We start from the raw sequence: 72089 nt of genomic DNA on the forward strand, positions 1-72089 counted from the left end.
CTTGATCTTCGAACCAAATATGCTGACCAACTAAGGCTTTCGATTAAAAAAGGAATTAACTAAATCCAACCATCACTGTTGCTGAAATTACGTTTTGACGAAAAGTGTCCCGCTTTGCCCCGTCTTCCCCTATGCTAACGAATGTGGTAGCTACTTTTCCATCTCTTTCTTATAACAAACTATGCCAAAACACATTTTACTTCCTCACGACACGCGTTGTGCTTTGCCAGTCGCCATTTTTCCACAGCAAATACATTTTATAGTTGCCTAACTAGTGATTCCGGTTAGAGGGAGCTAAAGAGTACAAAACGTGAGAAATCGCGAAGTCCCGCTTTGCTCCGTCTTCCCCTACCGTAGGCTATGTGTAGATGAATAAAGTCGGCAGTTGCTATTCTTTGGCATTTGCATGTTAAAACCCTAACCCTGACCCTCTAGGACACGCTGGCTACGGCGGAACGTTCTTAATTTACTTTCCATCAGAACTGTTTGCGATCTTTCTCTATTTTTCATCGAACTTCCATTTACGTAATGACGTCACAGACAACGCAGCTTCTGATTGCAAAGCATGAACCAAAAGTTGTTACGGTATGTTAAAGTAGCTACCGTTATCACGTGTGAAATGTATCTGTTTATTATTGTGTCGTTTTGTCCTCCATTTCTTCTATTCCGAAGATGGAAAGTGGCAGAGTGTGGTATTTACGTCTTGCCAACATCGTGATTGGCCTGCTTTATTTAAAGTGTGCGACGCCTCTGGCACTGCAAGCAACCTTTCCTTTCAACTGCTTTGCCAGAGCGTCTCAGTCATGTTTGAAACTAAGTAAGAAGTCTGTACCGGTATTGTGGTGGCCTGGAAAAATAAATTTCTTTGCGCAGCAGTCAGCACCAATCGATTGCGTTGGGTTTGCTTTTTTGACGAGTTTGTGTTTGAAATCGACAAGACGATCAACTAATTCGGCAACGGACAAGACTCGACGCAAACGTTTTATCAAAAACACTGATCAAGTGATTACAAGAAAAGTAGAAATCGTACAGAGGTTGTCAACTGATGAAGTTCATTTCAGTGATATTTTCCGCAGGGATATTCAGAAATATAGCCTATTAATGATGAATTGCGTAGAGAACACGTAACAAAAACTTTTGAGAAACACGCTATCGTTGATTATATTAGGCTATTTCAGAACTAACGGTTTTCAGATTAAAAACATTTTCAGGACTGTAAATAACGAAATACAATGGATAGTAAACAGTGCTTTCACATGGACACCATTCCAATGCAAAGATGAAACATTTGATCAGTGGTGTGGGGGGAATCATAGCCATCATAGCTCACAGGCAGCAAATCGGTCTACAGACGTTAAATCAATGTAAAAACCGACCGATTTCCTCTCTGCAAGTTAGGTGGAAGTTAGTCACCGGTCGTACCAGATACGGTGTTACGAGATGAAATGGAGAACAAATACAGTTTGCGATACATATACAAAATTAATACAAAAGCACCGTCAATTGCTGATTTAATCGAATAGGTAGAGAAAGTAGCAAAATTCACTGTCGCCGTGTCAAAGAAAATTTCACGATTCCTCCGAAGTGATTGACAACAAGAGATTATTAAATAAAGTATAAAAATACGCATTTGGAAAAATAGGCAATTGCGGCTTTGAGAAGTATGAACTGATCTCATTAAAAATGTCTCGCGCCAAGGTAAGTGTCATACATGTGCGCGGGGATAAAACACTGATTTCTTTTTCGTCAAATTCAATTGCTTCTTAAAGTGACCGCATGACTGACCAACGATCGAATAGTTCGTTTTTCCTCTTGGAAAGTCGGCTGCAAAATCGGACACGAGGAAACGCGTTTCGCGGCAAAAGAGATTTACTGAAAAACTTGCAAGTAATGTTTCGCTTTTCCAGAGAAAAATTCTTGCTTGCTTTATCTTATATAAAAATATTTTTGATGTTAAATATTGGTGACTTCAAACGGAACAAACATTGATAAAAGTGAGGGAGGCGTTCTCTGGTGCTCTTTCTATAAGTTATAAGGAACAGATACTTCTATTTTTTCAAAGCCGCCGTCGTTTTGAGGTGAGTGCATCAGCTTATAATAAGCTCGTCTGTGTCTATCAGCCGCTTCGGAACTGCTGCTATCCGCACTGCTGACGTCATCAGCGGCGCTTTTTGGATGAAGAGAGTGGCCAGGAGGAGTGGACAATTTATAAAACTGTTGAGGCGTCATAGTAGAGTGGCGCTTTGGTGCATAGTCGAAAGTAGTGGGCTGCTCAGTAAAGACGCTATGCCGGTAGTTGTTAGTCCGTTTTTGAGGCGACCTCTGATCCAGAGTTCCCCTTCTTACAACAGCAGTTTGAGGAGAGGTCCCTTGTAGAACGTAAACTGCCTGTGGTGGAGGCTCCGGACTCTGTTCCCGGCGATGGTAGTGAACAGCGGGTGAGTTCTCAGGTGAACGAACCATCGATGATATGGGAGGTTTAGCCACAACCTTGCTACTGGAGTCCTTGCGAGAAGTGGGAGGCTTTTGTTGATGATAAAAGTCACGATTGTTGATTTTCGGTCCTCGTTCTGGATTCCCGCCCGGCGTGGCACTCTCGCCATTGCTGCTTTCTCGTGCTGGTTGTCTGCAAAATACGATCGAATATTGAGAGTAAAGAATTGGCGGTCTCTCACCTCCGCCAAATCCTCAAGGAAATGAGGAAAAAGTTCCAATATGTCCAACACACACACACACAATAACTTAAACAAAAAGAATAAAAGCAAAAGCTCAAACACTAAAACAAAAGTCGCTTTACGGATAGTCATTGACATAGATATAAAACTGAGCTATTTGTTTCAACCGTTGCTGGAAATCGTAAAACTTGTGCCACGAGTTTCCCATATCGGGCAGTCAAAATATGAGTGGCAACTGGGATTTCAGCACACATTTCTCTGCTTACGCGTGGCTTAGTGTAAATTTCTGAGGTAACATTCAAACCAAACGTTTAGCGCCCACTAAAGACACATGGAAATTGTCGATCGTTGAACTATTAACAGCTCTTCCAATAATGTAAGGTTAACATTTGATGTCGCTTGCTAGGCATACTTCGTTAGCTTAGCGCATACAGCAGATACGATGAAATGAGCCTTTACAAGCGAACAAATATCGGTAGCAACACGTTAGCTATCAGCCATTGGTATTAGCAGAAGTGAAAGTCAAATCATTCGGATGAATACACACAGATCACGTGGTAAGGAAGTGGTTTCAAGATTCAAACAAGTGATGTAATGGAAGGAAAACCAAACGTGCTTTCAAGGAAGATTTGTTTTTGAAGATGAATAGATAGCTCAACGACAAATCTATGCAAAAATCACAGAGTATGCAAGTTATGGTTTTGTCAAACTAGGGTTCTTCGCGATTTTTTTCGTCCTCATAACGATAAAAAAATCACAATGAACCAGTTGTGCAAGTGGCTTCCTCTTCAACTTGCACTGTTAAAAATATGCAACGCAGTGCAAATGTGGTTGCCAGTGGCAGCGTGTACCACGTGACGTGACGCAGTTACCTGAACGGGCTTACGAGACCAGTGCATCCTAGAAAATAATCGCATCTGAAATAAGGTTTGCAACAAAGCTGATACAAATCGATGGAAAGGACTAAAAAGAAACTACAGCTCATTGCCCATAAGCTTGCCGATCAATTTTAACAGCAACACTCGATGGTCGGCTTGTAACTGGGCAATGCACAATTGCACATGCATCATAGATTAATTCTGGTATTGAACAGCTGCATGGATTCTGACAGGGATATCTATAACTACGGGATTGGAAACTCTATTCAGTGCTATACATCAGTAGGGTCATCACATTACTACGACTATAAAAAGATTAACAAAATACAATACCCACTAAAAAATATACACAATTCGATTTTACAATAATAATACAAAATGTACACTCACATTAAAACTTAATTAATGTATAAAAGATTAAAAGTACATTTACGCTGCTAGAAAAAAAAAACGATGAATCCAAAAAATGAATGAATGCAATGAGTCCAAAAACCGCCTACTGTTGTTCTTTGGCATTTTGCGTACTGCAAATCGGATCAGAAGTAAATGAGGACTGTTCATCAATCAGTGAAATGTGCTGTTGCATCATCAACTTGTTCACAGAGACCAATCCAGTACGAAACCAATACGTTTACAATGTTATCAGAACTAAAACCAATAGTCATTTTGGAAATTTCTTAAGCAGCAAACAAAATACTACATGACTGCACTAATGGAATACAAACAAATAAACAAACCAGGCAAGCGCAGTCCTTACAATTTACAGGTGAATTGATTGTTACACTTTTGGTTGTTCGTTTAGCCTACCACTTGCCGCCCTTTGAGGTCAATTTATGTGAATATTTATCACAGCAACGCACAAAGAAAAGTGACCCTACTGGTGTATAAAATGGTTTTCAGTTCCACAGAGTTTCCAATCCCGTAGTTATAGATATCCCTGGATTCTGATTAGTCCGTGACCGATTGAGAAATTTCAAAACTAAACAAGTTTCAAAGTTGACTTTTGCGGCTGTTGTCCGTCAACTATAGGGTGGGTATGTTACCACAAGTCAAGATTGAAAAACATAAACTTACTAATCAACCTACAGTCAATTATTTCCTTTTTTCTCCAGTCAGTGATTGAATGATTGCTAGAGAATCATTACTATGGCATATATAACGCAAGCAGATATCAGAAAAAAGCCACAAAAAAACAATAATCACAGAGAAATAAACTAGGCTATGGCAAGTTTCTTAAACAGATCTATAAAATGTACGGTAACAGAGCACATAGATGATACGTAGATACAACCTACCTAATAGATTTAAGCTTACGTCATATATCAAAAACAACTACGAAACATTTGGGGCAATGAAGCGTTTCCTGAAATGTGAACTTTCATATCTATACAACTGATTGATTCATATAATCTGTATTATCGGAGCATAGTGGAAAAATTAGCCCTTAGGCTTATTGTTATTTGAACAAATGCTGGCAAAATGCCACAGGTATAAACGCCCTAAAGAAAACCCTATCCCATAAGTACGGAATTTTATATCAATAGTTTTGCTTGTTAAAAACTGTTGACCTTTTTCTTATTGCCTTGGTTTCGTATTATCTGAATTTTTCTTATAAGTAAACACAAAATAAATGCGACTTTTCTCCATCTACAACTGTGATTTCTTTCACAGTGGCGTTTTTCTAGCTTCAGGTTTTATTTTCAGCTCATTGGTTTAGCTCCTAAAGGTAAATGTAAAATTGAACTGATTTCCTTAGCAGAAAAATGAATGAAATGAAATATCATCACTGGGATGCTATCCATTACCAGGCAGTAAGAAATTGTTTTTCATTTTACTGTATATCGTTGCAACGCTAAAGTTCTGACGACCTTGGCGTCTGAAGCAAATTGGGAAATAACGAAAATAGGCAACCTGTGATATCTGGGGGAGTATAAGAAGCGAAAGGTGGCTGCTGTCATGGCTCGACCTTTCTGATCGTTGATGTCGTGCAACAGCAAGGAGATGGCTGGTAGCAAAACCATTGTGTCAGTTAGTTATTTTTACATGCTGTTGAAATCTCTTCTACTCTTACATCGATTTGACGAAGAAAAACGTCAATCAGACGAAAAAATAGAAAGATTTCCAAAGACTCATGCTGAAAATGTGTGAGACTGTTAGGTTAGGGCTTAGATGGGAGATTTCTATTCGTGCATCTTCAAACATACCTTGGACGGATTTCCCCGAAGACGTGGCATAAAATTTCTGGAAGTAATAGTTATTCATCCGCGTCTCATACCGGCTCTACTTACAAATGACACCAATCATGCGTTGCCACCGTTTCCAAGTGATAGCATGTGATTTACATCACAAATGATGTACGTCAGATGCACACACGGCAGAGATACTTGACATTTGTCAAGTTTGTTGAAAAAATAAGATTAGACAGAGAATATGTTGCATTACTTTTGCAAACATTCAACGTCTGTCAGAGTTCTTAACAAATAACAAAGCAGCAGAAAATGCATTCAAATCTTGTGATTTAAAAGATCAAGAAAAATTCTAATTTGGTAGCAAAAACGTTAATAGACGTTGAATTACAGCAAAATATGCAAGATATCGACTCGAAGCGGTGCAGGAATAACAAACACCCAACTTTACACCTCAGTCAACGTGTGGTGTGGTCCGCACGTATCTTCAAACCTGGGTTATCTGGTTAGTCGTCCTTCTACTTACAAAGTTGTTTCAGGCGCACTGCTCTCCAGTGCGTCTATGTCCAACAAACTATCAACAAAATGATGTGGAAAGGGTTTACATTCTAGATTATAAACGATGACGACTAATGAAAAGTTTAAAATGATTGTTTCAATGAATACGAGCAATAATGTAAAGTAATGATGACGTCTATCAGTGCAATTATGTGTGTTCTAGAAACCAAATTCATGAATGGTCAAGTGTGAAAAATCAATCTGAAAAAATGTCGAAAAATCAACTATCGAAACGCCAGTCGAACATAAACATTATCAGCCATACCTTGGAAGCGAACTGTATGCGTTGACAGATTCTTTGTGTTTTGAAAGTTCCGCTTTCGTTCGTCTCCGGCTCCTAGAAGGGACAGGTGGTGGGGGGCTGCGTCTGTTTCTGTCCGGAAAAGCGGCAGACGAGTTTTCACCTCGAGGTGAACTGACGTACTTGCCTTCCCCGCCTGGAGAAGTGACATTGTTTCTCCCTAGTGACGCTGCTGACCGATCAGTGACGTCAGGTGACTGTTCACGTTCCGAGCGATGAATGTATGGGTCTATAGAGCGCTTCCCAGTGGCCGTTTGTGAAGATCGTGTCTGAAAACAAACGCTTTGTCATTTAAAACAAACTGTTGGCTGTCATTTCGACAAAACACCACTAACATCCATCCAGCCAATCAAAAATAAACCATGATTGAATCTGTTGATTTCCAGTTAAAAAACCTGAGATAATCTAATCGCTACTGCTTAGCAAAACCTTCAGATTCCTAGATAACATAGCTCCATGACATGATGTGTGTTCTTGATGATGCAGTCTGTCTACTGATGATGTAATGTTCGCTTTAGCGTCAAGTCGGTAAAAAAAAACCTGCCATGCCGCAACTGTTAACGCAAATGTACAAGTTTTATAAACACAAAAAGTCAGTAAATGTTAAATTTTTCTTGTTTTCCAAACAACATCAAGTAAACTTTATGCAAAAACGTCTTAATGCAATTAGAATGTGATACAACTGATGAGAGAATGTTTTGAAATATGAACCTTGTTGTTGGAATTGCTTTCCATCCATTGCAACGACGTCGCAGGTACGCTGGGGGGTCTTGTGCGTTCAGAAGTGAAGGACCTGGAAAACATCAAATTTTTCTGCTCATTGAAAGAAAAATCTATGATTGAATCATCAATATAGAATTTGAGTGAGTGACAAACACTTGAAATTCGTTGAAACCTTTCATTCAAATGCGGTAAAGTGTGAAGATCACCATTCACCATTACGTAATGAAGTAGGCTAAGAATCGAATCAATGGCTTCTCACCAGGTCTGGTTCTTCCCGAGCTTATCTTTATTGTGCTCCACGGCTTGCTTGATGCGTAGCTCGCGCGCCTTCGCCTCGATCCTATAATATTAAACTAGTATTAATAAAAATTAACTCCCGACTCGACGCGGATGGGTGATTTGCAACTGCGCCGGGACATGGTCAGAGATCAATGCGACTATTGCAAAGCGCAAGCATTTCGCTTAAAGGAGGAATAATAACAAAAACATCCCAAAGTCAGTCCATCAACGGTTCAGAATTAAACTTTGGTGTTAGCAATCAATCAGATCTAATGTGAGTACGTTCAGCTGTTGGATTGTTGCTCGATTTTTACTTTGAGCATCGTATATAGACAAAGTAAATAAACAAGCTAACAAAAGACCAATTTTGTGAGCGGGGTCTTGTTTGCTTTGAATTCAATACTGGGTGATGCAAACCGATACAATGAATTTTCTTAAGTTTTAAATATATTTTTTGAACACACAATATGTTAATACGTTAATACTTTAGATTTCAAATAATTTTGTACTAGGAAAAGTGGAAAACTGTTTTAATTTATCGAAATAGGAATTGTATTAAAACTTTTATCCATGCGTCTCACTATAATGTCATTAGTTGTGTTATTAAAAGTAACTTTATTACTAAAAGTGCTACACAACAAAACAAATAATGAAATTCCAAAAACTAGTTTTTATTCTGCATAAAATGACTTGCTTTGCAAACAACCAAATCTACCTCCAACAAAACTAATGAAAACAACTAAGAAAAACCTACTCCACCACCACACAACGTCAAAGCATAACACACCGGGACACAGACGGACAAAACATATAGTTCAATGAAAATCAACCCAACAACTAACATGTATCTATGCATGCTCGGGAAATGATTTGATAAATACAAACACTAATAAACAACTCGATTTTAGTTTGTAAATGAAAATTAATTGAGAAACTCCACAACATCACAGTACTTTAGCCTCCAAGCGTGTGCTTCATCCTTCCTAAACATGAACAATGTTTCGATTGGTTAAAGCTATCACGTGACAACAATCGTGAGATGATGCGTTAGGGTTGGAGACTTGGAGAGGGTAGATTTCATTCACGTGCGCGTTTCTTTACACACAAGGCGTTATCATGAACTGAGAGAGCGTAACGGGTGTTACATAAAAATGCAAGCAGAAATTATACAACAAACAATGAAGAAACGAGATAAAAATCATGCATCACTTTGAAGTTCATTCAACATAATTCGTTGTGGAGAAGCCAGACGATTAACTGCGTTCAAGAAGGTGGGCAAAACACAGTTAAAAAAAACTCAAGAGCTTAACAATAATTCTACAGCAACTCGGCCCAACCTTTCTTTCTCTTCCTGCATCTTTTGGAAGTCTTTCTCTCTTCTCGCTTCTAAATCTCGTTTGTGCAATTCATTTTCGCCTTCAGGTCGCTTGGGTTTTGGTTTCCTGTAAAAAAATGTTTTAATTTTGAAAAAAAGTAATTGTAAAGCACCAACTCTTGCCCAGACAGCAAATTAGTTGTTTTTTACATTGATTCAACGTTTGCAGACGTTGATACACGTTTTATTGATACACGAGAGGGGAGAATTATGAAGTTTGGATGACGTATTTTCAGCACAGAAACACAGGAGTTTAACCATGGACAAAAAGTTTTCACCGACGCTACAACTTCATACATTGCGCGACAAATCGACAACAAAATTATTTTCAGGAAATGGAAAAGATTACGTGTGATCAAAATAAAAACAAACATGCATAATTGCATATCGCATACAGCCGCACGTACTTGAATAAGCCAAAAAGTTTATTTCGTTTCTTTAGAGATCGTAAACTTCCGTCACTAGATGGCGCGGTCGAGCTATGGGTTGAGCCGCGGTTATCCTCTTCTCGTACTGTCAATAACACAATGACGTATTAAAGAATATTCAAACCGAAATATTGGTGTAATTCAACCAATAAAATATGTTGCATTCCAGACTACTTCTTGTGAGTATTCACAAAAACACTGGCATAATTTTTTATGCAAAACGAACTGCAGTGACAGTTGTTTGTTTTTTGTGGCTTAATTCAATAAATACATTATTCATATGCAATGACCGTGCGTTATTAGTGAGCAGAAGTGTAGTTTTTGCATCAAATTACCGTGTAGCAACGTTAAAGCGGTTTGCATAGTGACTGACAGTGATTGAGACTGAGCAAATGGAAAAACTACCGAGATTTTAAAAGTTAGAGACATGGGCGACTATTAGCGGCTCTAGCAAAGCAGCTCATATTTCAAAAATTCTACTCGGTAGCATGAAAATGATCAGCAAATGAACAAAAAAAGTATCATCTTTAATGTTGATACTAATGCATGCAAAATAAAAAACTTCATTAAATGGTAAACTTATAACCACACAAGAAACATTGGTCAAAAGCATCACTTGAGTACGAGCAGCAACCTCGTTAGCAAAAGTTGTCACTTCGGCATTGCTTCAACATCTGGTGACGTAATAGAAGCGATGTAAAAACAACTACTTCTGCCAGCTGGGTTTGGAGGCCGGTATAAAAAGTAAACATTTGTATGCTTAAACAAAAAAACATGCTTTTTTAGGTTTTAACTTTGATGAGCCATGACAAATGCAACATGCTTAAAAAGCAAACGTCACGTACCGACAGCAGTGTCGTCATCACCTTGGGCTGCCAACATCCAATGTATGAAGTGAAACAGAGAAAATGATGTTAGTGAAACGTGAAAATACATGAAAATAAAGCTTAGAATCCGCCCCAGTAAGACTTTGAATTAATCAACAGTCGTTTTCATCTCGGCCGTCTACAGTTACAACAGATTTGAGTTGTGGTGCTGTACACGCAAACGCGTCACCAAGCCGTGGATCAGATTCTATTCTTTAATTAACCGGTTGTGTGTATCAGTGATTTTCAAACTCCGCAATACAACGCGATGGTGCAAAACTTGCTTCATAGCAATCAACCCATGTGCAACGTGAGCGCAGGTCTGCATTAACTGCAACATTTGCTAATTCAGAAGAAAAAAAAACATAACTTCTTTGTGTCAAACGTGCAACCACAGTGTATAATTCATCGTAAGTTTCCCAATTTTCTCAACGCCGCCACACTTGTACAAGAGAGTTTGAAAACCACCAGCACAGGAACAGACACAATTTGAAGCGATAAAGTCAACGAGGTTCTGTGAACATCATTGCTTTGATGCGTTAAGAAAGCTTTCCTCACAGCGCTGTATGACTTGCAACCGAGTGAGGTGCGAAGATGATGCAATGACCAACTCAACTGCAGAGTTTGCAGTATACTGAACTTCGTGGTTGCAAAGTTATACTAATTTTGGTATCAAAGTAAAATACTTGGACAACTAGAATAACTTAGCATGAACATGCATGGCATGAAGATGAAAATTCTAATGCACCAAAGTCTTTTTTTTTTTAAGAAAAAATAGAGACAAAACTAAATCTAGACACCATGATCAGAAAGATTAACAAGAAAGCTTTAAATTTGGTTTAAGAAATGAAATCAAATTTAACTCAGCTGTTTAGAAGCTTGTCATGGTGGTAAAGTATCGGTTCAACTTACGTGTAGACATATGATTGAACGTGGCCAAGTCACGTGACAGGGGATAAGATTGGTCCAGGGCAGCCCTGAAACTGTCGTTCAGCACACGACCACGAACCCCTTGCTGCAGAAAAAACAACAACCGAACTGTAACATATGCTCCATGAACCAAAGGTAGGGGGTTCGATAGGGTGCATCATCTGCCCCTCATTTTTTTGTTTGGTTTTCTGCAGTGGATTAAAATGTTCCTTTTTATGATTGTTGAAGATGTGCAACTTTTCAGAAGAATCCATTAACATCTAGGGGTACCACAATTGGATTAAATTATGTAATTTTTTGTTATTTTGGGGTAATTCCATGGCTACTGGTACAGTTGTTGAACCATATGCCGGAGATTTTTCATGAAATTTCATATGTAGAATCTCCGTAAAATTCTAAGAAAAGTAATACCAATTTTATCAAAATCGGCCCACTACTTTTTGAGATATCGGCGATTGAAAATTGGCCCTCTTCGTGATCGCTCATGCGTAAAATTTAACTGCAAATTTTGTTTGACCTATTATGAAGGTGTTTCAAATGGTAACTTGAAAATTCCAATGCATATGAGTTATCCAAAGTAAGAAGATTCCGAAAAGATATATTGTTTGTTTGTTTTTATATCACTATAGGCCACCAAGTGGCTAGTTTCACACATGCCTATTTGTGATCAGTCATGCATGACGAAACTTTGATCGCCTACAGCAAATAACACTCTGCTTGGATTTTTCTGCAACTTGGCTTAAATGAAAGGTAATTCTCTTGGCTTTCTAGCTTCCAAAGATGAAGTGGGATATTTAAGTAAAAATGAGGTAGTTTGCTGTAGTAAGTGTACCATGTATTTTTTAAAGTGAAGGAAGGATAGGTAGCATAGTTTAAACAACTGACTGAGGGGAGACGGTAAAACCAATTCCATGACCGGTTACAACGTCTTATACAACGGTTACAATGTTAATTGGAATTCTCATGAATTAGACAAACACAAACTGAATGGGTTCAGGAAGCTTCTCCCAAAACGCACCATTTTGGCTTTAATGTGCAAGATTTTGACAAACCAATCTTCATATCTGGTTGTCTTTTTTTAAACTCCTGATGCAACTCATTTAGTGTCACCAAAATCTCAACCACGTCAACAAAGAGCTTTCCCTCAAGAGATTATTGATTCTGTGTTGAAGTTCCATGAAGATGATGAATTTAGTAGGTTACTGCTAGGTCAAAAGGATAAAGTGTCTGTGGGCAAAAATGCTATCATGACATGACATGGATGATAGTTGATAGAGCAGAAATTGTTACGATGATCACGAGGGTTTCAGATTGCATAGAAAGCTTGATTGAGAAGCTGGTCTAACTTCTTCCACATAGTTATATGTCCAAAGCACAATCAAAATATTACAATCCAGAAAAGAAAATTTGCAAGAAGGTGAAGTTTTGATTGCAATAAACTTTTCATAGAATTATTCCTTTCATGTGCAAAATGAAATTCAGGGCTTTCACTGGACACACGCCCAAGCAACTAAGCATCTAGTGCTTTGCTATTACAAAAACACCGACTCCGACATGGTTGAACACTTATCCCTTTGCTTTCTATCAGACATAATGGTTCATGACGTACAAATGGTGTACTACCTTCAAATTGCAAAGTTTAAACGTCTTGTCAAATTTATCTTGTCGTGCTATGGCTGATACTGGTTTTTAGCACCGTGCCAAACTGCCAAGTCAATGCACCAACAAACGACTTGCGCTTTATTGAAGTCCTACACCAATACAAAGAAGAAGACAAGCTAGTAGCAGAAGTAGCGCTCAAGCATTTCATGCTACACACATGGTACTTGTCTGGGGAACTTGCTTCCTTTGCCCTTTTCAGCATCAAGACACTGCCAGCTGAGAAAGCAGCAATACTAGCAAGAGCAATACTAAAGAAAATGAAAAGTTTCAGACAGCCATTAAAAAGATTTGGAGAAGGTTTTGGAAAGCCAGGGTTGATTCCAGTGTTGCCAGCAACCAAGTTGGCTGATCTAATCAATGAAGATTCCTGGTTCCTTTTTGCAGCACTAAAGCTTGGCCATTGTACAAGTTTCATGGACGAAGATGTTCTTCAGTGAGACAGATGTCCTTCAGATGGAGCTTGCTGCACAGTTGTAAGGCAGCTAAGAGTAATGAATGATGCAGCTGAACGGGGTGTCAAGCTTGGATGCGACTATCTTTCATCGGCAAAGTCTGAACAGAGATTTCAAACTGTTCTGCAGACTGTTGAAGGCAACTATCAGCAGTGCCGAATTTACGGAAGAAGGAAATAAACAACAATGTTCAATGGATACTGCATATTTAGTTGAACAGGAAACTGTGCCTTTTCAAACTGTGTTAATTTAATTCGGAAAATACAGAATTTTGCAAATTCGGCAAAACAATGTGCATTTATTGGTGTTTTGTGACCAAAACAGTGAATGTTAAAGTTTAGATAAAGTTCAGCGAATATTTTTTTTGCAATAAAATGATCAAAAGGTGTGCAGTTTAGAGAGAAAAACCCTAAGAGTGATTTAACGCTTTTGGACTAACGGTACATATATGTGTACCACAGACATGCCATCTGAAACTAGGGTTTTCGCATTTTTCGCTCGACGTCTATATATCAAAAATTCATTCGCGATGTGGTACCCCTAGATCCAAATCATTTCGCATAAAACTTCACAGGTTTGTTTACTTTGACAAAAGGAACACTTCTGACAACTGCAGAACAAAATTTGAACGAAAAAGGGCAGATGATGCACCCTACCGGTTCGAGTCTAGCTATGATGATTTTTTTTTTTTCAATTGGTGAAAAGCCTATGTACTGTAGTCATCATAGTTCCGACAAGTCGGTTGCATAGATTTGTTTTCAGGAAAACCGCCTGTAGGTTATATCTCAGTGCTTGCCTTTGTAAAAAAGAACACGATCGCCAGTAGGGTGGCTCATGCTATATTACATTGCGGAATGGCCCGTTTCGGCGAGTCCGATTCGGCGAGTCCGATTCGACTAGTCCGATTCGGCGAGTTCCCTATTCGGCGAGAGCCTTTTTCGGCGAGTGCCCTATTCGGCGAGTTTTTGAAATTTTTAAAAGGAAATTATCGGGTACCGTAGCCTAATTACAATTGCTGTTTTTACATCGTTTTAACGTCGCTAAACGTTGAAATCGTGCAGAAAGGAATAAAAATAAAATGTTTGAACTACCGTATTATTAATTAAAATTCGTCATGTCAGTTTAGTTGTTTTTATTTCTGACCATCATATGAAAAACAATACACGTCAACATAGCAGAGGTAGAAGCGACAAAACGCGAACGTTAAAACGTGCTTGAATTCGTCATGTCAGTTCAGTTGTTTTTCTTCCTGATCATGATATCAAAAACAATACGTCAACATAGCAAAGATGTAGAAAAAGGTAGAAGCGACAAAACGCAAACGTTAAAACGTGCTTGTGACCGAAGTAAGTTATTCAGTTGAAAGAAATTTGGCAAGGTCGCAATTGTTTTTGATATGATGGTCAGAAATAAAAACAACTGAACTGACATGACGAATTTTAATTTAATAATACGGTAGTTCAAACATTTTATTTTTATTCCTTTCTGCACGATTTCAACGTTTAGCGAGGTTAAAACGATGTAAAAACGGCAATTGTAATTAGGCTACGGTACCCGATAATTTCCTTTTAAAAATTTCAAAAACTCGCCGAATAGGGCACTCGCCGAAAAAGGCTCTCGCCGAATAGGGAATTCGCCGAATAGGGAACTCGCCGAATCGGACTAGTCGAATCGGACTCGCCGAATCGGACTCGCCGAATAGTAGCAGACCCATTACATTGACCACTACGCAACGCTAAGCCACACTAAAATGACGTGAAAAAAAAGCAGCACAAGTTTGCAATGAGCGTATACTATCTCCGAAGAACGGTACAAAACAAAGCAAAAATTAATGACGCACAACACCAGACGTACAGAACGTTGGACCACATTATGTTGCAGCTTTTAAACAGCCAGAAATTAAGATAGGTTCGATCGTCAACGCAACATCACATGAGTTATATATAATATTGAGCCTAATGGCAAGATTAAAAGGTGATTAGCATCTTTCAAAGGCGTCATTCGTAATAATTTCAAAATGACATGTCAGTTGAAAACTCCACTTTGCCGTAATCACTTCAACTTTAAACTATAGATATGGCAACATTCTGAGAAATTCTTTTTCAACTCGATAACCCGTCGTTTCAGCTTACCTTGCGCATTGGTGATTCATTCTTCACAGTGAGGTACGAGAGGGCGGTTTGCAGACTTTCCAAAGAACTTGACTTGGCAATGCCAAGGCTAGGACCGACGTCTGTGGAGCTGGTGCTGCCTGTGATGAAGCCAAATAACACCAATCCCAAATATCCGACGACGCAATGCAATTTCAATGTCACTTTGTGTTATCAGCAACGTGCGTTGCAAACTATATTTGCAATAGCGAACTTAAACTATTCTGCACACAGCCTAGTTAGGTACGGTACCTGTTCTAAGAGGCTGCTTCCGCAGAGTGTTCTCAGGGATCACATTGTTCGCTGCAGCCGTGGCTATCAAGGATTCCGTGGAGGCCGACTTCTGTAAGTTGGTCTGGGGAATTCGCCACTCGTCTAGATGAAACAATTCCACTTACTCAATAAAATCTCTTGAAAGTGCTGTTTGATGGTTATACAAGCAACGCGGTTAAACACCATTTAAGCAAAACATATAAAACAGCCGAATATCCCCAGCAAACAATAGCTGATCAATGATTATAGACATCAGCAGTAGCGGCTCGTCCTAATAGGCTGCAGTCGTAAAATTGATGAATGTAAATGTAATGTAAAACATTTTGCAGCCTATTCAATAAAAATAGCCACGAGCCGCCACTGGACATCAGACGTTGATGCAATGTGAAATACTGTAATAAGCTTTTGTTTGCTGAAGAAAATAAAAATACAAAAGCTTCGTCAATGTTCAAACCATGCATAGATTAGTGAAGAATCAAAATCGTTTAAGAACAAACTTACAATTCGAAGAGTTATTTCGGTTTTTCTGAGCACTAAGTTTACTCGCAGAGCTCGAATCAAGCTTTTTCGTCGGCGTCGCGTCATTGCTACTACGTTTCTTTAATTTCTTTTGCTCTGATTAGTAAGAAACACGGCGGTAGCAAGATGGTGAAAATTAGAGACGTTAACGAAAAAAAGCAAGTGTGATCACACAAAACCACTGTTAGCTGTCCAATCTGTGCTTGACAAAGGACCGATTTCAACTCATGTGTGGCTTGGTGGCACACAGAAAACGTCTCGAAAATCCGATTCTTCACAAATTCAAATCTACCGCTCACAACCCAGCATGAGTGCGTGTGATTTTAGAAATAGCAGCCAAGGCGCCATTTTGAAAGCCTTGCCAGCCACTGGTTGGACGCCACAGGGTTAAACAATGTACGTGCTCGGCCAGATCAAAACATTTCTTGGCCCATGATAATAACGAGCATATGACTCTTGTTAATATTTCCTTCTACTTAACAATTGTCAAGAAATTAGCCTTAATGTCAGTAAGCAATAAAATCAACAAAATCTATCACTTGAGTCATCAAGCACTGGTTGAACGTTTTCTAAAGCGTTCACTAGGTCAGATGGCTTGTGATGATTGTGAAGGTTGATTTGGTCACTCTACAACAGCTATGATATTTCGGCAATTGTTCGTACTACATTATATATTATTATCATGGCCGATATTCACTGTTGTCCTGATTACTCACTACTCAGACAGCAAATCAGTTGTTTTTAACATTGATTCAACGTCTGCAGAATCAATGTTAAATACGACTGATTTGCTGTCTGGGTAATTCTCCTGCTTCACGCAACATAGAAAGATTACAAAATCGCTTGACATGATTGGACCTGGTATCGAACCCAGGCCCATGCCAGCAGAGACTGGGACGCTACCCATATAGCCATTGGTTGATTGCTTGCCATTCAGCATATAGTGATGCACGCCACATCAACCAAATCAACTGCGCAAGCTGCTAGCCACGTCACAAGCCGAGTGACATCACGTTAAAAGAATGTTACGTCATGCGTGATGTAAAGCAGGAATTTGCACACGAAATAACAAGTTTGAACTTATTACAACTATTCAACGTTACAAAGCAACGCTGGATTGATGTAATAATGACAGACACTCAAAGAAAATTCATCCGCCTAACCACCTGGAGATTTCAAAGGTTCTTTTCTTTCGCCGCTGAGTGCTTTCTTTAACTTAGGAGCTTCCCCAGCATAGCGCTGTACAACGTCACGTCGCTTCTCGGATATCGACTGCCTGATCGTGGATTCGCGGGAAAACGGCTCGTACGAGTCCGAGTTCGACCATTCCTCGTCGCTGATGACCACGTCTGAACGATAAGTATCTAGCTACCTAGTAAAGTTGCTAATTGAAAAAACTCATCGTTTCTGTGTGTTTGCACTTGGACACGCCTAATCCCAAGCTATAACAATAGTAGCAAGGTCTCCAGAGGTTTACAAATGTGAAAAGGGGAAGCTTTTGCTTCTTGTGACAAAGCTCACATTCAGCAACGAACATGTGCTAAAACTAGATTACATAGTTGCATGAATACAACGAGGTACGAAGCTACTGTATATGCTACAACTGTAAACGCAGAAATTAATTTGCGAATCAAGCGCCCTATTGAAAAAAAATGCAAGCAGTTACCTGGATTGATTGGAGAGTCGATGTGTTGAGTTTGAGCCGATTCAGAACTCGCGACGCTGGTCACAGAGATCTGACTTTCACCTCCTTGGTGATCGCTTTCGGATTTGTAGCCGGTTGGACCATCGCAAGCGAGTTCAGTAGCTGCAGACCGACAATGCGTTAATAGTTGCTGCAGTGGGCTATAACAACTCAACAACAACGTCGAGAACAAGACGTGTTCTTGGTGAATACCAAAAATACTAAACAAATTAATGTTAGAATTGAGAAAAGTTCAACTTCAGCGGATAGTTTCTCGAGATTTGGCAAACACGGTTTTGAAGCCTGTGACTCGCATTGGGGAGTTTCCCAATACCGAATTCTAAAAGAAACCAGGAAACTGTCCTTGTTTTGAGAAACACTGATCTACGTAAGCTATACAGTATACATACATATATATTAAACAACAATGCATTGTGATACACAAAGCAGCAGCAAACACAATCAGCTAAACTGTTGGACAACCTCTTGCTCAGGCACGCATTTCAGTCGACTTGTTGACAAAGATGATATTTTTGTAAATTTCATACTCTTGATCAGAGGTAGATGACAAAGAAAGCTTAAAAAACATGCTGGGGACATGCACAAACGTCAAATACCATGCCACCCAGATAGCAAAATCAGTCCATTTTGCATTGATTCAACGAATGAACACACTGAATCAACGTAAAAAAAGAACTAATTTAGTTAACTGGAAACAAACTTGAAAAAATCTTCATATTCGCTACAGATGGCACATCAGCGCAAATATCCTTACAATCAGAAAGCAAAGTATGTTTTGTTTACATTAATTCAACGTCTGCAGATTTTGCTATCTGAGAAGGCAGCCAAGACAGCAAAATCGGTTATTTTTACATTGATGTGAAAATGACCGATTTTGTTGTCTGGGCAGCCATGGTGAATGATCGATGAACAATGCACGTCATGGCCGTAACGTGACATCAATTGTCAATGAAAAAGTTTCACCCCTTGACGTGAATGACAAAATTCGTTGGACGGGATGTAAAACGTTAAAAATCGTGGATATCCCAGACAGCAAAACCTGTCATTTTACCTTTATTCAACGTTGAATCAATGTATAAATGACGGGTTTTGCTGTCAGATAGTCAGGGTGTATCATGAGTACCGGTAGCCTATAACTGCGGTGTGCAAGTCGTGGATCAAGAACATCTGAGTACAATTGGAGACTTATCAATCAGCTCAAAAGCAAACTTTTTACATTGATTCAACGTCTAAGGACGTTGAAATGAACAATTATACAAAATAAACGGATTTTACGGGTGAAGAGACCAGTTGCTACTTTTAAAACACACCTTAGGCTTTTATAAATACAAGCATTTTATAAAACAAAATGTTGAAACTTAACGCACACAAGTAAAAATCACCAATCTACTGCATGTGTAAAGAGTTCTACACTGTACAACAACCGAAGTAAAGGTCAGCAATAGCGCATGACACTTTTGTGTTGCAATTTCCCGACATTGTCATGTGATTGGCAGGAAGAGAAACTACTATCTAACGGCAACGAAGTAGGTTTTATAGAGGAACATCTACAGGAAAAAATACTGTGAATCGAATTGAAGTATATAACTGTTAAAAAGAACTTCGTCATCTCACATAAAACACACTTGCAGAAATAAAAAATAAACAAAAACATGCAATCCATAGAGCTTCCTGGCTAAAAGACAGGCAACATGCTGGGAAACGATGCCACCTATGAAGGCGAGGCGACATTTGTGCGAGAGCAAAACAAGAGTCATTCAGAAAATCATTTGCTCAGATGCAAAACGCGTCATTTCTGACGTTTAGTAACGCTTCATTCTGGTTGAACATCTTGTTAGTAACCAAGTCAATGCCAGGAAGACACGAGTAACGGAAAAACTAAAGAGTCCGCAGGGAGAGACAATGACATCAGCAACTGGCGAGTACCTGTGATTGTTTCAAAAGCACATCGGGTTTGAAGATCAGAAGGGCTTGGGTTCGGTTCCAATGCAGGTTTGGTTGGTACTTTTCCACTGCGTAGAGAAACGCTGCGCTTTGGTATACGGTTTGTTCTTGGTATTGTCCACGTTGAGTAAGGTTCAGTGGGAACTACAGAACGCGCAATACTCGGCGCTGGAGATGAAGCTCGAAGAAGATTTCCAAGAAAGGCGGATGCGGAGGAATTCAGGATTTTTTCGCGGACTTTGTTAACCGCGTCAGCTTCCAGTGTGTCCGTCTCGCCCGTTGACGAGTGAGAACGGACGTGAATTGGTTCGCCGCGTTGTTTTTTGTTCTTGTTCGTTCTCCCGAGCGTCGATGAGCCATGCAGTGATATGCTGGTGACATCGCTTATATCGTCTGGTCCGAACGAGGTCTCCAGCAGCAGCGGTGGAACGGAAGCTTGTCTTGGATGCACATAGAGCGGAACATCTTTGCAGAGGAAACAGAGATCAATCACAAAGACCAAATTTTGAGAGCTTCAATAAAAGCGGGTTACAGAACATGAACAAAAAACGTTTTTATCGTACAAAGGAGGAACTTTTCAAAGTTAGTTGCGCGATCAGCGGAAACTGTGAACATATCGTGATGTCAGGGGGAGCTTATAAATTCCCTAAGGGGAGCCTAAAGATATTTCAGCTTAAAAATCCTGGTATACAAAAATATAAAGGAGTGGTGTAAACTTCAAAAAATTCTTCCTTGATTAGGCACGGGCCAAAGAAGGGTCTCGGCTTAGAACAGGAATGGTCCACAAAGAATACAAATGCCAATATTTCGCTTTTCAAATTCGTGATCCCTTCTTATTCTTTACAACCCACGCAAGAATCACAATTCACAAACCGATTAAACTCAACATTGAATCAACGTCAACGTGTTTTCAAAATTTAAAAACCAATCTCAACTCATGAAGCAGCCAAAATCGAACTAAAGTGGTTTATCTGAACAACAATGCTTTATAGTTAATCAATCCGTATTACATCTATTGTTGCAATATAAATAGAATATAAATAAATAAATATAATAAGGTTCTTGGGATACCAAATATTTAAACAAAAAATCCAAAGCTATTAAACAAGAAAATGCTTTTTTCTTGACCAAGCAAAAATGAAATGTTAATATACAAACCACCATTCATCACACTTAAAACCTTATGAATAATTTACAAAATGGAGATTGAATGTTGAGAATCTAACACAACGTCAAGAGTGAAGCCTACTGTGTGAAAACACCGCGAGCATCGGCTTTCAGATGCACCAATGCTCGATTACCAACACGATGAGCGGTAGACGAATATAAAAGGACGACAACCGAAAACAAACGCAAATACAACTGAACTTTTAAAGTAAAATCACCAGAATCGAAACACACAGTAAGACAATGAGTAACTCTGGAAATCAAACAACCTGAGCTTTTAAGAGCTGCACAAGTGCACAGATACAAACTTCATCAGCGTGTGAACACCAAGGCTACCTGGTGTGATCGGCTGCGTCTGGTCTAGAATAGTGTCCGAGAAGTCACTGCTAGCTTCTGAGGAAATACGTGATCCATCATGGCCGCCCTTCCTTCGCGCGATCACCATCTGTCATAGCAACGTCATACTTTAAAAGCGGAACTTACATCCGAGTGATCAGTGTAACTGGTGGTGCTATTTAGCATTGTTTTACATAATTTGATAAGTTAACTAATATATATATAGTTGTCCACATATGCAAGCGTACCACTGCATTGCTCCTATTCCTACCACGACGATACATGACAGCAGTATGTGATAATTGTGATATTGCCGAGTTTGTTTTACATAATGTATATCCGCCTAACACTGACTTGAAGTTATCTCGGCCACTGTAACTTACAAAAGCTGAATTTATTCTCATGTCTGTGTCACCAACGGTAAAAAAAAACTAGCAGTGAGGCCGAACCAAACTGGCAACACGAGTCGAGCAACGTGATTGATTGAATCTTTATCTTCGGACTGGGAAAGCTTATATTGAGAGTTTAATCCTGGTAGCTTCGCATACTTGTAGAGGCTTTGAACCACTGACGTAGGCCCGGTCACCGAGTTTGACACGAGAGATGTTGCCAATTGTTGAAGTATTGTTGCCGGGAAATCATTCCATCCATTAGGTGTCGCTCAATGGAGAGCAATCCTTATGCCACCCATCAGCGGCAATATTTGAACTTTTTTTCATCATTCCAGGGGCCAAAAAGACCAAAGACCAAGGAACAGTATTAAGCCTAGCCAAGACTAGACATCCAGCAATGGACAGGTATTCATCCAACGTATTTAATGATACACTTGGTACAGACCAGGACCTTCAAATTAATAGACGCTGCAATATCAATGTTAATCGGTTACGAGGAATAATGAAAACCTACTTCAATCATTCCCCTCATGTTCCCCTCAGTTGACATAGAGGTCCTCAAGATGTCGATGGCTTCTCGGTTTGAAACTTTTCTCAGTGAATGGCCGTTCACTTCTATCAATTGGTCGTTGGGCTGAAGGCGGCCATCCTGCAAGTAGAAACAACATTCGATAACGTCAAATGTTTGTTCCATACTTTTGTTGGTCTGATGGACATGATAATTGGATACGGTGAAAATGTATGGTATATGTGCGGTTAAAATAGCAAGTTAATATTCGTAGTGATGTGCTAACCGTTATAGCAGACCTTAAAGTTTTTCACTGCTCGTGGAATACGTGGCCAGGTGTTAATTTCATGAAAGAAAAGGCAAAGTTACAAATAATTAATAAGCAAAAGTTAAAACCTTTACGTGACTAATTAAAGTCTGTCACCAGAAGTTAAATTTTATTCCTCCTGTCTCCGGACATCATGGACTCTCTATTGTTTGTGGTCCTTAGCCAGTGATACAAAGAAGGTATTCAATACAGAAGTTATACAAAATAGTGGCTATGGCGGTAGCTACCTGTGTGTTTGTGTAGTGTTTGTGTAGTGTTTGTGTAGTGTTTGTGTAGCTTTTTGTGTGTTTGTGTAGTGTTTGTGTAGCTTTTTGTGTGTTTGTGTAGCTTTTTGTGTGTTTGTGTAGTGTTTGTGTAGCTTTTTGTGTGTTTGTGTAGTGTTTGTGTAGCTTTTTGTGTGTTTGTGTAGTGTTTGTGTAGCTTTTCGTGTGTTTGTGTAGCTTTTTGTGTGTTTGTGTAGCTTTTTGTGTGTTTGTGTAGTGTTTGTGTAGCTTTTTGTGTGTTTGTGTAGCTTTTTGTGTGTTTGTGTAGCTTTTTGTGTGTTTGTGTAGCTTTTTGTGTGTTTGTGTACAAGTAAACGCACACAAAAAGCTAGAAGATGAAATCTCTCCTTTCGTTCCAGTTCAATAAACGACTGTACATTATACAAGCCTGCGCTACCTGCCAAGCCGCGCCGCCATGAAGAACATTCTTCACAAAAACGCCCATATCTTCTTTTGTCCGTTTGATCTGACTCCCTTTCAAACTGATGCCCAGTCCAGCTGATCCTGCAAGGATTACATCATGTGTTGGTGTGGGAAGCATGCTGAAGTGTACAATGCTTTTACGTGAAGTAAATGTTACAAGATTTTAAAGACAATATAAAACATTTTAAAACAAATATGCGCTATGTTTTTTATTTTCTATTTCAACTTTGTGTTTTTGACCCTTTCAATCACTGCACAATATCTATTATTGATAAACTTACTTTCTGCACAATTAAGTCACAGTTCAATGAAAAGAAATGTAACCTGTATCATTGAGTGGGATGTCGAAAAGAAAATATTCTTTCAGCTGATCATCAACAATCACTTTGTCCGTGTCAGGATCATCTTTCTGAAATGACATAGATTCAATGTTAAAATGTCAATTTCATCAGTGACCTGACGTTCGCGCAATGTGGAAGGTGGTTCCACAAATGCAGTTGCGCATTGTATCAGCAAACAAAATCCGTACATTTTTCGTTGATTCAATGTCTGTAAACGTTGAATCAATGTACAAAAAAGAATTTTGTTGACTCGGTAATTGGGTGGTAAGAACTTACCAGTTTCCTTGGCAAGGATTCTGACTGCCGACTGACTGTTATATCGACTTCTGATCCTATGACGACCCCACGCAGCAGCGCCACTACCTCCTCCTGAGTTTTTCTAAGTACGCTTTCGCCATTGACCTCCAGTAACCTTCCAACAAACGTATATTCGCGGTCACGAAATTGATAAAAATGAACTATTCATAAAAACAGATAAGTATTAACACTGTATAAAGAAACGGTAAAATTTGCCATAACGTATAATCAAGCGCAATTCTTTTTTCAGTGCGTAGTGTATTCTGTTTTAACCTCAGCAGGTTTGTGTCTGCACTGGACACAAAGACACGTGACTTATTATTTTGAGTAAATTCATATAATAGATAACCGTGATGCCTATCAGCGACACATGTATTGACACAAGCAAGATATTTCGTTGGCAGCACAAGCTAATTAGCCTGTGAAACAACTGCCTACCTGTCACCAGCTAACAGTCTACCATCCTTAATGGCGGCTCCCTTAGGAAGGACATATTTGATGTAGATAGGACCCGATTCCCCAACTGTGGTATCCCGAGAGGTGAGACTGAAGCCCAATCCGCTGATATCTGGAATAGACATTCGAGGGTTTAGTGTTTAAAATTTCAGATATCACATTATCTCAACAACAGCAGAAGTGGCAAAGTTATTTAAAACAGAAACTGTGACAAAGGTAATGATGATCGGATGGTCGTAATAGGCATAATTGAAGTTTTGAGTAATTAATTTGCTTCGAAACAAAAGTATGCTATTAATATTATGCTTCGAAACAAATACGATAAAAACATATTTGTGGGCGCCTCTTCTAATCGGCTGTCATTAAGCTAATTCAATTACGTTTTAAAGCACACAAACGCTTCCAAAGCCTTTGCCGTTGAAAAGAAACAACGCTACCAACAGAACCTGAGAATTTTACGACAATATGAAACAAGTGTTTTATCCGGAAACTTAAACTGAGCCTCAACGAACCTTTCTTCAGTCGAACTTTGATGCGGGAGCCTATCTGCTTTGTGTATCGGTTAACGTTGTCATACGATAGTTGGGCTACGGCAGGAAGCTTCGATCGGGAGGAAATCTACAAAAAGGATTCAAAAGTAATCCCAGCATAAGAAAAAGTGCACTTTTAACATAGTAATTGCTCATTACAGGTGTTTAGCTACAAACAAAATCAAAACATTTGATGCTGAGTATAATAGTAACTAAAACAAAACCCAGGTAGTAGAAACTTGTGGAACATATCTTGGGAGAAACACAATTGACCAGAGTTTGTCAAATAAATGTTGAAGTTTCAAGGAATACTGCATATCAGAAGACCGATCTCAAATTTCAAATAATCGATTTTCTAGGAGTACAAACAGTGGAATGCATTGTATTGTGAAATCCATGCTAAAGCAAGAAATCTGATGGCCGTTGAGCAAGATGGATACATCAGATATCAGTTATTGCTCCCCAATACCTGATTTTGATCGTTTGAAGAATTGTTGCTATTTGAAGGGGCAAAATTGGCTAAATTAGGAGGTGTGGCGGTGGAGACAACGATATCAGGGTTATCTCGAAGACGTGAAGTACTGCAAGAAGAACATTGTTAGTAGAATGCAACTTTTGAGAAGCTTTCACCAGAGTATGTTAAGGTATGAAAACCAATGCAAATCTTCCATGAGCTTTTAAATCTTACACTCTACACCGAAAAGCCTTCAATTCTATGCTCAGAATCTATAAGTAATGAAATAGGAATTGATGTCTCTCAACTTCTGTTCTGGTTCCTCGATGTTATTGAGGATGAAAAGTTATACAAAGATCCTTCATTTAGGATACAACCGACCCACTACAAAGCGTCCATACTTTCAGTCGTCAACCTTATAACCAACTGTTTAAGAATTTGTCCAATTAGTTAAATCTACAAGTTTTGTTCATTAAATGACAAAAAAAACTGCAGTTTGTTAACAATTTATCTCGATTTTGATAAGTTTCACTCAATTAATCAAACTTTAGCGCAAAACTAGTAGTTGCAACATTAAAACGATCAAGTATCGAAGATGTATGGAAATTTGGAAGATTTCTTCCACACCATAGTTTTGGAAATGTCTTTCTTTTCACCACTTTCCATAGTATCAGACAAAATGTTTGTTAAACTCAAAAAAATAACAATATCCACATTATATCCATAATATATAATCAAAATCTAAAACAAGTATCGAGTAATTTAAATTCATGAGTATTAGTTGGTATGCGAACTGGATGACGAACGATTCAGTGGCTGCTCGACACCTTTCCAAACATCTAGCCCGAGTCGCCGCCACTGCCGAAGGGTGGCAAAAGACGGAGCCCTTCGACCCTTGGCTTGGCGAAGAAAAGGTTCATGCGAAGAAGTAAGATTCATAAAAAAAAAACGTCACTCACGCAGCAGGTGATGCATGATAATGATCGGCCTCTTCCACAGGAAGGATGCGAAGTTGGGTATTTGGCTGCTTGAGGCTTTCACGCAGCATGGCTTCCGCGCTGAAGAAAAATGGATTTGATAGGACAACGGCTCGTTGTTTGGTAGCACCACTAACAGTGTAACTTCAGCGAGCTAACCACACTCTTTTCCAATTTTATTTCTTCTCCACGATAAACGCAACAGCCCCGACAAAGCATCGGCTTTTCTAGTCTTCTGCTCAATATTCTATCTAACGACAATAGCTTACTTTAAAAATGAAATCTTTAAGCATAACATAGCTAATAAGAATTTGAAGATTGCAAAAATAGCGATAAAAAATCCCACTTCATGCAGAGTCAGTGGAGAAGCATCGCCACGGATTCGAAAAATAAACAGCACTTTTCAACTCACTCGTCGAAAGCGAATTCTATCAGGAGATGCCCGTTAACTTCAACGACGACGTCACCAATAGTCAAGTAGTCACGGCCGGATGGAGCGGCTTGATCGATGGATTGGATTAACAAGCCAGCAAATTTGTTCGTCTGATCATCCATGAAACTGGTCACCTGCAAACATGAATTGTTTTTTTTTACATAAAGTAGTTGAATAATCAAAATAACCATCAGAGCAACCATTGATAAAGCTCTTACAAATTATATGCAAAATGATGGGAAAGTTTGCAATTTTTTGTATGTACAAAACAAGCCCTAAAGTGTACAGTTAACCTCATGCACAGATGCTTTTTATATTTAAAGGGTTTAAGCATTCTGACTAAAATGCGCCTATAACAACTACGACCATGGTACATGTAAGTCCTTGTGGAAAAAATGTATCGCAGGCTGTAGAATAATACAGCAGCTAATCATTTTTCATTTTCATTGAATTAAATTGCCAACAATCCTCTCATGTAGCCTACCTGAATTCCTTGTAAGCTTGCATCGTTTATTAGGTTGATTTCTTGAGAATCTTGATAAAACCAAGGAAGCTTTTGCCTCTGAGTGAAATTTTGTTTGGAGAGAATGTTCCTAGTCGCGTCGCCATGCATTGGTACAGCATTGTAATCGTTAGGGTTTGAAGTATAAAACGAGCTTTCCGCGGTTGACTCTGATAATCCACTCCCCATGGATTGGCGAGCAGCAACATCTCTACGGAAGTAGGATGCACTTTCGCTGTTCCCGTCAGCATCCCTCAAGTTGTTTTGTTCATTCAAAACCTTTGGCTTTGACCCACGCCGACAACTTTTGACCGTCCTTGGATCACCACCCGCACTGTTTTCCTTGGCGCTTTCGTGCTGATAATGAAATTGGTTATCATTTATTGTTTAAATCCTTTTGGGTGACTTTACATATCCTTGTGGTTGATGAGAAGTCAAAAGATACAGGAAAGGTGCATGCTTGTATATTTAAAGCCAAAGGATATTCAAAATTTCACGCGTATGCTATGAACCATCGTGCCTTCTATGATTTGTGATGCTTCAAAATAATAAGAATGTCATGAATTTAATTGTATTTGAATTTAACAAGTATTTCACATGCTCTCATTAATCGAGAATACTCTACAAACTTGCAGTGAGTCTAACAAGAAAATCTTGGTAAACGAAGCATCTCGTTTTTTTTCTATGAAAAAACTTAAGCGCAGCAGAAATGCAAATACGTATGTGTGCATAATGCATCATATAATGCAACCGCAACGCCTCTCATATAAAATTTATTTGAACTCTTGCGAATAGTTAACGTCGAATCATCATTTCATAGCACAAAATCAATGCGTTGCATCACTGAGCGTTATCTTTTAACCGTTAATTACATGCCCCACTCACAGGTGATGAAATATTGTTCACGTAAGAAGATGCTTTGGCAGGAGTGGGCGTGATAACATCATCATCTGATTCACGCAGTACCATAACATGAGTGCCTGCAATTCAAAGGATGACTAAACAGTAGCCGGCACCTGTTGACTATTGCCATAGCTTGTCAAGCATAAAAAGAACACAAAAATACTAAAAAGAACGGAAGTTCGTGGTTTGCCAATTAAGTTGTTACATATTTAACTACAGATCTGATGCTACGTTTCATTGACTCACTTAATTATGCACCGATGCACGTTAAACACATGATTGGGAAGGCTGTGAAGCGGTGTTTAATACCTACGCAGGTCCTGCTGGCAAAGCGGACTAGCGTCACGATTCAAAGCAGTTCAGTTGGAAATTGAAAAATAAATCAGTTTAGGCATTGGTGGTGAAAAAAATGGGCATGTCAAACAACAAATCATAAATGACAAGCATTTTCAGCAGACCACAAAGTAGGGCAACAAGGGCAATTCTATATCTCACGTAATCATCGTTACCATTATTGAATACATTTGCGATCAGGCCAACTCATCATGTGATTGCTTTGACAGCAAGTCACAAATCAAGTAACAGATCATGACCTAACTCGTGAACGTCGCTATAATAGTATGACTTCCACGCCAAGTTCAACGCAGCAACATAAAAACAATTTAGTTCCAGAATGTCGAATAAAACTTTTGAAAGTTAACACGATTTCTTCAAAATAAAGTTTGTTATAAAAACGCAAACGTCACGAGAATATTCACCGGAACCGTAGTAACTAAAACCTGGTATGAAGTAACGCTGGTAACCAGGGTTGGTTGATTTAAATCAAATCATTTAAATCATTGCTTTAAATCATGATTTAAATCAAACAATAAAAATCAAAAAAATCAAATGATTTTTTATTTGCTAAAATAAAAATAAATATAATACATCAATAAACGTTTCACTGCTTCTCTGTAATACAAAAGTTATATTTAAATACTTAAGGCTATAGGCTATGCATGTTTTATATAATAATAATAATGGTGTTGCAAGCACAGCAGTGCTTTTTCATCTTCATAACTTACGTAGCAAATAAGTTTTCAAAGGCAACTTAGTTTACTTGGCAGTTCACAAACAGTGTTGTTCACTAAACATAGTTTTTGAGCAAGTTTTTCCCACTTTTGGTCTAGTTCAATCAGAAGTTCGAAATTGATTGGGCACTGCATAAGCTGGCGAGCTTGTATTTATGTACAAACTTCTCAATGCAAAATAAACTGCAATTTTGTGTCATCTGAACTTTTATAGTTTTGGTATGGTACATCGGTAACATATATTACACTGTTAAACTTTCTTTGCAAAAAGTCTGGTTGTAGGCTATGCATCAGTTGAGCAAAAAAGCAAAGTGATGTGTGCTCAAACGTAAGGAAAGATCTTAGTGTAGTGAGATGACAGTCTGAGACGTACCTCAATCACGATATGCACATTATGATTTAGTATAAAGCAACATATCACACCTACTTAAAAATATGTGCAATAGACAGGCTAGCCTACAATATGATAATAACAATGATTAAACACTTGCAAAGCAAAGCCTTTCAATCAATCAAGGGGTTAAAAATAATTCTGCTATCTTACTAAAATGATCTCTTCCCCCAAGTAGACTCGACGCTTTTTTATATAAAAAAAATCAAAAAAATCTGATTTAAATCAAAAAAATCCGATTTAAATCAAAAAAATCCGATTTTTTTGATTTTTTTTAAAAAAATCATGATTTTTTCCAACCCTGCTGGTAACTGATTTTACCACCATGAAACCCTTCTGACATGCTAAATCGTAATACTTTTCACTTTTAAAGAGCAAAAACGTGCCGAACGGAAGCAGGTGGCAAAGTAGTGGTAGTGGTAAATGGTAAGCTGTCCAGCACCTTTATGATACGCAAAGTACTTATCTGTGAAAGCGTTTTAGTTTGTTATAAAAACAAAACAAAAAATGAAGTTATCTCCTCACTTCCTCAGTACACTTTTTGGAGTGTTGGGTGGATATCTATGTTACGTGGCAAAGGTTCAACAGTGTAGGACACCAGTGAATAAATATAACAGACATCAAACCTAACATTTAGACCGTATTGTTTAATTGAAGTTGCAATGCAAACATGAGCTGTAATCCACCCGAACACCCAGCTGCAACAAACGTCCTCCTATTAAAAATGTGATGTTTACATACCACCTTAAAGCGACAAGCTGCACAAACGTGTACACAATAGATAAGTCAGCAGCCACTGTTGAAATAGAGAACTACACAACACAACCGATGAGTGGTAATCGCCCAACAGAATGTGAATCGATTTAAAGAATGTGTCCTTTCTCAACGGCAACGTTGAATCAATGCAAAAATGACAGACTTTGCTGTCTGGGTCGTTTGACCAGGAAAATCATTTGTACAATAACTCAACGACCGCTAACGTTAATTTTTTGTCATCCACAGAATACGAATTTCATAGCTTAGATGAATGCTTTAAATTGTTACTGTCAGATATGTTCAAGGTGCAATTACAACATATAGGTCAACTTAGTGTAGGTATTTCAAACTTACAATTGCCCAACCTGAGAAATGGTGCTCGAGGTGGTTTAATTTTGGTTAAAAATAAACATCTGTGATAAAGGCATAGTAAGTGTGTGTGAACTTCTCAACGTCAAATGGTCAAGAGGACGGAATTTAGTTGCTTTGTAGTAGACGCGAGACGCTTCTTGTCCAGACTGCTGCTGTTATCATTTTAAATTTATCAGAAAACTATCTAAAAGTTGCCCTTTTTACATCGTTTCAACGTCGCTAAACGTTAAACCATTGTAAAGAATGAAAATTTAATCCAACTGCGAGTTTCAGTGTGTTCAAAACGTGAGTGGTGAGAGCGAGAGTAGTTGTGGTAACAACAATGTGACCATTTCGAGATGACAGAAGTTGTTTTTTTACATCTAGCAACGTTGAAGCGTTGAAAAAGGCTGCTTTGTTCATGGAATGCGAGTTTCTAACAACACGACATCATCATTGCCAAACATTGAATTGATGTCGACACAAACAAGTTCCAGAGCATGACTTTCTCAAATCGACCACAAATTCATAGAAACAAACAACGTACAAAGCAGAGGAATATGATGGCGTGGTTCGAAGACGCTTAGCGTCGTTTATAAGCGTGAACAGAAATAGAGTACGTACAGGCAAAAAAAAATTAAAACTGTGAAAGTTGAATAAACAAGCTCAGTTGTTAGAGTTGTAAATGTTATAAACCTAAAGTCAATTTAATAACAATTTAACCAACTTGATAATAAATTACAATTTAAATTGGAAAGCCCTTTGTGAGACCGTTTAGTCGTTAGTGTATAACAATATATTTTGTTAAAGAGGAAGATTTTGTCAACCTTGTTGAACCATAAACAGACAAAACCAAGCAAAGACATGGCAATAAACATAACAAAAAAAGCAAACTTGCGAACGTTTTCGGATATGCAGCATGACAGGCATCGTCAAGCATCGACGAGCGTTAACAATATATTTGTCTAAACTTACAGTATTTCAAACAACCTTACATACGGTAAACATTTCCATGTTCAATTTGGTCATCAATCATCAATTAACATTTTCAAAAAAGAAATAATTTCTTAATAACCTCGATGTGTCAATGTACTGTATTAAGTTTTCTTGAGAAATTAATTTGTATATAAATTTATATATGTTTTTTTTTTATCTGTGATGCTGAATCAGATGCGTAATGCGTATTGAATTCATATTTCATCAAAGTAGCGAAATCTTATCTACACTCATAATTCAAGCAAACAAAGTCCCAACCAATCACCCAGGTAGCGAAAATGATCTGTTCTACAGGTATTTAACGTCTGTGAACGTTGAATCAATGCAAAAACGACCGATTTTGCAATCCGAGCAAGAAACCTATTGATTTTCAACGAAAGGAAGTTATTGTAGTTCCTTGCATATACGATGGGTAAGCACCTAGTCTTTGCTGTTGTCAAACAAAATCAACACCTGGATTCTATTTTGAGGATAATAACTGACCACCTAATACAACTTTGACAAACCACAAGAAAATACGATTATTTGACATTGATTCAACGTTAATAGATGTTCAAGTCGGAAGTGAACGAGCTTGTACTTTAAATAGCTGTCAAAATACTGTGGGATTACAATGGGGCTTTCATGGACTCAAATAATGAACTCGGCAACTGAACAATGTGTTCAGGCAGTGAATGAATAAAAGAAGATCAAGTTAGACTAATCACCAGCGCTCTGAATACATTGAATCTTTCTGGCTCAGGTTCTGTGTGGTGAAAGATAGAATGATTTCACTGAATGTAACTGTACAAAGCAGGCAATTCGAATTCAAGCAGCTCTGCCCATAGCTCTAAACTAGAGTTGTAGCAAATTTAAATGACAATAAAACTGTCAACGACAGAGAATTCTAACCAAGGCAGCAAAACAGAAACCAATTTTCACCGCCGTGGGTGTACTGCAGACAGAACAAGTTGGTCTGATCGTGTCTTTGCCAAGATCAACAAGCACAACTATTCTTTATCACAAATTTAATGTGCCCAGAATTAAAGATATTATTAAATTAGAAAAGTCTGCAAAGCTCATGCACAAATATGTGCACAAAATGCTGCCACAGGCCTTTGCTGGCTGCTTTGCTAATGTAAATGAAATTCACCAGTATAGCAGCATTTCAGTATTCAGTATAGCACCAGTCAAAACAAAAATAATGATTTATATTTGCCATCTATAAAATCAAACTTTGATAAGAAGATGCTATGTTTCAATGGAGTGTTACTAAGTCCTGAATCAAATATTAAAAGAAACATCTTACAGTACTTTTAAATACAAATGTTTCTTAAAAAATTTGTACAATAATCACTCCTGAAACATATCATCTGCTTATCTCCTTGCACATAATCTTTATGTTGCTTTGTTTATGTTGTTTCACTGTATTATGTTCCTTATTTTTGTGTTTTGCTTAAAAGTTCGGGTAGCAGCTGACTTTCGTGACCTTTTGGTCTGCTATCCTTGCTGTACGAATAGATTTTTGCTAATCGTGTTGTGTATATTTCTGTTCATTCGACAGCAGAAAAAAGAAATAAACTGAACTGAACTCAGAAAGCAAGTGGCAAAAAGACAATGACTTAAATATATATCACTTTTAAAATAATTATTTCAAACCTGTTAGCTACTAAACACAGCATTTGTAAACGATTGGAAAGGATCTTTAGACCTACTTGACTTCAAAGCAGCATTGTCCACGTCTATTTCCAATGAATTATTTGCATCTCGTCTATCTGGCAAGAAATAATTCCGTCGGTAGTCGCCTGAACACCAGAACATGTCGCATTGTAAGTTGTAAATGTTTTTGTAAAAGCCTTCCAACTTTTACCACATTGAAAAACAAATGGTTGGTGGACAACATAGAAACGTATTTCATATAAAAAAAACACACTGAAAACGGGATTCGAGGTGCATCCAAAGAGTGAATGCATTATCCACTTTAAAGGAACTGAACACGTCATCATTGGCTGTCCTCATACCCCACCAATTCCACTTCCAACAAGATAACTGAACTCCTTGCACTAAATGATTCAATTAAACAAGAAAATGGCCTCGAGTTCTATTATTCCGCTGATCACAAAACTTTTAGCTTCAAGCAAACGACGAATACCTATCCATTGAAATAAGCACAAAGATCATGCGAACATGAACAGTGTAAAAAGAAACACGACCTGGGGTTTTTTTTCGCTGAAACTTTTGGGTCATTTGTCCGAAATGACTTCAAAAAAATTCGGTCATTTTTTCTGATGAAAATATTTCCTAGTAGCTAACAAAAAACAAAATTTGCACTTCCTGACTAGCTAAAACATCAAGTTTCGCTGAGAAACGTTGTTTTTTTCGGACGTTTTGACCGAATTGACTATATAATTTTTTTTTTCGGACATTTTGCTAAAAAATAAAAAACAGAACACGGCAGTGGTTGTGACAACGTGGTGTGTTCAAACAAATGTGATTTTACGATCGTTCAGTGCGGAACCGCGTCACATTGCCAGTACATCACATTAAACAAATTTTAGAACAAGTAAACTAAAACGATGCCTGCAGCATGACTGACATTAACCGGCTGTTCCTCTTCAACACACAGCGGAAACACGACTTTATGCCGCGGTCCGAATAACGTAAACTCGAATGACCCCATCCTTACGCCGATACTCAGCATGTATCTATCAAACAACGTTCGTTGAGCTTTCCTGACAAGAAAAAGTTGTCATCTTTACTTTGATTCGAAGCTAAAACGATGCACAAAGGGAAACTTCTGCTAACAGCATGTAAACTAAACTATAACAAATAATTTATTGGGAGACAATGGAAAGAACTTCAGCATGATCTTGTGAGCTTTAATAAAAGTAGGCAACAAGCTCACTGTTGGATGGATCTGATCGAGGCTTGAACGGCAGATGAGGTGGAGTCCCTTTGCCTTCGGAGCTTGTCATACTCCCAAGATCCCAATCTCTTTGAACCGGTTCGTCTTCTTCATAAAGGGCAATTAACTGAAATGTATGCTTGGTATTCAGACCCTGACCCATTCAACACGAAAATTCAAAAGTTATTTTAAAAATACATGTATTATATTTCAATGATGGGTCTTGTGTCGCAGATGATAACTTATTCTATATTCTACATGGCAAGTTGACAATACTCACTTTTTCTTTATCTTCCACAACATCACTGATCACATCATCCACATCTAATATCCCACCGTCTACTGCACTTTCAAGTTTTAAAATGCGGACACCGTAGCTCGTGTCCTGCAATTTTATACGAAGCGGGAATAATAACGCATTGTATAATGTATATCCAATATCCATGTAACTGCTCTACTAACATCGCATTTTGCTATAATAATATTAATAGCATCATCATACATCTGATTATATTGGAATGTATTGTGCTATCTTAGATGATCCCTCCTGCTGATGTTATTAGCACACTGACTTAAAGGATTATAAGTTAATTCTGCTAAGCACTTTCAATCAGAACGAGAAGGGTTAAATTAAAATCTAGAAATATATACAGCAAATCTTGTTAAAGATAACCATTTTATATGAAGTGAGACAATTTCACCTAGCAAAATTTTAGAATAATTTGGCTTCTACCTCACAAAATATCTAGCCTGCGGTGCAATATTTTTGACTGCTCATAAAAAATATTAGGACATTAATTTAATAACTAACAGAATATCAAATTTAACTTTTCATTTGGCTGCTAACACTTCCGATTTAAATTCATCAACGTAAAGCTAACAAATTTGAAAATGAAATGCTAAGTAAGATAATGCTTTATTTTATCGTTGTTGGAGTATCAAGTGTTCGTGGATCAACAGCTCAGTGGGCTTCAAAAAAGTAAACTACTAAAGCAAACTAAATTAATGGAGCTGGCACTTGACATCACAAAGTGCCCTTCAACAGCTTGCTAACAAGCGCTTTAGCGTAACTCTAACACAAGATAGGGACTGAAACCTATTGAGTAAAATGCAAGCTAAGCCAGACAAGAAAGCAACAAAGGTATGTGATGTTAAAACACCTGACGAAACAACATTAGTTTCTTACAAATACAATTGATTTGACTATTATCAACAAAATTCATAATGCTATTATAAAAATGCAATTAAGAATAGAATGAGTGCAACTCACTAAATATGCCTACAATTTGCATTATAACAAAAACATTAATGTCATTTCCTCACCTTTCCAATTGCCCTCCTATACCTTGCGCATGCTTTCTCTTGCAATTCACGAATATCGGCATCCTCCCTACAAGGAACTTTCACCCGAATATTTCCAAAGCACACGGTCACTTTCATAGTTTGAATATGCACTAAAATTTTCCATTAAAATGTTAAAACAAAACCTAAGAGTAAACTCCAAAAGCAACACTCGGTAACCAGAAAAATCAATTTATATAACAGCTACAGCAACAATATTACATGGGTTATTCTTCTTATTGAATATTTCAATTGAGAATGAAACAGGCCACAAAATTAATTTGGTAACAGTGATTTTATTTATTACCAGATATATATACATTAAAAACTTAACACACACAATTTTAGACAATAGTCTAAATCAGGGTTTCCCAAACTTTTTTGGGCCCCGGACCACTATTTGTGAAATATTTTGGGCCACGGACCACTAATTTTTGTAAACAACTTTTAACTGCAACAAAGGTGCAATAAGTAAGATTTACGATACTGAATAGCAAAAGCTTTCGAAACCATTTAAGTTGTAAAGAACTGCAGCGATTATCTTTGACAGGGTAAGTACTGTACAACGTATATGGGTGACTTTTTAATTTCTTGTCATATCGCCACGGACCACCTGTGCAGTCGTCGCGGACCACAGTTTGGGAAACCCTGGTCTAAATACTCTCAACACTATAAAGGGTGCTCACTGCTCAGTGTCAAGTTAAAAAGCCAAGCAGACCGAATTAAAGCAAAAATAGTCACCACTCTCCTAAAAGTCTTTACAGTTGAATAAACCTGTGAGAAAATTGTAAAAACAGCCACAAACCTGTGTTTCCAACATCAGGTACACTTGGAAGGCTGCTTAATTTTTGTGCAAAAATTTGTATCCGTTCTTTAAATTCTTGTCCGGTGGTCCTATTATATGGATACACAACAGCTCATACTTATCAAACAATAGACTTAAATAAAGCTTATAGGCAAAAAACCTTCAATACACAATTATCAGTTATATTATTTGTACAGATATTTAACAGCACATTGCTGCAATAAAGCATTTGAGCTGATAATGTATTTTTTTCACATTTTGATGCAAAATTGTTTTGGCTTCACTTTTCTTAAAATCTAATAAATATGTTTCACTGCCAGCTCAAAAAAATCTCATACTGCAGACAATCTTGTGTGCAATGTAAGTGGACTTGACTTTGGTCTTAAAAAAACTTCAAATTTTATTATAAAAAAGATTTACAGCTTCCCATCCGGCCTGGAGCCAGCTGGCTTTATGCTTCCCAGCTTCACTGCAATACTCCAAACCCTCACTTAGACAGCAATAGGCTTCATGTTGATATGGTGTCAACTTTCACAAGAAACTTTTTAACTTGTTTTGAAGTCTTCTTCCACCAGTTGCTTTGAATTAAATGTGTTCCCAAGATGAGTTCTTTAAACGAATAAACTGAACCTGATTGTTCACTGGGCCTCCTTATGGACTAAAATTACTATGCCTGGAATGATGTTGCTTCCTCTGCATGTAGAAAGGCCAAGCTAGAATGCTCTTTCTGGAAAAAAAATAGTTTTTAGATATTTGTTTTTTGGGGTCTGCTACTATTCGGTGAGTCCGATTCGGTGAGAGCCATATTCGGTGATTTTTTTTTTAAATTATCAGGTACCGTAGCTTAATTATTATTGCCGCTTTTACATCGTTTTAACGTCGCTAAACGTTGAAATAAGACCCTAACCTGTAACCTCTATTTACAGTGCTTCTTAAACTTTTTAGTTCTGTTCACCCCTAGCATCTATCTCCAGATTTCATTCACCCTTGTCTCATGATATGATAAAACTATCTCGTCTATATAATATAACAGCACAAAATGACTTAGGTTGTTTCGATTTTTGTTAAGATCAACTCAAGCTAAGTTTTACCATTGCAAATCTACAATTTCTCGAGTCCAAAGATACAAAAGCACAAAACACAGTCACCAAATGTTTATACTTATACACTCAGTGTAAACCAACTTCACTATTACAATAAGCAAAAAAAAACACTAAAAAACAACAGTTCAGTAGTCGATTTACTGCATAAAATTGTTTACTAATGACTAGAATGCTCCTGAACTTTCGCAACTAGTTTTTCAAATTGTGGATGAATCAGTCCTTCTAATGCCACTCTCATCAATGAGTCCACACATTTCAGTGCATTTCTCTTTTTACTTTTCAGTTCCACTAGGCATGAAAATCATTTTTCTGACAAGTGAAGTAAGTAGTAGGCATGAGCACCAATTTCGGCAAGGCTTTTAAAGCAATCGTCTTATACTCAGGGGATTCGAGCAAGCTGATCCAATAATCGCCATAAGAGGGATGTGTTTTGAAGAACGATTTTTGAGAAAAATCATTCTGTAACTCCAACATTGTTTCCATCGTGTCTGCAAGGTTTGCTTGGGACAAGTGATCAGCAATAAAAGGATTTACTATCCACATTTCATTTTCCAAGTCTTGATGCAGTTTTGGTGGAAAATACATTTCGAAATTGTCACTTAGGAGTTGCAAATGGTCCAATATTATAGTTGTTACCCTATTTTCAAGCTCTGGTGCTTTATCTTCCCAGTTGCATTCTTTCATATAGTTTTCCAAATTCGGAAAGTTTGAGAGATTGTTTTTGCGAAAGTTGCTTTGCCACATTTTTATCTTCAGTTTTATGGATTATATTTTCCCTGAGACATCAAAGATGTCGCTTGAAGTGACAAATTTAACTGATTTAAATGATTAAAGATTGATGCCATGTAACACAATTTCGATATCCAAACTTCATCTTCAAAAAGTACTCCACTTTCATCATTGCAAGATTTTAAAAATTCATACAGTTCATTTCTCAGCAATAAAACTCTTTGAAGAACTTTTCCTCGTGAAAACCACCGATCACTATGTAGAAGCAGAGTTTTGTGATCACTGATCTCCAGACATTTTATCGCAAAATTTAGAAAACAATCGACTTGTTTTTGCTTTAGGACGAATAGCATTGACAATCTTCACCACATCACTCATCAGTTTATCAAGCTCACTCGCCTTATCAGAGGAATGAGGAATGTGCTCTCAGTTTCTTTGAAGCTAGCGCTTCACGATGTAGAATGCAGTGTAAAAACTTGCACTCTGGGGACCTACGTTTGATCAGTGCAGTAGCACCTCTGTGTTTTCCTGTCATAGCTGCTCAGTGCGTCCACTTCTGACAATTGATAAATCCTCTTCAGTTTCCTTTTCTGTCCTGATAAATCCCTTTTTTCTCAGTCGGAAATAAAATTTCCTTCATAGGCGAGGTTATCTTTGACGCTATTTAAGTTGAAAAGGTGCTAATACAACTTTAAAGTTATTATAATCTCAGTTAAAGCTATTTTAATCTCGATTTTTTTTTTCAGTAGCACCGGTATGTCGAAACAATGTTGTTTTATTAGAACAGTAAGCTGCACAAAAGCAGCACATATTTTACAATAACATGGTTTACTTGCTTTGTTCACTCTCCAACCAAAAACTGCTTGTCAGTTAGTTGGTTCTGGGACATTTACCAGCTGGAGTCAGGGCCGGATTTACCTGATGGGGGGCCCAGGGCACTTTTAGATCAGGGGGCCTCCGAGCAAAAATTTTTTTGCGCCTTGAGAAACTAATCACTGAGTAGTCTACAACATAGCTTAACTACTCAGCCACGTAACCAAAACCACGTTTCTTAACCAGTCGTGTACACCGGATCAATGTTGCCAGATGAGCAAAAGCAAAAGTAGCGGAGAAATGTCTGAATAATAGCGGACTGGATCAAAAGTTAGCGAATTGTATAAAAGTTATTTTTTGGTATAAGCTGCTCATATTTTCAACTAGGCTACTATATTCATGCTAGTCAGCAATCATTGACAAGCTATCATCCATTTCTGAGGGTTCACCCTTATTCACCCCTTTTGGTTGGTTCACCCCTGCAAAAATTTTATTCACCCTGGGGTGAACCATTCACCTGTTTAAGAAACACTGCGGCCTAACCCTATCCCCTAACCCTATAACGGCAATGATAATTAGCCTACAGTACCAATAATTTAAGAAAAAAAAACACCGAATAGGGCTCTCACCGAAAAGGGGTCTCATTCTCATCGAATAGGAAACTCACCGAATCGGACTCACCGAAACGGGCCATTCTGTGTTTTTTGTGTACAATTAGTACCGGTACCCCATGTAACTTTAAAAGCACACTATAAAATTCTGGTTTTGTAGTGTTTCTGATAAGTTCTTTTATTTATTCATAACATGAACCATTCGTGTTGAACTTTTAGCGCTCAGGCATCTTCTGAGGATGGTATGCAATATGTATATAATGGACTTGTCTTATGATTTCACATGTTATTACCAATAATTTTTAACTGAAATCATGAAAGGAGTAAATGTCATTAGGCTTATAGTGCAGAGGATGTGTAATGTATTGGCACCTACTTTGTTTAGGATGATGTTTTCGGCAATGCTAACAGATGCTTTCAGAGATAAAGACTGCAATGGTATTTCAATGCGCTATCGTTGTGACGGAAAACTATGAGACGTGCTTCAAAGCAATCACCAAAGTGACCAAAACTGTCATTCAGGAACTTCTGTACACGGATGCCCTGAATGCCTGTTCCAAAAGCAAAATTCAACAACAAATGAATAAGTTCTCCCCTGCTTGCGATAATTTTGGACTAAACAAAATTTGAAAAAAAATTTTAATCGAGAATGGGAGTAACTTTTCTTAGACCACAATTTGCTGCTGATTTCAAATCTGGAGCTAGTTTTGCTCTAGCACATCAGGTTTTAAAGTTATTGGTCTGAAAATTTTTGACCAGAAACGTCAATATTGCGTTCAAATACCGATTTTGTCGCTACAATTTTCAAATTTAGATGATCCTTAGATGATCCTGATCCTGCCAAATTTAGATGATCCATCCTGCAGCAGAGACTTTACCGCACAAAAAGGCCTCATCAATCATCTCTGCACTCATGTGCACTGACCATCATAGGCGCCGACTGTTATAGTCGTCATCTACGTTGAATATATGTAACTCGTGACCAGCGTCACTACATAATCACCGTTCAGCGTTTTCTGGTACAGACGTTGGAATTGATTACCACCGCACTGCGCGTGTAATCAATTGAGCGTTCTGTACCACGTTCCTTAGTTGATTGTTTTGCGTTTCTTTCTTACTATATATTGCGTTGATTTCATACACTGAATCAGTAAGTAACAAGAGGTAAATGGTTTTCTCACTTGGTTGGCTATCGCTACAATTATTATTGTTTATTTTATATTAAACGTCTGGAAATACAACAGACATTTAACTGGCGTCGCCGGCAGGATCTTTACAGAATTTCTACAGGATTTTAGAAACATGGAGAAACTGATCGAAGTCCTGCAACAACAAATTGCCAACCAAGAACGCCAGACGAAGGAGCAAATTGCCAGACAAGAAGAACGTCACCAAGAACAAGTACAATGTCACCAAGAACAAGTACAACGTCACCAAGAACAAGAACAACGTCATCAAGATCAAATTGCCAACCAAGAAAAGCGCCACCTTGAACAACTACGAGAAATACGAGCCCAAACTTCAAGACCACAACCAACAACAATACAACAGACATTTAACTGGCGTCGCCGGCAGGACAGGCAGGACAACAACAGGTATCTTTACCTAAGTTCGTAACGTTTGATGCCACCACTGAACTGTGGGCAGACTATTGGAAGAGGTTTAACACCTTTGTAGCAGCACATTCAGTCGCACAAGACAAAATGCCGCAGGTTTTTCTCACCAATCAATCACCTACAATCTACAAAATGTTAACAAATTTGGCTGCGCAGGAAACAAACCCAAAAGAAGTCAACGATCTCACCATGACGGAAATTACAAATTACATGGCTCAACAATTCGACCCAAAACGCTTCATCGTGAGGGAGCGATTCCGTTTCTGGAGCGAAATGAAGCGCAAGCCCGGTGAAACAGCTCAAGAACTAGCCATCCGCATACGCCAGGCAGCTGCCACCTGTGACTTCTCGTCCATTTCAAATCCATTGGACGAAGCTTTACATACTCGTTTTATTTGTTCAATAGGTAACGAGGCGGTGCTTAAGGCGTTATTCAAAATCAGAGCTGATGAACTTACTTTCAAACGTGCGGTGGAGGTTGCATCAGAAACCGAAGAGGCAGCCAAGGTGGCCAAAGAAACTGTTTACGGCACTCCACCAGCACCAGTTGCGAAAGTAAGGACCATCAGCAAACCTCCAAAAACTAGGCAACTTACAGGTACTTTCTTTTCTTCTAAAAATAAAGAATGCTATCGCTGTGGTAATTCCAACCACAACGCCAATGACTGTAGGTTTAAGAAAGCCACTTGCCATTTCTGCAATATTACGGGACACTTACAGAGTGTTTGTCGAAAGAAAGCTAGACAGTTCAAACCTTCTAAGGTAAATTGTATTAAGGAAATTAACATGCTTTCTAGTTCTTGCAGAAAACCTCGAAATTCAAAGTTGGAAGTACCGATCTCCATTAATTCGGTAACCACACACTTAGAACTGGACACTGCTACAAATGGAAATTTCCTTTCCAACGACGTCTGGACTCGGGTAGGCGCACCTCAATTGCAAGCACCAGTGTCGCAGTTCCAATCTGCTACCAAGCATCTAGTACCAATCACGGGTTCTTTCACGGCCCAGGTAACTTGTCCTTCCACGGGAAGGTCAGATAATATTTCTTTTGTAGTCACGACAGTCAAAGGACTAAACTTGCTAGGTCGTGATGCAATCTCGTCTTTAGGAATTTCTATCGATAAATTCCTTCTGTCTAACTGTTCTACTTTACAGAGCATCCAGTCATACGACAAGCCTGATAAGAGTCTGGAGAAAGCATGCTCCCTCTTATGTGACGAGTTCAAAGATGTTTTTAAGCCTGAACTCGGGTGCTTACGAGATTATGAACTAGACATAGATTTTAAGCCTGATGCTAAACCTGTTTTTCTCAAACCTAGGCCTGTACCTTTCGCGCTAAAGGAGGACTTAGCACAAGCCTATGATTCGGGCATTGCACGTGGTGTATGGACACCAGTTCAGTTTTGCGATTGGGGCACACCGGTTGTTCCAGTCCGTAAGCCTTCAAACTCTTCAGAAGCGAAGGCCAAGTTACGCATATGTGGCGATTATTCAGTCACGGTGAACCCTTCCCTGGAGACCCATCGTCACCCGTTACCCTTACCAGAAGACTTAATGCAAAAGTTGGGTGGTGGGTATGGTTTCAGCAAGATTGGCTTGGCTGATGCCTACAATCAGATTCGACTTGGTCCTGACAGTCGAAAACGACTCGCATTAAGCACTCACCGTGGCGTACTTTTACAAAATGTTTTACCTTTTGGCATATCTTCTGCTCCAGGTTATTTTCAGAAGATCATGGACGACCTTACAGCCGACCTTCCAGGGGTCGCAGTCTACCTAGACGACATTCTTGTCAGTGGCACTACTGCTGAGGAGCATCTCCAGAATCTTAGACGGCTCCTCGATCGACTTCACTCAAAAGGCCTGAGGTGTAGGAAAGACAAGTGTAAGTTTGCACAACCTCAGGTAGAGTATCTCGGACACATTTTGTCCAGGCAGGGCATCTCCAAAGGTCCCAAGGTAAACGCCGTACTGGAGATGTCTGCCCCCACTGACGTATCTTCTCTTCGTTCGTTTTTAGGTTCCTTACAATTTTATTCGAAGTTTCTACCGTTGAACGCTTCTACTGTAGCAGAACCACTATACCATCTCACGAAAAAGGACATTCCTTGGAGATGGGGAAAACAAGAGGAAAACTCTTTTGCTCAGCTGAAGCATCATCTATCTACTGATGAGGTTCTTACACATTTCAATGCGTCACTTCCGGTAGGTATCGCATGTGATGCTTCTAGTGTGGGCATCGGTGCTACTTTGTTTCACCGTTACCCAGATGGCACAGAACGGCCTATAGCAAACGTTTCAAAGATATTAACAGCTTCGCAGAGAAACTATAGTCAAATTCAGAAAGAGGCTTTGTCGATAATTTTTGCGCTAAAGAAATTCTATCAATATCTTTTTGGTAGATCATTCATTTTGGTCACAGATCATAAACCATTGCTTAGTCTTTTTGGCCCGACCAAATCGACACCTTCTTTGGCAGCAAATCGTTTGGCTCGTTGGGCACTCTTTTTGTCGCAATTTACATACACTATTGAGTACAGGAAGACGAAGGATCATCAAAACGCTGATGCTTTGAGTCGCTTACCAGCAGGAGGGGATAAAGTCTTCGATGAAGAGGAAAGTGCGGATGACATTGATATCGTCTGCGCTATCGATGCTTTGGATTTACAGGTCCAGACCCCAAATGCTGCCTCACTGCGTAAAGAATCTTCTAAAGATCCTACCATTTCCACGGTAATGCGTTTCATTCATGAAGGATGGCCGGCCAAGTCTTCTCCACAAGACCCGGTCGAACCGTTTCGTAAGTACGCAGACTCTCTTTCTACTTGTTACGGATGTCTACTTTACGGTTCCAGAGTGGTCATCCCGTCCAAACTTCGTCCTTCCGTCCTTCAATTGCTTCATGAAGGACATTTCGGCATTGAGAGAATGAAGCAGTTGGCAAGAACGTCCGTCTACTGGCCAAACATTGACCGAGACATAGCGGAACTTTGTCACAAGTGCAGTACCTGTGGCGAATATCAACCGCAATCTAAAACCCAGGTCCAATCATGGACGGTTCCAGAAGCACCGTGGAGTCGCTTGCACATAGATCATGCGGTAGAATTCATGGGTTACCATTGGTTACTCAGCATTGATGCTTTTTTCTAAATACCCATGTATTCATGCTACTACTTCTTTATCTTCAACAGCTACTATCAACCTGCTAGAAGAAGATTTTGCTCATTTCGGCTATCCCCATACTATAGTTACCGATAATGCTACTACTTTTAAATCCACAGAATTTCAAACTTTCTGTAAGGAGAGGGGTATGGTACACATCACGGGTGCACCTTACCATCCGGAAACCAATGGAGCGGCGGAGCGCCTCGTACGTACGTTCAAGCAAGCACTTCGCAAATCTTCCCTACCCCCGAAGCAGGCCGTCTTGGAATTCCTACAGCAATATCGACGCACGCCCACTCCGAGTGGCTACTCTCCAAGCCAATTACTCAACAATCGTCAGATTCGAACCAAGATCGACACGCTTCTCCCTACACCGTCTCAAGTGGTACCCCGACAAAACCCTCACAACACCGACGCCTCCGAAGGTACCAAACGACATTTCAAACCGGGAGATCCCTGTTACGCGCTATCATTCACTCCACGACGGAGCCAGGATCCTCGTTGGGTTCCAGCCGAGGTGATCAAGCGACAGGGTAGCCGAATCTTCCTGGTACGTCTGCTGCCACATGGTCCGACGTGGAGGCGCCATATGGACCAACTGCAACCTCGCTATGCATCATCGGAGGACCAGGAGCCGGGAGATACTCCTGCACCAACAATCGACTCTTCCGCTGTCTCCACCTCAGCCCGAACGAATTCGGACGACACACCGACTGTACCGGAATTCGGGCCACACAACCCACGAAGGTCGAGCCGTCGCCGCAGACCTCCGGCTCGTTTCGGACTTTGAGTTTTATTGTTAATTCGGTGTCTTGTTCATTTTTTATGTTTGTGTATAAAAATTATCGGGGAGGTGTTATAGTCGTCATCTACGTTGAATATATGTAACTCGTGACCAGCGTCACTACATAATCACCGTTCAGCATTTTCTGGTACAGACGTTGGAATTGATTACCACCGCACTGCGCGTGTAATCAATTGAGCGTTCTGTACCACGTTCCTTAGTTGATTGTTTTGCGTTTCTTTCTTACTATATATTGCGTTGATTTCATACACTGAATCAGTAAGTAACAAGAGGTAAATGGTTTTCTCACTTGGTTGGCTATCGCTACAATTATTATTGTTTATTTTATATTAAACGTCTGGAAATACAACAGACAAAAAACCTTGGGGGGGGGGCGAGAAAGGTGATGACGTCATAACCATAACGCTATTTTATTCAATTAAAATAGTCTTTGATTAAGCTTACTGTCTTGTTTATATTGACACCTAGGTTGCAAACCGAATTTATTAGAACGGCTGCTTGAAACGATTAGTTTTACGCATGCGTAGTACGCCTAGTTGTAAAATTTTGATATTGTTAGCTCATAAAAATTGGAACAGTTGGAAAACAAGCCGTTTCATTTCCTTTTCGTGCGAATAAATAACAACGATCAAGACAGTGAAGTTATCGAAATAAAACGCAAAAAATCGTAATCTCAAGCAGAGTGGAAACCCGTTATCAATTTTATTACCTCGTTTTGCTAATTACTTGCCTTCAAAGCGTTAACAATAGCGAAGTGTTTTCTCTTCTGTTTTTTATCGAAAGTCTTTATAGTCCTTTATCAAATAGTTTGCATTTCGTAAGTGATTTTCACCTCAAAAAGGCAGGTTCAACTTATATACGGGACGCGTATTTGTAAAACCTACTGTTGGATGGCACCATAAGGCGAAATTGACCAATCAGAAAGCAGCAAGCGATTCACACTTCTCCCAGGAGGAGAAATTTCTCCTTCTGGAAGAAGTGGGTGCCAGGCCCCCACGCATATTTCTGTGTGGGGGCAACTTTTTATGCTGTATTGAATCTTGATACATAAAACAATAGATGAACTAGCGATTGGCAGCAGGAAAACACTTTTTGAATGCAAACCGCAACAGCTTCGCGATAAATAATCACTATGGACGAGTTGCGATGCTACAATCCAACACCAGACAACAAAATCTGTCATTTTTACATTGATTTAATGTCTGCAGACGTTGAATCAATGTAAAAATGACTGATTTTGTTGCCTGGGACATAGCAAAAATCTACCATTTTGTGTCGATTCAATGTCATCAGATGTTGAATGCACCCAAAAACAGCATAATTTGGGGAGCAAGTCTTTTAGGCGCTGACAATTAGGCGCTGGTCTAATAGGCGCGCACACTGCACGGCGTCTGGATATTTAGGTGCGGAGCACTGTGGCGCCCGGTCATTTAGGTGCTATTCCTAGTAAAGTCTGTAGATTGTAACAGCTTGGCAGCTTGCCAGAAAATTATATCATGGCTTCCGTGAGTGAAGCTGCTTAAACCGGCAATGCTTTTCACATAAAATGTTATATTGAACGGAAAGATATATTGTTGTTTTATTGATTTATTATTGTTTTATTTGTTGTTAGTCCAGGTTTGCATTGGTGAAAGCTTTATCAATAAATTATTCAAGCTTCCGAACATTATTGGAAGTAATCCTACGGAAGTATTCCTACGTCGTAAATCATGGCAGATCCATAGTCTTTGCCTGTCCTTTTTTGGCTACGGTAATAATATAATATTTTGTGTGAAAATCATTGCCGGTTCAAGCAGCTTCACCCATATATTTTTCTGTTTAATATAATATTTTGTGTGAAAACGCATTGCCGGTTTAAGCAGCTTCACTCACGGAAGCCATGACATATTTTTCTGTTCAATTTAACATTTTATGTGAAAAAGCATTGCCGGTTTAAGCAACTTCACTCACTGAAGCCATGACCAACAACGCACACGCATTAACAAAACAACATATTTTTCTGTTCCATATAATATTTTGTGTGAAAAGCATTGCCCTACAATGCCCTACACCCCTACCTGCCAAGCTGATACAATCTGCAGACTTTACTAGGAATAGCACCTAAATGACCAGGCGCCACAGTGCTCCGCACCTAAATATCCAGACGCCACAGTGTGCGCGCCTATTAGACCAGCGCCTAACTGTCAGCGCCTAATAGACGTGGACCCATAATTTGCTACGTAGACGGAGCGTGCGTTTAGCTTTATGCGCTTGCAAACATACTCGATGTCGCTTTCGAGTCGAAACCTCTGCACTCTGCAGTGAAATGTCGCGGCAGTGAATCGCTCGCTGTGAAAATGAACTTGAAGTGTTTGGGATCCCAGCGACCTCGGCTCCAGCGGAGCGATCGTTTTCAAAAACTGGACTGACCTTCACAAAGCTGAGATCCCGACTGACGGGTGACCATGTCGATCAGCTTGTGTTCATAAACACCAACATGGGCCTGGAGCTGTATAGGTTATTTTGCGTTTTTTTTTTCGCAAATTTTCATGGCTTTTTTTCGCGTTTTCTAGCGAATTTTCATGTCGTTTCTTTCAATAAAATCTCATTTTGCAGTTTAGTGAAGTGAATAGTTGTGATATTTGAAATCGAAATTCGGAAATCGAAAACAAATTGAATTTTGAATATTCAAATAATCGAAATTGAACACCCCTAGCTACAGTCCGATTCGGCTAGTCCAACTCGGCCTGTCCGATTCGGCTACAGTTTTGAATTGTATTTTGTATTTTATTCCACAATATTGTTTCTTTTGCATTCCTACAAAGAAATATAAATTGAAATGAAATTTAGCGCAAAATGTTTGAACTATTCAATTGAAATGTTTGCTTACATAAAATCGACATGTATCCTATGTCACCGTCTGTATGCAAACTTAGAATATATTAGAATCCTCAACTATTATAAAATTCCAAATCCAACGACGCCTTCTGTTTATTTAAAGAATGTTGTATTTTATTCCACAATATCGTTTCTTTTATAGTTGAAATTATCGAAGCTTTAGATGAGTGGGGTTCAGACCTAACCACTGAGATCTTAAAACTAAAAAGCGAATTAAATTTATTTTTGAACTATTAATGTTTGCTCAGATAAAATTGACATGTATCCTGCGTCGCCGTCTGCATGCAAACTTAGAATATATTAGAATCCTCAATTATTACAAAATTCTAAATCTAACGACGCCTTCTGTTTATTTAGAGAATTTTGTATTTTTTCCACAATATTGTTTCTTTTATAGTTGAAATTATCGAAGCTTTAGATGAGTGGGGTTTAGACCTAACTACTGAGATCTTAAATCATGTTTATGACACCGAAAACATCCCTAGTGATATGGTAGGTTCCATATTCATAACTTTACCAAAGAAAACCGGAGCAACAGAATGCTCACTCCACAGAACAATTAGCCTTGTGAATCATCTAACAAAGATCTTATTCCGAATCATGATGATGAGATTGAGACCAAAACTAAAATTCCAGGTCATGTAACGCCGAAACCCAGGTTTATTCTAAACTGCCACTTAGGTTTTAACTTCATCTTTTATGTCAAACGCTATTTGGCAACTGTCTTTTTTTCGTTGACACGTTTTCGCTGAAACTTTATCTTGTTAACCTCTATTGTTAATCATGAAAAATGTTGTTTTGATGTAAAACACTTATTTTGAACAAACCCAGACAACAAAATTCGTCATTTTTAGATTGATTCAACGTAATCAATGGAAAAATCATGGATTTTGCCGTCTGGGAAGGCACTCAAAGGTAAACACTGGATAAAATGCAACAAGGCAAAAAAAAACGATATTGTGGAATAACATACAAAATTCTCTATAAACAGAAGAATCGGACATACATCTCTCTGTTATGATTTTTTATGTAAAAATTCAAACTGTGCTGTTGAAATTTCCGATTTTAGTTTTAGTTTGCATACAGATTGTGACGTAGGATACATGTCGATTTTATGTGAGCAAACATTTGAATAGTTCAAACATTTTGCGCTAAATTTCATTTCAATTTATACAGGGTGACCCAAAAAAAACGGGCCCCCAACTCTAACTAGGTCCCGTTTCTTAGTGTTTTGTCGGAATGAAATGAAACTTTGGTTATAACTAGTTTATTATGTTCAAAACATCACATCAAAACATTAGGGTCTTTGGCCTTTTTTTCTTTGTTCTACAGCATGTGTTCTAGATGGCCTCCATTTACCTCCGTACATTTGTTGAGGCGCAGCATGAAGTTGTCCATGATGTTCTTACAGACTGACTTGGGAATGGCTCTCATGTCCTCCCTGATGGCTTCCTTGAGTTCCGTGATGGTTCTGGGTTTCCCTGCGTACACTCTGTCCTTAAGATAGCCCCAAAGGAAAATTCTGGGGGGCTTAGGTCCGGGCTATGGGGTGCCCACTGCCCACTCAAAATCAGTCTTGAGACTGATCACTCGGCCTCCGAACTTCTCTTTCAGCCAATCTCGGGACAGGTTTGAGGTGTGAGAACTTGCCCCATCTTGCTGGAACAAGAACTTGCTCATGAGCAACGGGTAGAGGGTCTGGAGCTCACTCTTGAAGGTTTTGAGGACCTCCACATACCGCTCTTGGAGTTCGCCTTTCCGTCAAGATGGAAGTGGGCTTCATCTGAGGTCCAAAGGAGGTTAAGGCAACCTGGTGTCTCCTCGATCTTCTCGAGGATCTTGACTGCCATAGTGCTCCTCTGCTTCTTGTCTGAGGCTGTAAGGGTCTGCATCATCTGTATTCTGTATGGGTGGCAAGCCCTGATTCGTTCACCAGCACTCTCCTGCAAGTCTCACAGGACATACCGAGAGACTGACTTCGTTTACGCACAGAGCGTTTCGGACTCTGCTGGAGAGACTCCCTCACACTTTCAACCAGCTCGGCTGTCCGCTTCTTGGGACGTCCCGAGTGGCCTGGACGGTTCTCACTGGCAGTGTTGAGGTTCTCCACGGTCCCATACTTCTCGAAGTGGTCCACCCAGTTCTGAATTCTGCGTTTGGATGAAGCATTTTCACATTCGAACTGATGCATGAAACTGTGCTGGGTTTTCTTAAACGAGCTTGTTTTGCAGTAAAATTTAACACAGTGTATTCTTTGTCCCAGCTCCCACTGGGGTCTTGGTGTACTTACGGTCGTTGATTCTGCCATGTCCTATAAAATAAGGGCAATCGGTGAAGAAATAAAGGAGATATGACATAAAGTGTACGGTACGCGGGGCCTGTTTTTTTTTGGGTCACCCTGTATTTCGTTGTCGGAATGCAAAAGAAACGATATTGTGGAATAAAATACAAAATACAATTCAAAACTGTAGCTGAATAGGGAACTAGCCGAATTGGACTGTAGCCGAATAAGGAACTAGCCGAATTGGACTAGCCGAAACGAGCCAATGTTGTGTAAACTTTAACTCAGAAAGCAGCTTGTGTAAACTTTACATTTGACTGCAAATCTAGCCGGTAGCAGCTCAGGCTGAAAATTGTTGAAATCCGTGGCTGTGTCCAATGGCGTTGACAGGGGAGTACAAGGGGGCCTTTTAGACCTGGTATGATTTTAGGGTCCCAAAACTTTTTCTAAGAGGCCCAAGAGTTATAGCTCATATTTATGAGTTATAGCTCAAGAATCTCATTGGTACTGGGCCTAAAATATCCTCTCAAGAGCCCTGGCTGCGTCTATTGCAATAGGTGCGACAAATATTTTCATCAGGAGCAAGAAAGAATTGATACTGTCAATGCTTCTTTCAAATTCATCAGTCATGTCACTAATAACAGTACCGGCAATAAGCCTAGTGTACCAGTACTCTTGAATAATCTGTTGACTTGTTGCTCTGGCTTAACTAATCATAGCATAACTTAACCACCAAACGACAGTGAACATCAGCATGTCTCTATACTCTATAGTCAGAATCAATATCAGACAGAAATTGTAACAACGCACTCCCCTGATAAACACAAGTGATTGCTCTGTACCCATAGTGTGGTGAAACATTATTATATGGCATTTCTTTGGTTGAGAATCACTGATCTAAATTATTGTAGGCTACGGTAACCTTGTTTACAATTCTTTTCTAAATAATTGTTTTTTAAATACTAAAATAAAAACTTATACCACATCATATCTCTCCAAAGTCACCAAAATTTGTATGAAGTTTCAGAGCTTAAGCTCAAAAGATTTTTTGTCCCTTGTCAACTTCGACAAACTAAGACCTAAACCATGGCAATCTGTTCATCCGCAAAACTGGAAAATGCGGCGATAATTTCCAAAGTACCTAGGGCCAAAAGATCTCAGGGACAAAACATCTGGGCTGGCACCTGACATAGATCGCCTCAAGAAACTAATATATACGGTATCTAGACAAGTTTTTCTTTGACTATGGCTACTGGTTTACATTTAAGCCAAATCTGCCTTATTTACATTGATCAATGCAAAAATGAAAAATTCTGCAAACTGGGATGTGATAACAAAAACATCTCAAAGTGCTATGATAATGTGATCTATGTTCTTCATTCTTTTTTATAATTATATTAACAGAAACCGATTTCTGAAATCTGAATGATTCTGATTTCTGCCTCAAATAAATTTTGAGTCTTGGAAGTCCAATCACCAGAGTTGCTAAAATAATTTTAAAAAATCCAAGCCAAATCAATATTGTTCCAGGAGAGAGTTTGCTTGCTTGTACTGAAGACAGGCAAGACACAACAATACAACAGGGTTGAGCATTATAACAATATATTTTATGTATTTACAAATAATTTTAACAGTTAAACGTTTTTGGCTTAACTTAAGCCCTCATCAGGAACCTAAAAATAGCCTATTTATTTATTTATTTATTTGTATCAGACAAGGTTATCCATATTAAAACCAAACACAAAAGACAAGACGCAAGGAGTCACTTGGATGACAAGTGCAACATATCATTGTAGTGCTTAAAATATGTCGTTTTATAGAAAACGTCTGAGGACATTAATGTTACTGTATGATAAAAGTATTGAGAACAACGTTGCACAAAGGCATAAACTGTTTAGCCTACTGCAATAGAGCATCAGTAGAGCATCAAAAGTTGTAACATTTGCATTAACTTGACATTCACGTGCACTAGTAAAGCGAGGCATATTGTGTAGAATTCGAAATGAGCCATTATAGGCAATTTTAATCCGATTGATAGAAGAACGGCGATAATTGTGTCAAAGTTGATAAAAACTATTGGTAAAAATGCAATAAATTTCAAGTTTGTTTGTTTGTTTGTTTATCTTTATCCTGCATTGCGGGAAAGCGGACTTGAGCGCTATGCATCGGTGTACGCTTTCCGACGTACACCTGACCCACGCTGCAGCCGACTGCAATGTCTGTTTCCGATTGTCTACTGTACTTATGACTTAAATTTGGTACTACCCATTACTCGAAATCGATCACTGGGTAGAGGCAATTATCGTAAAGTTTCTTGCCCAGAGAAGCAACAGCAATTGCGGGTGGCTGGAGTCGAACATGCAGGCTCTCGACTGCGAGCCCAACGAGCTAACCACTCGGCCACGGCTGCCGACGTTCTTGAAGGTAACTTTGTAACTACCGTACCGATATAGCTAACTGACTATAAGCATCAAGAAATACGCAGCAATTAAAAGTAAATATATTGTTATAATGCTCATTGCTCCTCCTTGTCTTTGGTAGGCTACAAGAAATCAATATTGTAAGCTGCGAACAGAAAAAAATGACAAATTGCTATGATGTGATCTCTGTCAGTCAGTCCTTTTCTTCTAATAAAACTTTTAAATTTAAATCAAACCAAATCAAAGACTCAAAAGTCAAAACGAACTTTTCAGTTTAATGACAAGAATTGTCAAAATAGTTCAAAAATCAAATCAAAACCTCAACGCAATTGTTTTGAATAAATCAAAATCAATCATTTGGGAAGCAGCTGACTCGATGACTAATATAGTCTTTCGCTGCTTCCTGTCTGTTGTTGAATATATTTGTAGCCTACCGGTTTATATTTGTACCGTATAGGCCTACTATTTTTCGCAGCAGACAAAATAAAAGGTTTCTCTCTCTCTCTCTCTCAAAGAACTTCATTTGAATTTATTCACGTTAGATTGATCGAATCTTTATCCTCGGACCGAGAAGCTTTTTTGAGAACTTAATCCTGTCAGTTTCGCATGGTTGTGATGGCTTTGAATCACTAACGCAGGCCCAGTCACCGATCAGTGAAGATCAAACCATGGATCCATGAAACCATGACCAAACGTGCTATAAAGGTGATCAGACGACAATGCACGATGTAGGCCTATTTAGAAAAAGTATGAATCTGTCATGTGGTAAAATACCTTTTTTTATAAATTTTCAGACATAGCCTAACATTAATTTGTAGGCTATATGTTTTGGATCCGGATCTGATATATTTAGAAATAGCCGGATTCGGATCGGATCTCAAAAAACAAAAACTAGATCGGATAGACCAGGGGTTCTTAAACTTTTTTTTATTGCCGACCCTTTAGAAACAATTTTGGTTTGCGTGGACCCCATTTGTGGCCTAGTCCGAAACTTTTTTGATCAGCATGAATTGGACATAAGCTTAGGCTACCGCAATAAAATTAAAATGAATTGGTAACAAAATTTATGCGAGCCATGGCTCTCTTTACCAAAAGAGGATATGCTTGCGTCAACGAACTCCAATAATCGCCAATACTTTTCGAATTGAAGGACATTCTTAACGATTCCATTGCCCTTAGTTCAATGAACTCATCTTTTGCAAGGTCCTCATTACTGATAGATTCCAGTTCTACGAGGAAAGGGTAACATATCCATGCTGTATTTTTAATATCCTTTGCGGCTAAGCAGTAACCTCTGAAAGAGTTTTGCAATGCTTCCAAATTTCTGCACATGTTTGTGTGCAGAGAAGATGGTAGAGCATTACAATCTTCAATTCCATTTTAAAGCATCAATTGAGATATTAGATATTAGAACAACGTTGAGATATTAGAATAGTTTTTAGTCTCCAATCTCCTTTTCCACAGAGATAACTTGTCCTGAAAAGCTTTAAGTTTTTCAGAAGCGACGGCAGGGCCTTGTTTGTTTGTTTTTCATATCTTTATCCTGCATTGCGGGAAAGCGGACTTGAGCGCTATATGCATCGGTGTACGCCTTTCCGACGTACACCTGACCCACGCTGCAGACGACGGCAATGTCTGTTTCCGGTTGTCTACTCTACTTATGACTTAAATTTGGTACTGTACCACCCATTACTCGAAATCGATCACTGGGTAGAGGCAATTATCGTAAAGTTTCTTGCCCAGAGAAACAATAGCAATTGCGGGTGGCTGGAGTCGAACACAAGGCCGGATTTAGCTGATGGGGGGCCCGGGGCACTTTTAGATTGGGGGCCCCCCGTGAAAAAAAAATTTTGCGCCTACGGCGCGAAAAACCACCTCTACGTCTGCAGTAGCATTAATCTAGCACTGCACAACATGCAGAAACTTTTAAGGCTGAAAGAAAAAAAAATCACATTTTTTCACGTAGGGGGCCTTCAAAAGTCGGGGGGGGGCGGGGCACCTGCACCCTCTGCCCCCCCCCCCCCCCCCTAAATCCGAGCCTGGTCGAACATGCAGGCTTTCGACTGCGAGCCCAACTCGCTAACCACTCGGCCACTGCTGCCGACACCCGGCCACTGCTGCCGACCTTACAGCCTAGCCTTGAATAGAACGATGTACCGGTACCTCATTAATATGAGTAAAAACATCCGCCAAGTAAGCTAACCCTTGAATAAACTCTTCACTGTTAAACTGCTTTGAGAGTTCAATATTTTTGTCTCTTAGAAAAAAAGAAAAAGCGCTTTAAAACTTGTCCCCTTGACAGCCAGCGAACTTCTGTACCAGTGTTATAGAAGAGAACTTCGTGTTCCGCTCCAATTTCTTGACATAACTTCTTGAATATTCGTTTGTTCAAAGCACAAGTTCTGATAAAATGAACGATTTTCACATTACCAGACAAAATTTGTTGGGAGAATTTTCGATGCTAATGCATGGCGATGTAAAATGCAATGCGAGTAACGATGACCTGAGAAAAATCATCAGCGTTGTTTGAACTTAATCTCTTTTCTTTTGAAAAATTTATTCCATTATTGGAATTATACACTAAGATTTCCATTGAGCCTTCATGGACCCCCTAAAACTAGTCCGTGGACCCCCTGGACCCCAGGTTAAGAACCCCTGGGGTACCTTGGGGTAGACAAAGATATTATAAAAATCTTGGATCCGAAGTCCGAACACCCCTGCTGTCCTTGATATGCGTTGCTCAAGCGCATAGCCTACCTCAAAAGTCGAACCAGCGTCGCTTAATCTTAAAGTTTCTTCGTTCTTGAAGTCAGGTGCTCAACTCAACCAACTAAGTTATCGGAGTGACTATCCTAGCAGGTGGCATACGCATACAAAGCTTGCTTTCTCCTTTCACCTCCCCGTCGGGTGTGGACAGGGCCTCCGAGAGAAATCATGACTGGTCGGGAAACAATACAAAAAGTAGGCCCTAAAAAAACATTTTTCAGCAAAAATACAAGTGACGAATTTGTATCATGCCTCGCATCATGTGTCTTAAACTGAACTTGGCTACTTTCCTCATCGCTTCATCGTGAAATTGAATTCCTTTAAAGTTTCGATTTTAAACAGCGTATATATTTATATGAAAAAACTGCTTTCAATCTGAAAATCAACAAAAATCCCTCGACTACACTTGGAGCAAAATTGCCATTGTTGCTCAATATTTTCTCTTGAAAGAATTGCAGTGAAGTTATATGATGTTCACATGCACACCTCATACATGGTGCCTTTGGCCATGGCCGTTGGGAGGAGAATTTAGGCCCCGTACCAAAACGATTCTGGCCCCAAATAAAGACACTTCCAAGAAAAATGCACCATATTCAAAGAATGCTGTAGTTTGTGCAAACTCTCTGGTGTTTGGGCAGTGTGGGCGTATTTGCTGATTTCTTTTCTGTTTGTTGTGTGGAATCCTGGAAGAATCGCTTTTGGGTCGGTGATAACGTCTCCTCCTTTAACAAGTTTGCGTCACTGAATCTGCGTTGGCTTCAGTCAGGTTGTGAATCGAAATTGTTATAGGTGGGAATTTTAGTATAACTTACCGTAGATAGAGGAAGAATTGGAAACACACAGACACAGTGCGGGCAATGAAAATAGCTCAAAAAGCATTCAATCCATTTTGAACCTTTTGCAATGCAAAGTTACGGATCACAGCATCAAATAATAAAGGTTTTGAAAGGTCTAATTTGATGCACAACATGCATAAACTGTTCACTCGGTTTTGAGTCGTGGTTGAATCCAAAATTTCATTGTTGTAGGCTAGGCCTACAACTTGTTCAAATTTGTTCCACATGCTTGCAACTACACATCAGACATACAATGATATTTCCATAGGACTTCAAACTTATCGATATTTTTGAGTTTGTTGATACATTTGTGAATAAACTACCAACAGCTAGCGAATCCTTTGCAACATAGCGTGCAGTAGAATAAATTTCGTTTGTAAGATTGACCTGGTGAAGCGGAGTTGTTGGAGCGTTCCGTCCCCAGAAAAATAAAATCTTTTTTTTTAATTCATAGTTCCCATAACAATTTAAGCTTGCGAGTAGTCAACTCTTTCCAGCTTTCTGTAACTTCAATTACATCTTCCTTTAACTTCATTAAATCCATCAGCTTATTGTCCATTCGTCGTCGTCGTGTGGGCCTCCTCTGGGGCGAAAAAACATTGCACAGTTCTTTATCGCAGCATAAATAGGTTAGTAGAGTGAATCTCGCTTAGACCTGTGAATTTGTGATCTACATAATGCAGAGAAGCACAGGTTTGAAACTGCTCAGGTAGGCTGCTTGGAAATGGGATAACTTTCTTTAAAATTTCCTATCTGGCTTGGCTGCAATTGAAAATGACATAAGCTTATAGTCGATCAATTAGACTACTCAAAACTGATATAATATTTGGACAACACTGCACACCATGAAGTCCAACTCTAGTGCATTTAAGCAATGACATCCTTAAGCAGAAAATAGGCAAGAAGGGTTTACTTCCTTCAATCTTGCTTGGACACTTTTCTAAATATGTTGGATTCATTATCATATGCCTGGCAAACGCATTTTTTCATGTCAAGGTACAGTTGGTCAAGCAAACATAATACACGCTTAGCCAAAGCAGCACTAGTTTTCAAGTTAGAACAAGATAAAACGTTCAGTGATACAGAGATCAGCAGGCTTAACAGCAACAGATTTCACGCGCTGAAGCAGTAACATAGCCGGACTCAAAAGGAGAATGGTTTGTTCTTGATAAGAAACATCTAAAGTAGCATCTACAATGATCGAAAAATACTTGTAACTACGCATTTCATTCAAACATTTGTTTATTTTTAAGTTGATAAATTGTTATTTTAGTAGTAAAAATGGGCCCCCGTCAAAAGTGACAAAACGAAAAACTACTCGTTTTTCCTTTACAATGTTATGCTAGGGGGGAAAGTATCCCGACTTCCCCCCCTCTCGGAGCCACTGGGTGTGGACGTTACTAAGGTGCTAAGATCTTTTTTACTTTTATCATCCATAAAAAAGGCAAGAAAAAGCAGATAAATATTTTTTATTTACAGCCTAGCTGTGCTCATTTTGCTGTCTCCTTGGCAATTTTGTGAAACTTTTGAGTGGAATCGGAGTGAAGTCGAAAATGAAGTGGACTCAGAGTTTCAATTTTGGATTCGGAGTCTACAATAATCAAATTTTTTGGAGTCGGATTGGAGTAGAATCTGGTTTTATGGAGTAGGAATGGAGTCGCAGTCTCAAAAATCACACTCCGCTCAGCACTTATGTAGGCTATGTAGGCCTAACTTGCTCATTTTTAACGGTAAAAGCTAGAACATAGTCGTAGATTTAAGAAAGAGAAGCATAAGCGGTGAAGCATAAAGTCTAGAAGTACATGCATAAAGTACTGCGTCAAAAGTGGTAAATAGTATCATATGATAAGTGGGAATACTACGTAACATGACAGTGTCATGGCGTAAGCTTACGGCTGATAGGGTGGATTGGATATAGAACAGTAATGGTACAGGAAGGTGACCAAAAAAGAACATACCAAGATAAAATCGGTAGGCGTAACTTATGGAAAGTTACAAAAAAGTGTCAACAATAGGCTATTGATAACTTAAATGCTAATTAAGAAGTGTCATCTTAGATTACATAGGAGAGCTAGATGCCATCATCAAAATAGCCATATAGGCTATGGCTCGCGAGCCATAGGTACCCGACCTTTGGGATAGACCATCAACTGTTGGCATAGACAAAGGTTCTTTATCGTTAGTGCACCATTCTTGTGTATTCGACTGTTTCGAGCTGCGAAAGACGATTTCGTCTTTTCTCGACTCAGATTAACCCAGGATACGATAAACAAACTTGAAACTGCATAATTGGATAAAGAACAGCTGCCACAGAAAAAGATTCATCATTGCAGTCTGAAATTTAACTCTCATTGTGAAACGAGATTTTCCACGAAAACAAAAAATGACACACAGCGCGTGACGCTTACGAATTTCGAGGCCTGGGTTTGACTGCGCCATGCCTTGATTACCTTCTCGAAGTAAATTTTCTTTGTAAAGATAATAGGATAGCTTTCTTTAGAATTTCCTCTCTGACTGGGTTCTAACTTTAAAGATGCCACAAGCTTACAATCGATCAATTACACACTCATTGTGAAACGAGATTTTCCACGAAAACAAAAAATAACACACCGCGCGTGACGTCACAGAGCGTGACGTCACAGCGCGTGACGCTTAAAATCGGCAAAATAGTTGACGACGCTATCACTTTTGTCAGCTAAAAAATAAACTGACGGCGCTAGCCTCAGCGTCAACGAACAACATTGGCATCAGCCTATTGGGCTTGCGTAGCCTACTTAGTACTTAGTGTTTCCGGCCATTCGAGCAAAATGATTTTTTTAAATGTTTATCTCCAGCTTCGATGCGAAATTGCAAGCTTCAAAAAGTTCCTTTATCACGGAATGTCTTTGCAAAGGGATGTTACTTGAGGCACAGAACATTAGCCTACAATTACAATGGAAGTCATTATGTTTTTGTTTTCTTTCGTTTGCATTCACATTTCGGTCAATTTGCAAGCTTTTGACGAAAGTTTTTGCAGCAGAAGTTGCCTCTTTGTGATAACCAGCATCTCGGTGGTCAACAGTTTTCTCAATAAATTTCTTACAATCAATGCATGGTTTGGTGACAAACGCAGCGTTTTTGATATTTCCATGCTTTAGTTTAAGCATGCTTGCATCACGATGTATATCTAAATCTTGCATAAACAGCCTCCACCAGGTCCAGGTCCAGAAAGTTGTGGGTAGACTAACTTTAACCTACTGACTAAATGGCTAAAAGTAGGCTACCAACAGGAAAACCTATCATCTCCAAGCCAAATATTTGGAAATTTGCGACGATTTTGTTTAACAGTATTAAGAAGCGCCACGTTTTTCGGACTAGAAGTCTATATCTCTCAGCATCGGTAATTAGCTGCGAATGATGTTCGAGGACAAACCCAAGATTGTTTGTTTTTTTCACTTCGTATGTTTGTTGATGTGCGAGAAGACAAGCAGTGCGGTATACAAAACTGATATAAGAAGCTGGCTAAATGTTCAAAATCACAGAGTAGGCCTACAAATCTCGACCAAGTCAAAACTGACTGAAACTAAAACACAATAGACCTTTCCCGCAGCCAACCAATGAAGCGTGACGTGGAAAACAAAGCACTTCACCGGCTAAGTTCATAGCGACGAAGCACAGTTTTTGAAGGATTTGGTTGTTGTCTTGATCGCACAATCGCTCATTTTAGTCGTACATTTTGTACTAAAACAAAAGTACTTTATTGTCTACGTATTAGAATTAGGTTACCAGTGGCGGTAGGCTATCTATTTTCAAAAAAAAAAAATTGAATTTACTGCAGAGCTGTAGCCCATAGGCCTAACTATCGTCGGCACAGCGCTATAGCCTACTGCAAGGGGCCACTGAACGAAAGGACCTCGCAATAATTGCATCAGTGCCCAACTGCAAAAGCTAGGCTACGGCCCTGACTGAATGGAAGTCAAGCTCAATAAAACCACGGAAAATGCTTCCTCTACAGCAGTTGTTTCTCAACCTTTTTTGGCTCAACGCCCCCTTTATGAACTGGCAAAATGTTACCGCCCCCTCCCCCCCCCACCAACGAAAACGATTAATTACGAAAAGCGAATATAAAACAATAAATGATTGATTGATTGATTGATTGATTGAATTTTTATCCTCGGACTAGGAAAGCTTCTTGCAGAGCTTAATCCTGGCAGTTTCACATACTTGTAGAGGCTTTGAATCACTGACGCAGGCCCGGTCACCGAGATTGACAGAGTGAAGTTTTCGATTGTTGAAGTCTTTTTGCCGGGGAACTATTCCATCCATTAGATGCCGCTGAATGGAGAACAGTCCTTAACGTGCGTTGCTCAAGCGCACACCCCGAGAGTCGAACCAGCGCCGCTTGATACTATTAATACTATTAATACTACAAAAAGTGCTCAATGCCAAGCAGAGCAAATCACATCAAATATAGACTATAGTGACTTCTATTTCTATTAGATTAAGGACCTTCTGATAATCCCCCTTTTAGGGTAAAACAGGCTGTAAGGGTTTTAGAGACTAGTAACTATATTTGATGAAAAGCAAATACCGTATATATTTGCCAGCATGAAAACAGTATACTGGTAGTCAATGGTAGTCAATATGTAGTCTACTGGTAGTCAATGTGAACCTTGGGCTTGGTGGGAAAGTGCCAGTTTCTTCACATCCGGTGTAAAGCCAGTGAAAAACATTCGAAGATCACCTCTTATGAATAGGCTATGTCAGGTGGGGTTTGCTGTTTGGTATGTAGCAGAACAACACAGCTGAATCCCTTTTCCACCAGGTATGAGGTAGGAAATGCTACCACGAAGATACGAGCTCTGACGAAATCGTTACGCTGGGCGGTAGATGGTTTAAACCAGAATGCCTCCTAATGATCAAAACGCCCCCCTTAAGCCGGGGTAATCAAAACGCCCCCCCGGGGGCGGTACCGCCCCGTTGAGAACCACTGCTCTACAGCTATGATAGCTTACCTTAAATATAATATTATAGCCATTATCTATATTGTTATTCCAAGTTTATTTCATTTGGCTAAATAAACGAGCTTGGTGAATGGAATTCTTAAAATTATGTTCGTTTAAAACAGGCTTATTACTCCAGTTGATTAATGTTCACTGCAAGCAGGTCATGAGTGAAACATTTTTTTTACAAGCAAAAAACGGCTACAAACGGAAGCCTATATTCACTTATTGTAGCAAATGAAATAAGAAAATAATTTTCATTTATTATTATAAAGACACAGTAACGCAGGAACGATTTAATAGACAAACAACATTTTGCTTTCACACCCACAGTAACACACTACCAGCAGTTCTTTCAAGCGCCATAGCTTAAGCGCAGTTACGAGAACCCATTGATGAATGTTGCAATTTGTCATAGATGTACGTATCGCCGCAAATTCTACGCCGTAGACTTGCGGCGTAGACTTTTTGTTTACGCTAACGCTTACGGCCACATTTTTTTGGATAGTTGTCGCTTGAGGCTACGCCGTAAAGTTTTCGTAGTTTTTTAGCGCATAGCGCCAACGCATACTTTTTAATGTATTTTCTTCGTGGAAATTCAAAATAAAACTTGTTTGTTTCTAATGGTTTATACTGTGTGAATGTTTGGCATCTAGCAAACCAAATGAGTTTACGTTAGTGTATGCGCTGACGCTGACGCCGCCAACTTTTTTACAAGTTACGTTGACGCATATACGACGTCGTACATCACTGCAATTTGTTGCTGCTGTAAAGACTCAGCCAGCGTTATTGTTTTCCATGTCACTTTTCATTGCATACAGTGTCCGTGGGCTACACCAAGCTGCTTTCAATAGCGAAAACTAATGGTCGAGTAGTAAATCCATAGGTAGTCTGTGACGTGTAACCGCTTAGATGGAGCGTAATCAAGAGCAGCCTGAATGACTTCTGTTGCTCGTAAATGCAAAAAATAAAATTGTTGATAGTCCATATCTCAGAAATTTTTGCGTGGGAGGCAAAGCCCTTTTGCAAAATTTCGCCCTATGCTCACCATTGTTTGATTAATTAAACAAACTTACTTCTGTTCGTTGGTGTCATAACTCAAATTATTCATTCCATGGTATTTTGACGCCTTAATTGACTATAGTATGCAACATGTAGGCTAGCATGTTTTTAACTAACAAATTTAAATTATGAGAACATTTAGCCGAAACTTATGAGAATTGCAATTTTCAAACGCATTTCAACTCTTCAGCAAATTCAAACCTAAATTCTGCTCTCACGAATATTATGTTACGCTTCCTGTTAACAAATGCCACTCTCACGGAATTTAGCTCATCACATCCGTATTTCTTAAGCGACATACTGTAACTGTGTAACCGTTTCGCTTCCATAACTTCCACCATATTACTGATAAAAAGACATTATATTATGAAATAAGGGGGGAATTGAAAAATACTGGTAACATATATACGGTAGACCAAAAGAATTTCCATTAAAAGATAAAGAGAGAAGACTTGCAAAAGAGAACAGACCGGACGAGAAGGTAAAATTCACGAATGGAGAATAGCGCTTTTCTGACATCCGTCGCAATAAACTAAATTGGTTAGTGGTAGCCAGGATAAATATTTCTCAATTTCCCCAATAAGAGTTGTTAGCTGAAGCTGTCTTTTGATTTTGAGTTTTTGCTTAACGAGATACTCTAAGTCGCTAGCTACTAAAGATTCGAATAGTTTAATTAAGCTTTCTGTCTAGGGGTATGATTGCCTACAAAAATTAAACAAGTTGAATGTGATGTTAAATGGGTGCACGGTCGATTGGTCGACAGACATTTGGTCGACAGGACAATTGGTCGACAAGACAGTTGGTCGACAGGTTAGGGTTAAGTGCGTAGGGTTAGGGTTAGAGTTAGAGTTAGGTTAAAGTTAAGGTTAGTTAACTAACCCTAACCCTAAAATGAATCGTTCTGTCGACCTAACGTCCTGTCGACCAACTGTCTTGTCGACCAATTGTCTGTCGACCAATTGTCCTGTCGACCAACTGACCGGGTACCGTTAAATGTATTTATGAATAGGCTACTGTAGGTCAAAATTATAAACTCCTATTTGGGAAATTGAGAAATAATTATCTTGTCTAACTCTAACCAATTTAGTTTTTCGACCGGTGTCAGAAAAGCGACATTCTCCCGTCGTGGATTTTATCTTCTTGTTCTAGCGTCGTTTTGTCTATTCTCTTTGAAAGTCCGTCTCTGAGTATTTTTTTATTCCCCCCACTTATTTCATTATGTAGTGCATTTTTATCTGTAGCCTAATATGGTGGGAGTTATGAAAGCGAACCAGTTACACAGTTGTCACTTCAGTGGTGAGTTACTATAAATTCCGTGAGAGTGGCATTTGTTAACAGGAAGCGTGACCTAAGTTCCGTGAGAGCAAAATTTAGGTTTTGAATTTGCAGCGTTGAAATGCATTTTGCAATTTTGATAATGTCGGTTAAATGCTCTAAAATTTAAATTTGTTAGTTAAAAACATAGTAGGCTAACTTACATGTTACAAGAGCTTGCAACTTTGATTAACAAAAAATACATTTAACATTACGTTTAACTTGTTTAATTTTTGTAGGCAATCATACCCCTAGACAGAAACCTTAAATTATACTTTTGAAGCTAGAGACTATAGCTAGCTAACTAGAGCTAGAGTCTCTTAATAAAAAAAGGCTCTCAATATCAAAAAAGCCTACAAGTAGGCTTCTGTGTGGTCGTTTCTTATTCTCTGGATAAAAAATTAAACATTGGGTGTACTTTGGCATATGCCACATTTGTGTTTCGTTTAAGTATGTAGCCTAACGTGTAGGCTACCATGTTTTTATCTAACAAATTTAAACTTATGAGAACATTTTGCAGAAACCTATGAGAACTAAAATTTGAAAATGCACTTCATCTGTTGTTCCAGACAATTTTTAAATCAAACGTCACATAAAACCGTTCAGGTCTACTGAATCTTGGCGTCTGACGTAATGGACTATTGCTAGAAATTAGCAAAGATTGCATCACCTCTGGTCACACCTGTTGAAACATTACATTATCGTTAAATCTTGAATTACGAGATATGGTGTAAGCCAAAGCCAACAGGTGTTGGAATAGCTTCATAATGCTTATCATTATTACGTCACAGTAGATGGCTACGTGCGTTTGAAATATTGCAATCTATTCTCGTCATTTTAAAATTGTTGCTTGAAAGGTTGGTCGCATATTTAACTGTTTTGCTTAGTGCTTGCCAGCTGGACGAAATTTCGTCTTTATCTCAGTAATTTGTATTGTAGTGACAAGTTTTAGTGGCGTACGGTGTTGCGTCCCAATTTCGACAGCCTTGAGGCTAATTTTACAGAAATACAATTCTTGATTAGACGTTTTCAGAATAGTGTTTCTTTTCGGTCATTGCATACAGACGAACGGATCCGGAAATCTTAGGTTACAATTTTCCCACGAAGAGATTATGGTTTACCGTTGTGACCAACTGTGAAAATTCAAAACTTAAACTCCGCTCTCACGAAATCTAGGTCACGCTTCCCCACAAACGCCACTCTCACGATTGGCTGCTCGTACGCCTATTACTGATAAAAAAAAAAGGTACTATAGGCTACCAGTGTATTGTAAAATAAGCGGAGAATTGAAAAATACACACACTCAGAGACAGACTTTAAAAGAGACTCAAAAGAACGACTCAAAAGTGGAAGATAAAATTCACGATTGGAGAATGTCGCTTTTCTGACACCGGTAGATAAAACTAAATTGGTTAGAGACGGAATAAGTAGGCTACTTTTCAATTTCCCGAATAAAAACTTGTAACTTTGATTAATAATAAATATATTTAATATTACATTTAACTTGTTTAATTTTTGTAGGTAGCCTAAATATACCCCTAGAGGGCCTAGACAGACTAAATTACCCTTTTAATTACCAAAAGACAGTTTCAGATAGCCAAAACCATGCCAAAACCCTACAAGAAAACAGTTTTTTGCTGATTAGTACTTTTTTTTATATCAATGGCGACAATGCAAACAATGCAAGGGGCGACAATGCAACATAATAAAAAAAAATAGCGTCTTTAAAACTAGTCAAATAAAACAACTCGCCAAAACAACATCAAACCGCAAAAAAAAACTATCAAATAGAGCCTAAAATTTGGTGGGAAAATGTCCATCTGGCAATGGCAACTTTGTTTTTTATTCATGTTTTGGTGTTTGGTTTTGTTTTTAAGTCTTTTTTCTCCAACTGAAAGAGTGTATTATAGCATGATTATAGTAAGGTTGTTCCAGGTAGTTTCGCATAGCCTACCTGTAGAAGCTTTTTACGCGGTAGGCACTAAAACATACAAAGATTTGTAAGATACATGAATCATTGGACCAATCAGAAGTTACAAGAACAGCGTTTCAACCAGTGCTGTATGCAGACAATTTTCATTGGGGGAGAGGTTTGAAAAAACTTGCTGGAGACCATGTTAAACCATAGGTAAACTGCATTTACTTCATGGCAGAAACAAAAAAGGCCTATCACAAGTCAAAAATTGTAGGCATATACTGTAGGCTAAATTGTCCTCATCATGAAGGAGCCTACAAAATGGTGGATTATACTAAGCTTTGCTAACATTACGTTTTTTTCATTGTAAAGTTGTTGGTTAAAGGGGGTGCAACCTAGTTCGTACCTTGAACAGTTCGTACCCTGAAAAAATCGAGAGAAAAATTAAAAAAAAGCCGAAGTTGCTGATCGCAGTTTAATAGCACAAAGCCGAAGTCGCTGATTGGAGTTTCCCCAAACAATTTGAAACAAACTGGAGGGTTAGGTTTAGCGGAAACTGCAAAAAAATGTTTACGGAAATTGCGATCAGCGAGGGTTAGGGTTAGAGCATAGATTACTCTATAGTTAGAGTTTGGGTTAGCGGAAACTGCGGAAAAATGTTTGCGGAAACTGCGATCAGCGAGGGTTAGAGCATAGATTACGGTACTCTAGTCTATAGTTAGGGTTAGCGGAAACTGCGGAAAAATGTTTGCGAAAACTCCGATCAGCGAGGGTTAGAGCATAGATTACTCTATAGTTAAGGTTAGCGGAAACTGCGGAAAAATGTTTGCGGGAACTGCGATCAGTTAGGGTTAGAACATAGATTACTCTATAGTTTAGGTTAGCGGAAACTGCGGAAAAATGTTTGCAGAAACTGCGATCAGCGAGGGTTAGGGTTCTAGCCACAACAAGAATATATGACGAACTGTTATCTGCCATGAATCAAAAGGAATTTACATTAGGGGTGTTCAATTTCGATTATTTCAATATTCGAAATTCAATTTATTTTCGATTTCCGAATTTCGATTTCGACTATCACAACTATTCACCAAACTGCAAAATGTGATTTTATTGAAAGAAACGACATGAAAATTCGCTAGAATACGCTAAAAAAAGCCATGAAAATTTGCAAAAAAAAGAACACAAAATAACGTCTACAGCTCCAGGCCCAAGTTGGTGTTGATGAACACAAGCTGATCGACATGATCACCCGTCAGTCGGGATCTCAGCTTCGTGACGGTCAGGCCAGCTTTTGAAAACGATCGCTCCGCTGGAGCCGAGGTCGCTGGGATCCCAAACACTTCAAGTTCATTTTCACAGCGAGCGATTCACTGCCGCGACATTTCACTGCAGAGTGCAGAGGTTTCGACTCGACAGCAACATCGAGTATGTTTGCAAGCGCATAAAGCTAAACGCACGCTCCGTATACGTAAGCAAATTATGTTGTTTTTGGGTGCATTCAACATCTGATGACATTGAATCGACACAAAATGGTAGATTTTTGCTATGTCCCAGGAAGCAAAATCAGTCATTTTTACATTGATTCAACGTCTGCAGACATTAAATCAATGTAAAAATGACAGATTTTGTTGTCTGGTGTTGGATTGTAGCATCGCAACTCGTTTTAGTGATTATTTATCGCAAAGCTGTTGCGGTTTGCATTCAAAAAGTGTTTTCCTGCTGCCGATCGCTAGTTCATTTATTGTTTTATGTATCAATACAGCATAAAAATTTGCCCCCCACACAGAAATATGCGCAGGCCAAAGTAGCCAGCCAGGGGTCAAAGGGGGCCTCTCCCCCTGAAAAAAATTTTGCCCCCCTTTGGAAAAATCTCAACATTCTCGGGCAACAGCTACAATGATAGTGATTTTGCCCATTTAAATTTTTTCGGCCCCCCCCCTAAAAAAAGTTGCCCCCCTTGCTCTGCGGTCTGGCTACCCCTTGCTCTGCGGTCTGGCTACGGCCCTGCCCCCACGGCTTAGGCGCCTATGGATTCGGTAAAAATGGATAAAACTGCGACAAAGCTCAGCCTACACTTTCTGCTATTGCACAACCTAGCTATCTTCATTCGAGAAATTTGGCATTAAAAATGCCAACCTGGCATCCCTGGTGCAGGACTGGCCGTTGGACCCGCGAGAGCGTGTGATAGTCACGTGATCGACGATGCGCATGCGTCGAAGTCTTTTTTCGCTTGCAAAATGCGACAAGACAGATTTCGCGCCACTCGCGTTACTTTCAACCGCGTTCAGCCGAAAGGGCGGCTATAATTTCGAATATGTTCGATACAAAAAACGAATTTCGAATATCACCTTAATCGAAATCGAATCGAAAATCGAAATTGAACACCCCTAATTTACATGCTCAATTTTTCTGGATTTAAGCAAAGCCTTTGATATCATAAAATCTTACTAAGTAAACTTTACAATTATGGCCTTCGAGGTAAAGTTCTGAATCTTTTAAATTCCTACTTATCTAATAGACAACAATGTACTAAAATACTTGGAAATACATCTGACTTTGAACAGGTAAAATGTGGTGTCCCTCAAGACTCTGTTTTAGGGCCATTACTCTTTCTATTATATGTGAATGACTTACCAAATGCAACAAATTTTAAAACAACATTATTTGCTGATGACACCAATTTACATATGACAGATAAAGACTTAACTTGCCTTCAAAAAAGAGTAAATAAAGAAATGAAATTTGTCGATATTTGGATGAGACAAAATAAGCTGTCAATTAACTATTCAAAAACTGCATACATGATACGGTATATAATATGTAAAAATCCTTTCAAAGCCAAATCCTTTCAATTAAGTATTAATGGAAATCCTATTCAACAAGTAGATTCAATTAAATATCTTGGTGTTACCCTTGACAACAAGCTATCATGGAAATCACATTTAACTTGTCTTCGCACAAACCTAAATAAAACTTGTGGAATTTTATATAAGCTCAGACATTTTGTACCACTTAGTACATTGCGTGTTGTTTATTTGCTCTTTTTCAATCTCATTTACAATATTCATTAATAAATTGGGATAGGGCTGATAAATCTATTTTACATCCCATAGAAGTTATTGCTTATCTTGCCTATCTTAAGGAGAATCTTTCGTTCTGAAATGGCGAAGAATTAACAAGACAAAGTGATTAAGCATGACAATCGACGTTAAAACTGGCCATGGATGAACTGGCGTATCCGCCGTGAGACTTAATTTGTCTGCCGAGATAGCTACTCAGACCGGACACGTTTGTCCGCTGTCAACAAAAACGAATTTCTAGGCCTGACTAAAGTAATGGCTTTCAGATTTCAGTATGCACAAGAGAGCAACAATACGCACAAAAACACTTTCTCGTACTATAGACGCAAACAATGCAACTTTAAAACATAAAAAATAAATGTGACATGCGGTGTGTGCGTAATATTTATTAATGTTTTTTTATGTTTTAGATCTTATTTATGGTATTTATTTATAAGATTTATTTATATTATAATATATATAAGATTTATTTAAAACAATGAAAACTATTAATACTACAAAAAGTGCTTAATGCCAAGCAAAAAGGCAAAGCAGAGCGAATTAAATCAAATATAGTTATTACTATCTGAAGCCTTTACAAATTGTTTCACCTAACGGATCATCAGAAGGTCTTATGGATTCTATTTGAATAAGATCTTCTGATGATCCGTTAGGTGAAACAATTTGTAAAGGCTTCAGATAGTAATAACTATATTTGATTTAAGATTTATTTATGTTTTAGATCAGTATTTCAGAGTGACGTCACCAATCACCATTTTGTAAACCAAAACTTTTCACCGGCGAATATTTTCACTAGCCAATCGGACTAGTACTGCAACAATTCTACTAGTCCGCGAATTTTCACTAGCCATTGGCTAGCAAACTAGCGTTAAGATCGAACTCTGTTAATACGCCACATAACTGATTTACTTCCACCAAACGAAGTCGTGTGGCTTGTTGCGTCACAATGCTCTGGGCAAGATGGAGTCGGAAAACCTGCTCGCTAACTTCCTCGGCTAGTTCCCTATTCGCTAACTTCCTCGGCTCGGCTAACCCCCTCGCTAACTTCCTCGGCTAGTTCCCTCGCTAAACCTCCTCGGCTAGTTCCCTATTCGGCTACAGTCCAATTTGGCTAGTCCGATTCGGCTAGTTCCCTATTCGGCTACAGTGTTTTTCGACAGACAACCTGCGAAAATATGCATATTATGCAAGCATTTAAGTGGTCAACTTCAATGACAACTAAGACATTCTTCTTCTTGCGTTTGAGGCCGCCACAGATCACGTTGTTACATCCAGACGCAGCAGCCAATGGATTGTGTATTCATCGAGCGTTGTTAGGTCCAAATGTCTATCTTGTTGTAACTAAGACATGCAACGCCGAAACCCAGGTTTATTCTAATCTGCCACTTAGGTTTTAACGTTTTCTTTTATGTCAAACACTATTTGGCAACTGTCTTTTTTTTGTTGCCACGTTTTCGCTGAAACTTTATCTCATTTACCTCTATTGTTAATCATGAAAAATGTTGTTTTGATGTAAAACACTTATTTTGAACAAACCCAGACAACAATATTTGTCATTTTTACATTGATTTTACAATGACCAATTTTGCCGTCTGGGAAGGCACTCAAAGGTAAACACTGGATAGAATGCAAAAGAAACGATATTAAGGAATAAAATACAAAATTCTCTAAATAAACAGAAGAGTTGGACATACATCTCTCTGGTATCATTTTTAATGTAAAAATTATTTTTTGTGGTCCCTTTGTCTGAAACAAATCCAACCTGTGCTGTTGAAATTTCCGATTTTAGTTTTGGTCTCAATCTCATCATGATTCAGAGTAAGATCTTTGTTGGATCAGGGATGGATCCAGCCTCTAAGTGCTGCTGAAATATATTTTCATTCAAGGAGGTCACCAGTGTGGCACTGCCAAAATATGTCTCTGCTGTATTTGGCATATTGGGATGCATAGCGAGGTTGCAGTTGGTCCATATGGCGCCTCCACGTCGGACCATGTGGCAGCACGCAGCAGACGTACCAGGAAGATTCGGCTACCCTGTCGCTTAATCACCTCGGCTGGAACCCAACGAGGATCCTGGCTCCGTCGTGGAGTGAATGATAGCGCGTAACAGGGATCTCCCGGTTTGAAATGTCGTTTTGTAACTTCAGAGGCGTCCGTGTTGTGAGGGTTTTGTCTGGGTACCACTTGAGACGGTGTGGGGAGAAGCGTGTCGATCTTGGTTCGAATCTGACGATTGTTGAGTAATTGGCTTGGAAAGTAGCCACTCGGAGTGGGCGTGCGTCGATACTGCTGTAGGAATTCCAAGACTGCTTGTTTCGGGGGCAGGAAAGATTTGCGAAGTGCTTGCTTGAACGTACGTACGAGGCGCTCCGCCGCTCCATTGGTTTCCGGATGGTAAGGGGCACCCGTGATGTGTACCATACCCCTCTCCTTACAGAAAGTTTGGAATTCTGTGGATTTAAAAGTAGTAGCATTATCGGTAACTACAGTATGGGGATAGCCGAAATGAGCAAAATCTTCTTCTAGCAGGTTGATAGTAGCTGTTGAAGATAAGGAAGTAGTAGCATGAATACAAGGGTATTTAGAAAAAGCATCAATGCTGAGTAACCAATGGTAACCCATAAATTCTACCGCATGATCTATGTGTAAGCGACTCCACGGTGCTTCTGGAACCATCCATGATTGGACCTGGGTTTTAGATTGCGGTTGATATTCGCCACAGGTACTGCACTTGTGACAAAGTTCCGCGATGTCTCGATTGATGTTTGGCCAGTAGACGGACGTCCTTGCCAACTGCTTCATTCTCTCAATGCCGAAATGTCCTTCATGAAGCAACTGAAGGACGGAAGGACAAAGTTTGGAAGAGATGACCACTCTGGAACCGTAAAGTAGACATCTGTAAC

At 39.0% G+C, this 72089-nt stretch overlaps 2 protein-coding genes across 5 annotated transcripts; one reads left to right on the plus strand and one right to left on the minus strand.

The window, feature by feature from the left end:
• Positions 1-897: 897 nt before the first annotated feature.
• Positions 898-36816, minus strand: LOC145775719 (partitioning defective 3 homolog). 4 transcript variants are annotated; one of them, XM_082587075.1, is made up of 32 exons: positions 36809-36816; positions 35986-36116; positions 34943-35047; positions 34663-34789; positions 33473-33562; positions 28197-28291; positions 27294-27668; positions 26789-26943; positions 26359-26457; positions 25415-25526; positions 24928-25033; positions 24398-24527; positions 23939-24074; positions 23646-23730; positions 23296-23402; positions 22314-22448; positions 21408-21516; positions 17922-18062; positions 17422-17604; positions 16238-16351; positions 15716-15838; positions 15446-15564; positions 11182-11284; positions 10249-10275; positions 9383-9488; positions 8938-9042; positions 8554-8583; positions 7581-7661; positions 7310-7391; positions 6563-6867; positions 6266-6313; positions 898-2626 (listed from the first exon to the last, which is right to left on the minus strand). In XM_082587075.1, exons 2-32 carry the CDS (start codon positions 36100-36102, stop codon positions 2023-2025), a joined length of 4254 nt encoding a protein of 1417 aa, XP_082443201.1. In that variant the 5' UTR covers positions 36103-36116; positions 36809-36816; the 3' UTR covers positions 898-2022. The 4 variants fall into 4 exon arrangements, 3 of the variants coding, with proteins under 3 accessions (XP_082443201.1, XP_082443202.1, XP_082443203.1); XM_082587077.1 differs by lacking the exon at positions 6266-6313 and adding an exon at positions 5758-5794 and having other exon boundaries at positions 2397-2626; XR_014290172.1 differs by lacking the exon at positions 6266-6313 and adding an exon at positions 5758-5833 and having other exon boundaries at positions 2582-2626.
• Positions 36817-43522: 6706 nt separating this feature from the next.
• LOC145775701 (uncharacterized) lies at positions 43523-45760 on the plus strand. The gene is made up of 2 exons (XM_082587049.1): positions 43523-44483; positions 44965-45760. Exons 1-2 carry the CDS (start codon positions 43661-43663, stop codon positions 45636-45638), a joined length of 1497 nt encoding a protein of 498 aa, XP_082443175.1. The 5' UTR covers positions 43523-43660; the 3' UTR covers positions 45639-45760.
• The last annotated feature ends 26329 nt before the right edge of the window (positions 45761-72089 follow it).

Source organism: Aplidium turbinatum, chromosome 8, assembly GCF_918807975.1.
Source record: "Aplidium turbinatum chromosome 8, kaAplTurb1.1, whole genome shotgun sequence".
Taxonomy (NCBI): Eukaryota; Metazoa; Chordata; class Ascidiacea; order Aplousobranchia; family Polyclinidae; genus Aplidium; species Aplidium turbinatum.

Coding starts and splice junctions, on each gene's coding strand:
- LOC145775719 (XM_082587075.1), bottom strand. CDS start 36,102: ATGAAAGTGACCGTGTGCTTTGGAAATATTCGGGTGAAAGTTCCTTGT. Junction 28,292..33,472: donor CAATGCTGCTTTGAAGTCAA/GTAGGTCTAAAG, acceptor TTTGAATTGCAG/GCACTCATGTTATGGTACTG. Junction 18,063..21,407: donor GACGCAGCCGATCACACCAG/GTAGCCTTGGTG, acceptor GTCGGTCTGCAG/CTACTGAACTCGCTTGCGAT.
- LOC145775701 (XM_082587049.1), top strand. CDS start 43,661: ATGTCTGCCCCCACTGACGTATCTTCTCTTCGTTCGTTTTTAGGTTCC. Junction 44,484..44,964: donor AGACCCGGTCGAACCGTTTC/GTAAGTACGCAG, acceptor TTAAATCCACAG/AATTTCAAACTTTCTGTAAG.